At 41.6% G+C, this 60,948-nt stretch overlaps 4 protein-coding genes across 5 annotated transcripts in view; 2 read left to right on the forward strand and 2 right to left on the reverse strand.

Moving 5' to 3' along the window:
- Nucleotides 1–3,034, reverse strand: part of LOC137236577 (gamma-taxilin) — a 3,463-nt gene extending 429 nt beyond the window's left edge. Inside the window, exons 1-6 of the mRNA XM_067759338.1 lie at nt 2,804–3,034; nt 2,492–2,691; nt 2,222–2,431; nt 2,018–2,164; nt 1,715–1,895; nt 1–1,651 (exon numbers count right to left, since the gene is read on the reverse strand). The exon at nt 1–1,651 is cut by the window's left edge and continues 429 nt beyond it. Coding sequence (XP_067615439.1) covers nt 698–1,651; nt 1,715–1,895; nt 2,018–2,164; nt 2,222–2,431; nt 2,492–2,691; nt 2,804–2,878 — 1,767 coding nt within the window. The 5' untranslated portion in view covers nt 2,879–3,034 and the 3' untranslated portion in view covers nt 1–697. The remainder of the gene's footprint in view (nt 1,652–1,714; nt 1,896–2,017; nt 2,165–2,221; nt 2,432–2,491; nt 2,692–2,803) is intronic.
- Nucleotides 3,035–8,557: 5,523 nt separating this feature from the next.
- On the forward strand, nt 8,558–12,216 carry Vha13 (V-type proton ATPase subunit Vha13). The gene is made up of 3 exons (XM_067759340.1): nt 8,558–8,751; nt 8,917–9,017; nt 11,638–12,216. The coding sequence occupies exons 1-3, from the start codon at nt 8,670–8,672 to the stop codon at nt 11,806–11,808; spliced, it is 354 nt and encodes a 117-aa protein (XP_067615441.1). The 5' UTR covers nt 8,558–8,669; the 3' UTR covers nt 11,809–12,216.
- An 11,499-nt stretch (nt 12,217–23,715) lies between these two features.
- LOC137236929 (calaxin-like) lies at nt 23,716–59,688 on the reverse strand. Of its 2 annotated transcripts, XM_067760022.1 has the most exons (3): nt 37,925–38,293; nt 24,588–24,695; nt 23,716–23,977 (listed from the first exon to the last, which is right to left on the reverse strand). In XM_067760022.1, exons 1-3 carry the CDS (start codon nt 38,291–38,293, stop codon nt 23,777–23,779), a joined length of 678 nt encoding a protein of 225 aa, XP_067616123.1. In that variant the 3' UTR covers nt 23,716–23,776. The 2 variants fall into 2 exon arrangements, 1 of the variants encoding a protein (XP_067616123.1); XR_010948715.1 differs by lacking the exons at nt 24,588–24,695; nt 37,925–38,293 and adding an exon at nt 59,245–59,688 and having other exon boundaries at nt 23,842–23,977.
- Nucleotides 58,670–59,799, forward strand: Sys1 (Sys1 golgi trafficking protein). Its single transcript, XM_067760032.1, has 3 exons — nt 58,670–58,982; nt 59,049–59,170; nt 59,248–59,799. The coding sequence occupies exons 1-3, from the start codon at nt 58,818–58,820 to the stop codon at nt 59,441–59,443; spliced, it is 483 nt and encodes a 160-aa protein (XP_067616133.1). The 5' UTR covers nt 58,670–58,817; the 3' UTR covers nt 59,444–59,799.
- The last annotated feature ends 1,149 nt before the right edge of the window (nt 59,800–60,948 follow it).

Raw genomic sequence — 60,948 nt, forward strand, 5'->3', positions numbered from 1 at the left:
GTTTAGGAGGAAACGGCTACCATCCACTTCCATGTTTTTTTGTAAAATCGTCATATTTTTTGGGACTGCTGGCAGATATTTACTTAGTGAAGCAAATGGCCCTGTGTGAAACGAAAAACTTAATTATTTCATTGAATAAAATTGTGATTCATTAAGTTTCTGTGTGAAATTGGTATTACATAAATAATATTTTTTGATCAACTTAAATTTTAAAAAGTTATAAATAAAAGAAATAACATTACACAAAACTTTTAATACAATAGGCCTGTCTAGACATTCAGTATGCGCAGTACAACTTTTATTTCTAAACTTTCAATTTATGGACATGTTCAAGTGAAATGAAAGATAGACATTCCTTTTTCATTGTACTGCATTTCCGAGTAAGCCGCATAAAAGCAATTCCACGCTATAAAAATAAGTCCCAGTTTGGCCTAATGAAATAGCAGCGGGGAGTGCGTTTATGTATGTATATGTTTGGTAACGGTGAATGTTTACGTGTATTTATTGATTTTATAAATATACTTCAAACCACAAGTCGCATAAATATCGTTATGTAAATGTTTAATTGCAGATGTATCTAAGGGTTTTCTTAAATACTATTAATGTATGTCCCAAACGCCGCAATCAATTTTTTAAGTTTTTTTTTTTTTTTGCATGCTATAGTATCAAAAGTTGAATGGTTTTGCAATTCAAATATTTAAACTGGCACTGGTGCATCATGTAACTGTTGCTGCTGTGATTCAGTTGGTGTTACGCCGTCATCGACATCATTAGTCAATTCAGCTACTTTTGTGACAGCAACTTCGGTTACATTAGCATCTGTTAATTCAGCAGCTTTTGCTGCCATTTCTACGGATATTAGGCTTTCGTCTGTTTTCTCGACTACTTCATCAACGTTTGCATTGCATTGTTTTAACGGTGCGTTTATGTGCGATTTTTCATTTGCATCTGTTGTCGTTTCTTCGTTCGACTGGCCATTTCCCACTGCTGTTTCTGCAGCCGAGGGAGTAATTAATTCAGATTTTACTTCTGGACTTTGTGCCTGTCCTATAATAGTCTTTTTATCAACTGTTTGATCAGCAATTGTGCTGTCAGTTAGCATCTCTGTCCCGCCAAGTGCTGATGTTGTGGATTCTTTATCATTTTTATTGCTTTTGGATTTTTGTTTCTTACGTTGGCGTTTCTTACTTGCATCTTCTGTCTGTTGGATCTTGGCTAACGTTTGCCCACCTTTAGTACTTGCCTCTCCATTTATGCCTGTTGCACTATTCAAATACTTCATTTGACTTTGTAAATTAGCAAGTGTTTGTTTTAGTTCAGCGCAATTTCGCGACATAATTTCCATTTTATCTTTATCACCACTATTGGAAGTCGGTGGTGCTGTTTGTATGGGCTCGGGTTCTGGTGGCAGTGCTGGCATAGCGGGGCATTCGACATTATTATCGCGTAACACCTTGTAGAGGTGTGAACGTTCGTTCTGTAGAGCGCGCAATAACTTTTGTAGCTGTTCAACTTGCTTGCTGCATCGTGCAGCATGTTCATCACGCTCCTTTTTCTCTGTTGCCAATTCAATAAGTATAGCATTACTTTTTTCCCATTTAGTTTTCCATTCGAGTGTTTCTTTCTCTAACTTACGCGTATTTTTAGCCATCTATGTAGTAATAGAGAGAACGAAAAATATAAATAACAATATAAGGAGACATTTTTTTCTTACCCTTTCTAATTCTACTTTATATGTAACAAATATATCATTGGACTTTTGTAATGAACTCTGAAAATCGTCATATTTTACCGTATACAACGTCAGCTGCTCTTTAAGCGTAATCTCACGTTCGCTCAGTTCTCTTAGCAATTTTTGTGAATGCATAAATTTTTCCAAAGCAATTTGCTTCTCCCTAGAGACAGATTATTCTTTAAAGCACAGAACTATTGATATACAAACAGGTGTAACATGGTCTTTACTTTTTTTGTCAGCACCTTGTATACCACTTTCTAAATCTATTAAAAGCATACTCACTTGAGTAAAATTTCTTTTTCCATAGCAGCTTCCACTTGCACCTTGTTCAATTTAGCTTGATGTAGTTGTGACTCCAACTGCACCTGCTCGTTCAACTTCTCCAATTGTTGTTCGCGCATATGATATTGTTCTGCTAGCATTTTTAACCTGTATAAAGCAAACAATTCAAAAGCTAGCGGAAAATTTATTGTGTTCACAAATTACTTTTTAGTCATATCCAAATTGTGATCCCGCAACTTCAAGTTCTCTTCATTATTTTTGGTCAACGATTGCGTTATTTCATTCAAAGAGGATTGGAACTTTGATTGGCTTTCCTTGCGTCGTTCTTCTTCCTCTCGTATTTTTTGTATACTCTCATTTTTTACTGACTTAATAAGTTTCTGCTGTTCACGGCAGACTTCTTGTAATTTATCACTAAATATAAATAAAAGTTGCAAACGTACAGCCATTTGATTAGTCATTGGTGTTACTTACCGCATTAATACACTTTTGTTATACTCCCGTTGTAAATTTTCCTTCTCCCGCAGCACTGTTTCTAACTGCTTCTCCTGTACTTTCATATCCTGACGTAATCGTCTAACACCACGTTCACTTTCTACATGTTTACGCAGGAGTAAAGCAAATTTTTCTTCAGGTGTTGCTCCAGCTGCCTCCTCCTCCAATGCTTTCATTATCTGCACAAGAAAATTGAAAATTTAGAATAGATATCACTTTGGCCCCGTTAGCCGGTAACATGAATGTATAAATTTATATAGTGCAATTTTCTTTAATTTTGTGTATTCCCACCTGCTCCTCAGTTTTTTGATCCTTTTGTTTTTCATCTTTAGCTTCTTTTCGACTTTTCGCTGCCGTCTTTTCCATTATGAAAATGAGTAAATTTTATTAATTTTCACACAGGGCAAGTTTTGTTTAGTCGAATAAATCCAATTGTTTTGGTAATATCCTTATTTGGTTGAAAATATTCTGTCAATTATTTGTCAAAGGATGCCCGCAATTTTGATTAGGGAAAGCAAGTGCCGCCAAGTTCGTGCATAAGTAATGTAAAGGCATATATACATAGAACGCTTTGGCATGAGCAACCTGGGATCTTTTGCTTCAGAAACAGTAATGGCGGAGACACAATAAACTTTTTCATATAGAAGCGTACAACGCAATCTTATGCATGTCAGTAACAACGCATCTGCCTTACAGATGCCGTTCGGAGTCGGCATAAAACCAGTAGGTACCGTCCCGCCAATTTGTAGGAAAAATTAAAAGGAGCACGACAAATTGGGGTGAAAGTCTAGTTGAGGGGTCGACTTCTAATAAAAAAATAAATGTAAGGAGCGATAACCTCCGAAGGGATCTAAGGGCGAGCTTCTCTTCCAATTTGCGTCGTGCTCCTCTTGATTTTCCCTACAAATTGGCCGGACGGGATCTACATGTTTTATGCCGACTCCGAACGGTATCTGCAAGGCAGATAAGTTTTCACTGAGAGCTTTTCATGGCAGAAATACACTCGGAGCGCTTGCCAAACACTACCGAGGGGCGACCCCGCTTAGAAAAATGTTCTTCTAATTTTAAAACCTTATTTCTAAAATTTTGATGTTGCTTTGCTCTGGGTGCGAACCCAGGCCATACGGTGTGGTAGGCGGAGCACGCTACCATCACACCACGGTGGCCGCCGACTGCTAATACGCTACTAAAAATATCGAGAGGGGTGTCAAACGACGCATCTTGACATCAGTCTTAATAATCCAAAGGCGGAAGATACAAATTTCAACTCATTCAAAAGATATTAACGAAAGAGTATTTTTGCGCAGAACACATTTCTGCATTGGCGGCCTTCGGCCGCGCTTATAAAAAATTACCCTGGGTAGGTCCAACTTCGGTTTGGGAACCATAACTATATCCCCGCAAAACACTTATGTTCACAATTTTTTTTGTGAGTTCAACAACATTACAACAACCACATGAAAATCGCCAAATTCAACTGCAAATATCTCCTCTCTTTTCTTTTCCGCCTTCGGATTATTGTTGTCGAGGTCAGTACGCGTCTTTTGACACCACTCTAGATATTTTTGGTAGCGTATTAGCAGTCGACCCCTTAACTACACTTTTACCCAAATTTGAAGGGAAGCTCGACCTAAAATAAAAAGCTTAACCCTTTTGTGTTTTTGGCTTGAATATAAATTTAGTCGTCACTTCACAACGAAATTTCCTAGCGTTTTCCTATTTTTATTTCGTTGGTAAAACTGGAAAACCTAAAAACCTCACGGAAATATGGCGAGATTATCCTCCAAATTGCGTCGAGCTCCCTTTTAACTTTTCTTAAAATTTACGGGACGGGACCTACATAATTTATACTGACTCCGAACGAGAGCTTCAAGACAGTTGTATTTCACTGAGAAGCTTTTCATGGCAGAAATACACTCGGAGAATTTCCTCAACCACTTCCGAGGGGCGATCCCACTTTTAAGAAATTGTTCTAATAGATAACACTTTTTTCTAAATTTTTGATGTGGCTGTGGTTATTACTGTAGTCAAATCTGTTTAATTTTAATAAAACTTTAATTAACGCAACTTTTATGTTACACAGAAAAACTATGGAACTTATATATATTAAATATTACAAAGGAAAATGTATTAAGGTAGAATGATATTTCACGTCTTCACCGGTATGTTGATCGTTTCGCTCTTCGAGTATATCTAACTTTTTAGTAAGCCGTTAAGTGCACTTGCATTTCCATTATTGGTGATTGCTTTTAGTTTGTTCTTTCGTATGTGGGGTTGCCACCCCAGTTATGTCTGAGCCGGTTGCCACAGTGGCTTTACCCGGGGCTTGAGCTCAGGACCTTTGATGTGGTAGGCGGAGAACGCTACAACCATACCGCCGCGGCAACTTTATATAAATGGTATTCAGAAAGCGTACGCTACCTTAAGTTGACTCGAGTTTAGCTATGACCGCTTAAACTAAGATGAGCCGCAAAACTGTATGTTATTGGCAAAGGGGCAAGATAAAATCGAGTTAGCTTCAACTGAGGTTTAATATAGGCTTCCGATAATGACTTGCATTGTAGCCGCAATTAGCTCAGAGCCATAACAATATCCTCAACTCCCTCGCTGAGGTCACTTAGCAATGAGACAAAAAAATATCTCGTAGCTACTCATAAAGCATGAAAAGATGTGGCACACATGACTTCAGCCAAAACCAAAATAGTATAAATTGACCTTCAAAATTGTATGCCGATAAATGCCCGACAAACCCCGTTCTCAATGCAAAATACACGGACCTCCCTATTGGGGAAAGTAGAATTTCCAAGGCGACGTCCGCGACTCTTGGAAAACTTCGATCTGGATAAGCCTTTAGCACTTTGACTTCCGTTAGAGGACAGCGATGACAATTTGTAAGTAATGGCACCTATTTGATTGGGCGAAGCTCTGCTACAACAAAAAGAAGGAGCAGGTTGAGCCCTCGAATCACGACGAAGTGCCTGTCACTGCGGGAGCAATAGCCAACAATACCTATAATCGGGTGAGCTTTCTAGATCCGTATCATGCTCAATTATTACGGGAGCGCTTTGGATCACTGAGAGACATAAGAACAAGCAGGAATATCTAAATTTTATGGTGCTTTTTAAAAGGCCAATTAATGGTGACTTATAACCATAAAACCATAACCAGATAAAAGAGCTGATCGAACCAACCTTATGGAAATCAATGTAATCAATTAATGGTGCCATACCATAACGCTAACGCCATAACCATACCATACCCAACCAATTGGTTTTTGGTTTCTCGCGATATCCATAGCCTAAAAATTTTTGAGTTTGTGAATTTATTAACTTTTTGTATATTTTATTTATTGTTTTGGATACGTTTTGATTAAGAGACTTATTTTTGGTGGAATATGTTTGCGTTTTCTTTCATTTTCACGATTTTTAGGTTAGATAGATAGATAGATAGATGTTGTGAGGTTAAGCACTGCGACCTATTGGTCTATTGTGCCCTCATTCTCTTTACAACACTTCATCCAAGCCGAGTTCTCTGATAAAATCCAGAATGGTTCTTGGCTTCAGAGAATGTATGTGACTATTTTCTAATTTGGATGATCCTAGGATCCTAAGCCTTCGTCTCGCGACTGCATCACATTCCTTCAGGATGTGCTCTGCAGACTCATCTTCGGCATCACAGAATCGACAGAGGCTACTAGCCGATATACCCAATTTATGCATATGGCTCTTTAGCCTACAGTGACCTGTGAGTATACCTGTTAAAATCCTAAGGCTAATTTTTGGGAGATTAATCATAGCCTTATATCGCTTTGAATTGTACCCTCCTATTAGTGCCTTTGCCTGCCGAAGTCCTGGACTTTCACGCCAGTGTTGTTCTCTGAGGCACGCCTCCTTTTGTCTAAATTCCTCCCTTATTGTATGTGACCCTATTGGGACCATAGGCTCGGGACCTATTGGCTTTCCGGCCGCTGCCAACCTGGCAAGCTCGTCCGCTCGCTCGTTACCATCCACTCCCCTGTGTCCAGGTACCCATGCTAGACGGATGGTGTTATTAACTCCTAGACTGTTTAACCTCTCTACGCACTCAAGGACTGTTGATGATTTAATCTCAACTGATGATAATGCCTTGAGTGCAGCTTGACTGTCGCTGAGTATAGCGATTTTCTCGTTGGTATATCCCCGCTGTATCTCTGCACACCGGCTTATGGCAACAACTTCGGCTTGGAAGATGCTCGGATATTTTCCGAGTGGTAGGGATATTTTGGTTCGGGGGCCGACGATCCCCGCTCCTATGCCCTCCGGTGTCTTCGAGCCATCGGTGTACCATATTATGGTGTGTTCCTGGTGAAGCGCTTCAATCCTGGAAGTGTCCCACGTACATTTGTTCCCCAGCTCTATTTTGAAGCGCTTCTCAAACTTAATTATCTTCCTCGTATCATCTCTGGGAAGTTGGATAAGTGGAATCTGCTCCTGCAGCTTCGCCATGCTCCGTGACTGTATCACTTTACCTCTTCCATATCCCTCTTTAGCTATGTTTACTAAAGTTCTCCTGGCTGCCTGCTCAATTATTATATGTAGAGGCGTTAACTCAATCAGCACCTCTATTGCTGCCGTCGGGCATGTTCGCATAGCTCCCGTAATGCAGACACACGCTAAGCGTTGAAGCTTCGTGAGTGATTTTTGTACGGTCACCATGGTTGTCCTTGATGCCCACGCAACTGCTCCGTACACTATGATAGGTCTCACTATCATAGTGTACATCCATCTTAGGATCTTTGGGCTGCATCCCCAGGATCTTCCTCCAATACGTCTGCACACCATTATTGCTCTTGTAGCCTTTAATATGGTATTGTCGACGTGTTTCCTCCATAAGAGCTTAGAGTCAAACGTGACTCCCAAGTATTTCACCTCAGTCGTGTACTCCATCTGTACTCCATCCATTGTGATTTGCCTAATCCCTTCCAGTTTTCTTTTCCTGGTAAAGGGGATTTTTAGGTTAAGGCACCATTAATCGATCACATTGGAGATGGATATGGATATGGGTATGGTTAAGACTATGGCGTTAGGGTTATAGGGCCAGTTAAACTTACTTAACCCTAACGCCATAGTCGTAGCTATATTTTTACTTATCCATATCAAATTGGCATCATCTATGGATGCCCTAACCTAAAATTCGTGAAAATTTCATAAAAAACGCAAAAAATTACAAATATGTACTACAAATAATAAGTCTCTTAGTTAAAACGTATCCAAAACAATAAATAAAATCTACAAAAATTAATAAATTCTCCAACTCAAATATTTTTAGGTTATGGATATGACGAAAAACCAAAAACCAATTGGTTGGCTATGGTATGGTAATGGCGTTAGCGTTATGGTATGGCACAATTAATCGATTACATTGATTTCCATAAGGTTGGTTCGATAAGCTGTTTTATCTGATTATGGATAAGTCATCGTTAATTGGCCCTTAAAGAAGTTTAATTTGGCCTTAAATCCCGCCAACATTGCCAAGTGAAGCAGCGCAACAAGACGTTCGCCTTTTGGTGGTGAAGCACAAATCACCTTCCCAGATTGCGCATTCACAAGTTCAAAATTGCTTCGTTCTGCTCATTTACGCCACAGTTGACTCCTTGAGCGAATGAAAGGAGAGAAAAAACAAGAACTAAAGGAAAATGACGTAAGAATTGCCCATAAAAAAGAGCTGATCTAATGTTTACATGATAAATGCGCAATCTTCTGGTGTGATTTGTGGTGGTCATGGCGGAACGATACAAGGTGGCAGCATGGTGACATACCTACATACATAAATAAGAATTCCATGTACTTTGTTTTTGTAAATTCGATGGACAAATGTCAAAATCTTACTGCGCCGGAACTTGATGTATCAAATCAAATAAAATAAGTTAATAATCAGCTGTCCCATGCTGCCACCTTGTATCGTTCCGCCATGGGGGTGGTGAAGTCTGTGGAGAATCCATGAAACGAGTCTCGTTAACTTAAATTCCACATAATCGATAGGTTGTTTTTCATGTGACTGCGCTTGTCACATATCGAACGTCACTTGGATTTTTCTCCTTGTCTTGTGTGGAACGAAGTACAAAACTAACATTTTCAGTGTAGTTAAAATAAAGTTGCTTTAAAAACCTAAAATTAAAATGACTAGCCAAACGCAAGGTATACAACAGCTATTAGCCGCTGAAAAGAAAGCTGCCGAGAAAGTGGCAGAAGCAAGGAAACGTAAGTTATTGGATTTATTAAAGTGAATTCACATAACCCCATTGTAACTAGTCAAGGGGTCATGTGATAGGGTGAAAAATATCGTAGTATGGTTATATATATATACGTGTACTTACGATTATGAATATTTTAATAATTCTGGATGCATATTTCTAATGTTTTTAGGCAAGGCAAGAAGATTGAAGCAAGCCAAGGATGAGGCTACAGAGGAAATTGAGAAATATCGCCAAGAACGCGAACGTCTGTTCAAAGAGTTTGAAGCCAAGGTAAGAGAATCAAATGGTTTTAATTTTTTATTTAATTGAATAAAAGGTCATAGAGCGTATACAGGTTTTGGCTACCCATTTTAAAATTGGGAAATAACTTTCATAACAAGTACCTATCTAATAAAATGCCCTTTTTCGAGGAAGCTGTTTGCACATGACCTAAATGGGTTTGTTGTTATTTTAATAGTGCAACATGTACCTATACGGTCAAATCTATTAAAAAAAAAAAAAAGACAGCGGGCCAACTGAATTGCCCTGTCCTACAACACTAATTGACAGATCCAAATTGTTTCCGTGCAGAGTACTTTTCTACTTGAGCGGACTTGTTGTTGTTGTTGTATTAACGATCAAGACACTCGGCGAAGGTTTTGGGGAGTGATCGATTTTGATGGTCCTTTACCGGATGTAGATCCGGTACGTTCCGGTAACAATCATCCTTCAGGTACTAGCCCGACCATCTCGGGAACGATTGATATTACTACATTAGGGGTCGTGTTGTTGTTGTTGTTGTTGTTGTTGTTGTTGTTGGTGTTGTTGTTGTTGTTGTTGTTGTTGTTGTTGTAACGACAAGGACACTCCCCGAAGGCCTTTGGCGGATGCAGATCCGGTACGTTCTGGTACCAAGCCCGACTATCTCGGGAACGATGTGTTATGACCACATGCGACCTTCTTGGCCTTCAAGGAGTTGTGTAGCGCAACCCTTTCAGCTTGCCAACGCAATATATAGCTTCTCCAAACACAATGGTCAACCTCACCTATCCGTGGCGAATCCTGTTTCATTAACAGCCGAGGCTCTGGCGACCACAAGCGCCTCATGGAACTTGAGGTGGGCAGGGAGGGATAGCCTGATGGTTTAATGTGGCCATTTAAATCGTTCCCGAGATGGTCGGGCTAGTACCTTAATGGTGTTGTTACCGGAGCGTACGGGATCTGTATCCGGCAAAGGACCATCACATCGATAACACTCCCCAAAGCCTTCGGGGAGTAACCTTATCGCTACAACAACAAAAACAACATTTTTCGCCATACCGCCCTCCGACCCCTAGATCCTTGAGGAGTTCGGGTCGCCAGAGCCTCGGCTGTTAATGAAACTGGATTCGCCACGGATAGGTGAGGTTGACAATTGGGTTTGGAGAAGCTATATATTGCGATGGCACCCTGAAAATGTTGTGCTGCACAACCCCTTGAATACGGTATTTTAGTCGCCTCTTAAGACAGACATACATACCGCGGGTATATTCTGACCCCCTAATCCGCTGAGGTACTTCGGGGAGTGTCTTTATCGTTAATACAACAACAAGCCTTTATTGAGTGCTTAAAAAACATCCCGACTGATGCCTATCAAAGGGATCGTGGTTTCCGCAAGGTCATTGAATCGCGTCGGCTCGTTTCATTCCCGCTGGAAAATCCCGGATATCCGGAAACTTTCCAGCGGAGGCCCCAACTTTAGCGAGAGAAAGTGACCTTATAAGATAGCACGACCCTGACTATGCTCCCCCAGCGGGTTAGGGGGTCAGAATATACCTGCGGTAGGTATGCCTGTCGGAAGAGGCGACTAAAATACCAGATTCAAGGGGCTGTGTAGCGCAACCCTGCAGGTTGCCAGCGCAATATATAGCTTCTCCAAACCCAATTGTCAACCTCACCTATCCGCGGCGAATCCTGTTTCACTAACAGACGAGGCTCTGGCGACCCTAAGCTCCTTATGGAACTTGGGGTTGGGGAGGGAGGGGATGGCCTAAAGGTTTAATGTGGCCACATAAATCGTTCCCGAGATGGTCGGGCCAGCACCTTAATGGTGCTGTGGTACCGGAGCGTACCGGATCTGTATCCGGCAAAGGACCATCACATCGATAACACTTCCCAAAGCCTTCGGGGAGCAACCATATCGCTACAACAACAACAACAACAACCCCGACTGTGCCAGAAATTGCCCGGCGAACCCCGTTCTTAACTCGCAGAAAAGGAAAGCATTATCCCTAGGGAGACGCACTTCACTCTATCTCAACTGTGATCTGGATGCTGTAATAGGCTAAACTCTTACCAATCCAGAATCAACCCCAACATAAATAATGTATGTCCTGCTTACAGTGTGTGCCTACATGACACCAAACATCTCTTTAATTGCAATGTGGACAAAAGCCTCGTAACAGCCCTCTCACTCTGGTCCACCCCTGTTCAAACTGCAAGTTTCTTGTACCCTCGTTAGAGGATATTGATGACAATTTGTGAGTGGTGGCACATATTGGATGGGGCGAAGCACTGCTACAACACCAACAACAAGTAATTGAAAACAAAGTTCTCTAAAGAACTTACCGACTAACGATTGGCCTATTTTGGTATCACAGTGCTAAATTATCTACTAGACTTAATTTGTAAGCAGTATCAGCAATCTATTTGAAATGATTTATGGAAATAATATGAAAGCATATAAAGTTTTCTAAAGGTCTCACGAACTTTCGATTAGCTTATTTTGGTATCACAGTGAATAGTTCAGGAAGAACTGATTATAAACATTTAGTAAAATAGTAATCCCTTCGGATCGGTTTTGTGACTAAATCAACAACAGTATACAAATTATTACATGCCTTTCGTTTTTCTTGTCAAATTTACCCAACAGCATATGGGCTCACGTGAAGGTGTGGCTGCCAAAATCGATGCTGATACCCGTAATAAGATAGCCGAAATGGAGCGTGCAATTGCTTCACGCAAGGAACCAGTTATCTCGGAAGTTCTACAGTTCGTCTACAATATCTCACCTGAATTGCACAAAAACTATGTTCTGCAATAAACGACTGGCTTGCTGAAAAGGTGATGGGAAAAAATGCCAGCTCGCATGCATTTCTTTATGAATGCGTCGTATACTTCTAATGAAGAACAATAAACTAGCAATTTAAGCTGCATATGTAATTCCAAATTTCTTCTACGTTCCATTTAATTGCATATATTTTCAATGCAATTTCGCGTTTACTTAAAAAATATAAAGAATTCCAAACATTCAGAGCCAGCCAAAGCACTGAATTGTCGTTACTTAATATACATACATACATACATATAAATATACAAATATGGGCGCAAATGCACTTAAATAATTTTAAGTTTAAAACAATTCTAAAGTATTATTATTGCCGAAAAGTATAAATATATAAAAAAAATGTATGCTATTATTGTTGTAATAAATTGTAACTAATTATGTGTAGGATATTGTGTTCTTGTTGTTATGCAATAGTTTATGAGAAAAATGTGAATATTTAAGTAATAAAAGTTCATGTTTTTTTTTCGTTTTAAATGGCCTCAAACTACAAAAAGCTAATTTTAATTTTGCAACGAAACCTCGTTCACAACAAATAGGTGTGTTTAGCAGCAAAATGTTTGTACAAACTTGTATGATTGTCAACGAAAGAACCATTGTTGCCTACCAAGGTTTACAATGTTTTATTTAATTACTTAAATCAACTCAGTTCCAATTCGTCCACAAGTATAACAAAACAACTCAAGGAAACGTCAGGAAAACGACACTGCAATCTAGTCCAGAATACACCCATGACCTTGACCGAGTGTGATCGTCCTAAATAAATTCTGATCCGGCAAATGCAACAAAACCACTTCTGTGGATGGGGTTAGGCACAACGCTTTCCCGCAGCAAAAGAGTATGGCAATCTGCTTCGCAAGCCAGCCGGTTCTATGTACCGGAGCGACTCTGGATTTTTCCCCACCAAGGGCTGTCATTTCAGTGCAATCCCATTTAATTTGTTGCTTCCCTCCCATAAATTGCCATCATCCCAGCAGCTCCTTGCAGCGGGACTGCGCCATACTCTCCTGTTCCGGGAAAGTATCGAACCCAATCCGGGTGCTTTCCTGACGCCGGTCCTTAGAAATGGTCTTGCTGCGTTTGCCGGAAAAGACTCTTTTTAGGACGGTCATACTCTTGTCAGTGTGTCACGTGCAAGGGATGGTTGCATCCGACAGGTTGCTCTGGGCTAGATTCCAAAACCGGACGTCCTCGTAACTTTTATAAACCTTTTGTGGCTCCTTGCTGTTCACGTCCAAGGGCGTCCCGTAGTCTACGCCTCAGCGCCCCCACAACCTTCCAGCAGCTTAACAAGCCACAACCCTAGGCGCCACCAGCTAATACGACCGCTCCCACTCATAACTACAATCTCCGTAGTAGAGTCGGTAGCAATGCCGAGCATCTGCCCCCGCCTCTTTAATTGTAATGTGGAACCAACGCCTCTAACACCCCTCTCATTATGGTCCACCCCTGTTGAAACAACAAATTTCCTTGGACTCCCGTTAGAGGATATTGATGACATTTGTGATCGGTCGCACCTATTAGGTGGGGCCAAGCACTGCTACAACAACAACAACATCAGCCCCCGCACCGCCTTCTTCCCTCTTCCAGCAGCAATCGTGTAGGTCAGGGACACATACTCTTAGTCCCTACCACCTTTCGCGCCGTTTGCAAGCACAGAATATATATGTATGTTTACGTCATCCGCCCAATGCAGCTCCTGTCGTGGACGGTGCCACCTTCCTAGGAGTTCTGGTCTCCGCGACTGCAACCCACCGACGGGCTTCATTGCGCCATGTTGCCAGGCCGCTAACCTAACTACACCGGGTACCCCAATGCTTACACAGGGACGTCCAGTCCCAGGGCCACAACAGCAATTGCGCCCTGGCCTCCCACAACTCAGGCGTAGTCAGCCGTCACCCCTAGAGTGGCGACGTCTCCCCCACTGCACTTCAGAATTCTGCAGTTAAACTGTAATGGATTAACTGGGAAGATCACGGAGATAGTCGATTTCATGAAGCGGCGTAACATCCGCATCGCTGCGATTCAAGAGACTAACTCACAGGAAGATCTGCTCTGCAGACCTGTTCTGGGTATAAGGTCCACAGAAAAGATCGAGAGAGCGGAAATGGAGGCGGTCTCGCGTTTATCATACACCACTCAATGCAATATAATATTGTAACGAATTTACTTGCAAATCCTCTTATTTGCCCTTTTGCTAGGTTCGTATCGCTAAACTGTTGAATAAATAACTCCAATATTAAATACTGGAAAAATGGCCTTTATTAAAATTTTTCACAATAACACTCAAACTGTGCAACGAATAGCTTAATAACCAAACTGATAGCTTAAATGAAACTGACTTTCAAAATAATACTGCTATTGCTCGCTAGATATCGTCTTAGTCGTAACTGCTTGAAAACACAAATCAAACTGAATTACAGCGCCTCTACATCTGTCGCCTTTTATACTCTTTGGTTTCCTCGTTCGCATTTTTCTAGAATCTACTAGCATTGTCCATGAGCTCTCAAACTTCTCAGCTATAACTAAAATTGCACAATTTTATACATCTTTTAGGCGCTTCTAGAATTTACTAGTCCAGTAGCTCTCAAATTTCTCAGATATATGCATGTGTTAGTGCATTGACTCTCCGCTGCTCGTATACGTACATGGTACATATATGTAGACGAAGTTATTGTTTCGTTAGATACATAATGATTGAATTATTGATGTGAATGTTTGTAGTTTACAGTCTCTCGCGCACACATAGGCGTATAAGTAAATGCATCTGTGTGTGACATCTCTCGGCTGCGGTGTATACATGATTTGATTATTGACGTAAATATCGCTTAGCATGGCCTTAGTGATGGTATAGCTTAGTGATGCTAATATCCGTGACACTGCCCTCCACCTAAGTCTGATCGTCCCGATCAGACAAATCTCTCGATCTAAACGCTGATAATCTCTCCAAATGAACCACTTTCGTTTTGGTTCGTGGTTTGGTAGTTGTTTGTATACGGTACACTACATCGTTGATCCGTTTTACAACTTTGTGTGGACATTCCCAGTTACACTGCAATTTCGGGACAAACCTTTTTTTCGTTGTGGGTTGTATAGCAGCACCAAATCTCCTTCCTGAAACCCTTCCGAATTAATTGCTTTATCGTACCTCGCTTTCATCTTGTCACTCATAATCTTTGCTCGTTGCCTTACCAGATTGTGTATCTCTCTCAGCTCTTCTTCCAAGACATCAGTGGATTTCTTGACATTCCTCTCCGCATCGGCATCTATCCCATACTTCAAATCAGCTGGCAGTCGAAGGTCATTGCCAAAAATTACCTTTGCGGGAGTTTGGCCCGTTGTGTCATGTACTGCCGATCGGTAGGCCATCAAGAATAATGATATGTGTGTATCCCAGTCCTTATGGTACCTGTCTACTACTTTCCTTAAATGCTCCTCCAATGTTCTATTGAAGCGTTCCACCATACCATCGGACTGAGGATGCAATGCAGTTGTCCGTGTTTTTCGAATGCCCAACTTCTTGCACATTTCTTGGAACACAGCTGATTCAAAATTCCTGCCTTGGTCAGAATGTAACTCTATTGGTACACCATACCTTGCAACCCATTCGTTTTTAACCACTTCTGCTACTGTTTCTGCTTCTTGGTTTGGGATTGGGTGTACCTCTGGCCATTTACTGAAATAATCCATAACCACCAGTACGTATTTGTTTCCGCGGTTGCTAGTAGGAAATGGACCTGCGACATCCATGGCGCGCCTTTCAAATGGTGCACCTGAAATATACTGCTTCATCTGGCCATGACTTCGGGTTTTGGGCCCTTTCGCTCTGTTGCATACCTCGCAGTTGGCAATCCACTCGGTGACTGACGGCAACCAACCCAATAGAATCTCTGCTTAATTTTCTCGAGTGTCTTCGTGATTCCAAGATGACCTCCACTTGGACCATTGTGCAGCTCGCTGAGCACGTCAGGAATCCTCTTCCTGGGAACAACTATCAGTTTCTTCTTGCGTTGACCATCCTCACTCTCCCATACTCGATGCAAACCACCGGATATCAATTCTAAACTGTTCCACTGTGCCCAATATGACTTCGCAATGGGACTCTCTGCTGAAATCTCCTCTCTGCTTGGTCTTTCGTTTCGTTCGAGCCCTTGTATAACATGTGACAGATCTGTATCTTCTAGCTGACACTTTCTTAGTTGTTCCTTGTCCCATTCATCCGTACACGTTATAGTCATTAGCCGGACGTCTATAATGTCTTCTTTAGCCTCGGCCTTTGAGCAGTGCTTGCATTCCAGACTACATGGTCTTCGTGACATTGCATCAGTATTTCCATGGGTACTACCTTTTTGATGCTCAATGTAAAAGTCATAGCTTTGTAGTCGCTCGATCCACCGTGCCAATTGTCCTTCCGGATTACGGAACTGCAGAAGCCATTTCAACGCTGCGTGATCTGTCCTGACACGGAATCGCTGGCCGTAGAGGTATTTGTGAAAATGTTTAATGCACTCTACCAATGCCAACAGCTCTCTCCGTGTAACGCAATAGTTCCTCTCTGGTTTTCCAATTGAACGGCTGTAATATGCAACTACCTTCTCTTGTCCATCGAGCAGTTGTGATAAAACGCCTCCTATAGCATATCCGCTAGCATATGTATCTAGAATAAACGTTGCTCCTGGAATCGGGTATGCCAACATTGGGGCAGTGCACAACCGCTCTTTCAATGTTTGGAAAGCTACTTCTTGCTCCTTCTTCCATTCAAAAGCTTTATTTTTTCTTGTTAGTTCGTGGAGACTATGGGCTACGCTGGCAAAATTTGGTACAAATCGGCGGTAATATGTGCACAGCCCAAGGAAACTTCTCAATTCATGCAGATTCTGTGGTCTTGGCCAGTCCTTTACTGCCTCTATCTTTTCATTCGCTGTACAGACACCTTCTGTCGTTACCTTGTGGCCCAAATAATTTACTTCCTTTTTAAACAGCGTACACTTTTTGGGACTTAACTTCAGACCAGCGCCAGCTATTCTCTGGAAAACTTCCTCCAAGTTCTTAAGATGTTCATCAAAGTTCTTGCCCAATACGATGATGTCGTCCAGGTACACCAAGCATGTTTTCCAATGTAGTCCTTTCAGTACCTGGTCCATGAGTCTCTCAAAAGTAGCTGGTGCATTACAAAGTCCAAAAGGCATCACTGTAAATTGCCAAAGACCATCACCGACACTGAAGGCTGTTTTCTCTTTATCTTCCTCCTTCACCTCAACTTGCCAGTAGCCGCTTTTCAAGTCCAGTGTGGAAAACCATTTCGTACCAGATAGCGAGTCCAGAGTGTCGTCAATTCTTGGCAACGGGTAGCTATCCTTTTTCGTAACGTCATTCAACTTCCGGTAGTCCACGCAAAACCTCATTTTTCCATCCTTCTTCTTTACAAGTACTACCGGTGAGCTCCATGGACTAGCTGATGGTTCGATGACGCCGCTGTCACTCATTTCTTGTATGATTTGACTCACAACTTCCCGCTTCGCCAGTGGAACACTACGTGGAGCTTGACGGATCGGCCTCGCATCTCCAGTGTCAATTTGATGTTTCACAACATTGGTGCGGCCTGCTTTGGAACCATCCTGATCAAATGTGTTCGCGTATTTTATAAGCAGTTGTTTTGCCTTACTCTGATAGGCTTCCTCTACCCCATGCGTCCATGCCGTGATATCATTTGAAAGATCAGTATTACTAGATGAAACGTGTTCCTGGAGCTGTTCACAGTTAATAACTACTTCGGCCTCTTGGCATCTTCCCAAAATAGCTCCTTTGGTCAAATTGAATGGTGACTTGAACTCATTGAGTACTCTTACCGGAATACGTCCATCTTGTTTTGACATAGCCAGGGTTTTTCCTACAAGTATGTTCAGTGCTGATTTATTTGCTGCTTCGACAACCCACAATTTGTTTGTCCCACAATCTCCATCAACCTTTGCCCAGATGACTGCTTCTGATTTTGGTGGTATTTGCTGACTCTCTTCCACCAGCACTCGTTTACTGCTGTAGCCTTTCTCGTAGCCGAAATTAAGTGGCACATCCATGTTCTTATATCGCATCGTCTTGCTTTGCATATCGATTTTGATGCCTTGGTTGATTAAGAAGTCCACTCCAATTATGATTTCATCAACAATACCTGCCACTATAAAATTGTGTAGTACCGTGACGTTCCCAATTGCTACTTCACATTCTACTTCTCCAATTACCTGGGTGTCTTCTCCAGTGGCTGTACGCAATATTGCTCCATGCAATGGTCTTATCTTCTTGTTGACTAAATCCGCTCGAATGATGGAATGAGATGCACCCGTATCTACAGTCAGTAAACGTTCCTTTCCATCCACATGTCCTCCGACAGTAAGATTGCTCGGCCTTCTTCCAATTTGTGAGATAGAGATTATGGGGCATTCAATTGAGGGAGTCAGCTGTCGCCCCTTGCTGCTGACTCGCTTTAGTTTAACGATTGATTTGTCTTGGAGATTTGCTCATCTCCTTCTTCTCTGCGTTTACGACCACCCACATTGTTGGAACTGTTAGGGTTGGTGTTGCAATAACGCGCAATATGCCCTGGCTTTCCACACTTAAAGCATTTGACTGCATCATTATTCTTCTGCTGCGTACCCTTCAATGCTTCCAAAATTGCGTCTACCCAGTCTGGCTTTTCCACTTCCACGCGATGAGCTTTGTACGCTGGCTTACTCAAAAGTGAGGCTGTTTCCTGAGTCAGTGCATGCGATACCGTTTCAGCAAACGTTAGCTTTGGATTCGCATATGTAGCCCGCTTCGTTTCCACATCTCGTATGCCATTTATGAAGCTCTGGATTTTTACCCTTTCAGTGTATTCCACGGGTGCGTCCGCATTTGCAAGATGAACCAATCATTCAATATCTGAAGCAAACTCCTGCAATGTCTCATTTGCTTTTTGGTAGCGGTTTTGCAACTCAATTTGGAATATCTGTTTCCTATGCTCGCTTCCGTAACGTCTCTCTAAAGCGCTCATCAATGTTTCGTAGTGGTTCCGCTCGTACTCTGGGATGGTCTGTAAGATTTCCGCGGCAGGCCCTTTCAGTGCCACGAACAGAGCTGCAACTTTTATCTTCAGCATTCCATTGGTTCACTGCTGCGGTCTTCTCAAACTGTAGCTTAAAGACCTGGAAAGGAACAGAACCGTCAAAGGATGGTGTTTTTACCTTTGGATTACTAGTTGAAACTGCTGGGCGATTTAGTTGCAACTGCTCGATACGTCCGCTCAAAGCATCCAGCTCGGCCTCGATTTTTTTCTTCAAACTGTAACATTTTTGTATCTTGCGCCTCCAACTTCGAGGAAATACGTCCTTCTTGCTCTTCCAGTTGAGCAGAGATCTGCGATGATATCTGCTGAAATTTGAGCCGACATTTCGGATATCCGTGCCTCTTGTGCTTCCATCTTCGATGTAATCTGTGTCGACATTTCTGACATACGCGTCTCTTGTGCATATGATGACATATACGTTTTCTGTTCTTCTAGTTGTGATGACATGTTGGTGGATATTTGTGATGACATTTCTGTTATACGTGCCTCTTGCGCTTCCAGTTGGGATGCCAATTGCGACGACATTGATGCTACTGTCGATGTTTGTGCAGATATTGCAGCCAATATCATGTTCAAGTGTGTGCTCGTAACTGTCTGCGATGTTTCGTTTTTCTCTTCAATTTTTGTTGTCTCGTCGACATCAAGATGAAAGACATACTCTTCCACGTTAATTCCTTCTGCTTCCATTGGGCCTGAAGTTCGAGTTTAATGCCGGTGGTATTCAAACCACGGCTCTCCAACTCCTTCTTCAGTTGCTGGATCTTCAATTCACTGAACTTTGCCATGTCCTTGTTGTCCTCTGGAATTTATTCAACAATCCCACTTCTGACACCAATTGTAACAACTTTACTTGCAAATCCTCTTATTTGCCCTTTTGCTAGGTTCGTATCGCTAAACTCTTGAATAAATAACTCCAATATTGAATACTGGAAAAATGGCCTTTATTAAAATACTTCACAATAACACTCAAACTGTGCAACGAATAGCTTAATAACCGAACTGATAGCTTAAATGAAACTGACTTTCAAAATAATACTGCTATTGCTCGCTAGATATCGTCTTAGTCGTAACTGCTTGAAAACTCAAATCAAACTGAATTACAGCGCCTCTACATCTGTCGCCTTTTATACTCTTTGGTTTCCTCGTTCGCATTTTTCTAGAATCTACTAGCATTGTCCATGAGCTCTCAAACTTCTCAGCTATAACTAAAATTGCACAATTTTATACATATTTTAGGCGCTTCCAGAATTTACTAGTCCAGTAGCTCTCGAACTTCTCAGATATATGCATGTGTTAGTGCATTGACTCTCCGCTGCTCGTATACGTACATGGTACATATATGTAGACGCAGTTATTGTTTCGTTTATGTAGATACATAATGATTGAATTATTGATGTGAATGTTTGTAGTTTACAGTCTCTCGCGCACACATAGGCGTATAAGTAAATGCATCTGTGTGTGACATCTCTCGGCTGCCTTATATATGTGTATACATGATTTGATTATTGACGTAAATATCGCTTAGCATGGCCTTAGTGATGGTATAGCTTAGTGATGCTAATATCCGTGACAATATATTTCATACCGACATCGGCCGCAGGGACAGAGTCTTAGAACGTCACGGCTTATATGTAAACCTAGAAATCACCAACATCTAAATCCCTCCTTCCACCTGTTGCGCCAGTGGATACCACCCTAATACCAGAGCACTACTCACTGGCGATAATCGCATTATCTTAGGCGATTTCATTGGCCATCACGATCTTTGGCATTTGAAACCTGCAGGCGGACAGCAGGGGTGAGATTTTGGCGGATCAAATAGAAGAAACGACGTTCTGCACAATAAACGGAGACGCCCCCACTCGTATGGTAGGAAGCTGGCACTGTTCGCCAGATATATCAATAGTGAGCGCAAGACTCGTAAACTACGTCAACTTGCAGCCGATGGTAACATTGGCATCTGACCACCTGTCTATACCGGAAAACGCACTTTCATAAACTTTAAAAAAGGAAAGTGGGATGAGTACAAATCCTTTACAGACAGTCGCTTTGCTGCCCTCCCTATACCGACTGATGCTCGCCAAGGGGAACGTGCTTTCCGCAAGGTAATTGAATCCGCCTCGGCTCGTTTTATTCCCGCCGGAAGAATCCCGGAAATCCGGCGGAGGTCGCAAATTTAGCGAGAGAACGTGACCTTATAAGACAGCTCGATCCCGGCGACCCCAAATAAGGGATATAAACCAACGCATCACATTGCTTGTGAATGAACACACGCGGGCGAAATGGGAGGAGCATTTAAGTGGTTGTATCCTCTGCCGGTGTGGGTAAGCTTTGGTCCACCATAAAGTCCCTATCGAATCCGTCTAAGCACAATGACAAAATTTCCATCGCCTTTGGCAATAAAGTGCTGTCGGATGCGAAAAAATGCCCGAGCGCTTTTTGCGGACAATATATAATGCATTCTACGGTTGACAAAGTCAGACGGCGGGCCAACAGACGCCCACAGACATAAACATAAATTCAGCGCGTCCCCAATTACCATCACCACCAAAGAGGTCGATGATGCCGTTGGTCATGCTAAACCATCTAAAGCAGTGTGCTCAGACGGCATATCCATGCCGATGCTTAAAAGCTTAAGTAAAGAGGGTTTCAAATATTTAGCACATGTCTTTAACCTACCCTTTCCACCTTTTTCATCCTGGAAAAATGGAAAATGGCCAAGGTGGTCCCGCTACTAAAGCCTGGGAAACCAGCTAACAGGAGATTTTTATCGCCCGATATCTCTCCTATTACCAGTAGCCAAGACACTTGAAGGCATTCAGCTCCCCTACTTTAAAGCAAATTTGCAACTAGCCTATCATCAGCATGGCGTTAGAAAACTAAATAGCACAACCACCGCGCTAAATGCCATTAGCACCCAGATAAATTGCCGTTTAAATCAAAAGCCCCACCATAGAACAGTACTCGTTGTGTTAGACATATCAAAAGCTTTTGATACGGTCAACAATGGCACGTTACTGCAAGACCTGGAAGGGTCTACCCTTCCCCCAAGTCTTAAAAGGTGGACCGCAAATTGTCGGGGTGCTAATGGCATTTAGCGGTGCAATTTAGAAACGAAACATCAAAACCAACAATAATTAAACAAGGGTGCCACATGGTGGTGTCCTATCCCCACTTTTGTTTAACTTCCAAATATCAAAGCTACCTTCGACACCAGAAGGAGTCACTATCGTTTCCTACGCTGATGACTGCACAATAATGGTCACAGGCCCATGCCCACAGATCCATGAGCTTTGTAACAAAATAAACGCTGATCTCTCCAGTTTTTTCGCCTCGCGAAACCTGACATTATCACCGACTAAATCATCGGTGACCTTATTTGCAACATGGACGTCCCAAATTTCGACCATTTTGAACATCCACGTCAATGGCACTACGCTACCGACTGTCTTACACCCCAAAATCTTGGGTGTGACGTTTATCAGGATCTACATTTTGGTGAGCATGCAGCCGCAATTGTACCGAAAATCCAGAGTCGCAATAAAATTCTCAAATATCTTGCTGGCAGTACTTGGGGTAAATATAAAGAGACGCTCATTACCACTTACAAAGCAATTGGCCAGCCGATTGCATGCTACGCGTCCCTGATATGGCACCAGATGGCGCAACACTGAATAAATATAGTTGGTAAAAAGGAATAGAAGTAGCAAATTTGTCAGTCAAACAAACCACCGCTGTATAGCTAAATAGTTAGCGCAGCATGCCTAAAGCGTACTGATGATGAAGGCTTAGCACCCTTCGAAATGGATCTATCTGCGCAGCTATGGCAGGTTGTCTGAAAAATTTTCTACTTACTATTCCAAAAACAAAATACAATTTTTCAAATTTAGAAAAATTAAAAATAACAATAATTATCATTAGAAAAAAATTATTGTTCTGGCCTTGAGCTCTAATCGAACCTTGAATCATTTATCAATAGGCCGATAAAAACAAAAACAATTGAAAACATTATACTATAAAACAAAATTTAAAAATTGCTTAGATAGTAAGGCGAGATGGAGTGAAATACGTAATGTTGGAATTATTGGAAAAGCAGTAAAAAGTTCAGATGATTTAGATGTTAATAATTTGAACAGGAAATTTACGAATTTACCAACGTCTACGGCTGATATTGCTTATTACAAGAACCATGTCAGTATAATTGATCAAAATTCATTTTGTTTTAGATTTTTTACTGAAACTGAAATATTTCAAAGTTTTCTAAACATCAAGTCCAATGCTATTGGCTGTGATGGAGTCCATCCAAAATTTATAAAAATTTTATTTCCTCTTATTTTACCATATATCACCCACCTGTTTAATTCTATAATAACAAAATCAATATATCCCACTCAATGGAAGCATGCTAAAATCGAACCTATACCAAAAACAGAAAATGAGTTTCGGCCTATTGCTATACTTCCCTTTCTGTCTAAGATACTTGAACTGGTCGCACCTATTTGATGGGGCGAAGCACTGCTACAACAACAACAACATGGCAATCCGGATGCTAACAGCTAGTATGATTATGATGATTTGTGGGAGGGGCGCAACAAATGATATGTGATTACACAGAAATTACTACCCATCAGAAATATCGTGAGTGGCTCCGGTACCTAGAATCGGCTGCCTTGGAAAGCGTCTTTTGTTACTTAATTACCATGGTATCGGCACACCAGCCAATTGCAAATATCTTGATTAAATATCCTGCTGCCCTTGCAATTATGGAGACGTATTTCAAAAGATTCCAATATTTGAATCAAATTTATTAACTAACAAATATACATAGAAAGACACATTTATCAACTACAGTGATATTTCGCTATCAATTTTGGACATGATATTTGTGCACAGCGCAATAACGGTAGTGTCTATTTTTGTGGGTAAACATCGACCTAAAAATTGCATCAATAATGGTTGTTTAGTAACCACGGTCTTATAGTCCTCAAATGAAATCAGTTCATCTCTGTCAACATCAAATTTTTTCAATAACAAATCGGCCATGTCCTGCAAGAGTAGAAAATTGTATATATATATATATATAGAGTACATACAGATATCTGTTATATATTGTGACGAATATTAGCATCACTAAGCTGTTAGTAAATAATCACGCAACAACAAAAACATGAAGCAGTCACTCTTATGTACGTGTACACATTAAAGCGAGCCACACTGGTATACATGAACACATAAATCATCATTTATACACATACATAGAAGGCGACGAAGAGATATCCCACACACACACACATGTAGTCACCAGCCGAAGTAGTTACTGGTAACCAAGCAGGAGATTCTAGAAGTTGAAACGTCTAGACCTTTGGAGAAATATGTTGACGAGGCAACAGAGAGTATAAAAGCAGCGTAAGCTGAGGAATGACTAATCAGATTGATTTAAACACGCTATCAATTGCGAAGTTAAGCATAATTGTGAAGTATAATTGTACTACTCCCAAAGTAGTTTAATAAAGACCATTTTGCAATACAGAATATTGAAGTGATTTATTCAACAGTTTAGCGATTCGAACGTTAGCAGAAGATTTCAAATAAGCGGAATTGCCCTAAATTCGTTACAATATAGTACGTAGCTATGTAAAACCGTAAATAAACTCACTGTTCGCATTTCAACTAGCTCATCTTCATCTAAGTCGTCAAAAAATTTGGATACCGCCATTGCAATATTATCGCGATTTATATAGCCATCATTTGAGGTATTGTAGATCTATTAATAAAATTTTCAAGATTTTTAGTAAGATTTTAATGTTTATCCTTGTGTTCAAAATTAATTGTTTGCTTTTATTAGTAGAGGAATGAAACATAGACCCCGAGAGCTTATATGACGACCTAACCTCCATTTTGTGCTTGGCACTATATCAGTTATTATGGGGTGTCATTATTCCAATAGGTCCTCTGTAATATTTTGCCATACGCGGTTGAAAGTTTGAGCCATACCATTTTTTTTTGTTTTGTTTAATTTCGATTATTCTAGTTTTTGTGAAAAGGAGTGCGCTTAATTTAGTTTCAATTCTAAACTAGATAAGTCTATATGTATTAAAAAAATAAAAATTGTGCGGTCCGCCAGCACCCTGCAAAAATCGCGAGTACTCCATGCATGCATGTATGGAGTACTTGCTATGGACCAACCGAGTACTCCAAAATTAGCCACAATTCATACAAAAATATGGTCCAATTAAAATTACGATGTCCTAGGACTGGACCATATACTCCAGCTTCGCATTACATGAGAGTAATCCATGGAGTACCAACAGTCCAATAAACATCGTGTAGTGATTACAATCGTTAAAAGCGAGCAATGATCGGCTTACAATGTGTTCGTGTAGAAACATGAGTTGGTCCATTGCTGCATTACAGTGGAGTATATTGGTAAGTACTCCAGTGGACCACATGATCCAACGATTTTTGCAGGGCAGATTTCGAGTCGAAGTGTTTTGGATCAGAATCGTGCGCTGATCTATCATATTTGTATAAAAGGACATATCGTAACACTTCTTATTTATAACAAAACGTTTTCTATACTTAAATTTTTAGCAGTAAGCTGAAACTTATTGGTTTTTTTATACTCAGCTCAGCAGAGCTCACAGAGTATATTAATTTTGTTCGCATAACGGTACCCCGTAACGGCATAAACTAATCGGGATAGATAAAAACTTCTATATATCAAAAAATGATCTGGGCGAAAAAAGAAATTCATTTAGCCATGTCCGCCCGTCCGTCTGTCCGTTAACACGATAACTTGAGTAAATTATGAGGTATCTTAATGAAATTTGGTATGTAAATTCCTGGGCACTCATCTCAGATCGTTATTCAAAATGAACGAAATCAAGTTATAACCACGCCGACTTTTTCGATATCGAAAATTTCGAAAAACCGAATAAGTGCGATAATTTATTACCAAACACGACTAAAGTGATGAAACTTGGTAGGTGGGTTGACCTTATGACGCAGAATAGAAAATTAGTAAAATTTTGGACAATGGGCGTAGCACCGCCCACTTTTAAAAGAAGGTAATTTAAAAGTTTTGCAAGCTGTTATTTGGTAGTCGTTGAAGATATCATGATAAAATTCGGCAATAACGTTACTCCTATTATTATATGTGTGCTAAATAATAATAATTTTTTTTTACGATATGAGTATCAAATGAAAGGTGTTAATGAGTATTTTAAAAGGGAGGGGGCCTTAGTTCAATAGGTGGACGCTTTTCCATATATCGCCATAAAGGTGGGCCAGGGGTGGCTCTAGAATGTGTTTGTACGATATGGGTATCAAATTAAAGGAATAAAGGGTTTTAAAAGGGAGTGAAGGTAGTTCTATATGTGAAGGCGTTTTCGAGATATCGACTAAAATGTGGACCAGGGTGACCCAGGACATCATCTGTCGGGTACCGCTAATTTATTTATATATGTAATACCACGAATAGTATTCTTGCCAAGATTCCAAGGGCTTTTGATTTCGCCCTGCAGAAATTTTTCATTTTCTTCTACTTAATATGGTAGGTGTCACACCCATTTTACAAAGTTTTTTTCTAAAGTTATATTTTACGTCAATAAACCAATCCAATTACCATGTTTCATTTGGTATAGAATTATGGCATTTTTTCATTTTTCGTAATTTTCGATATCGAAAAAGTTGGCGTGGTCATAGTCGGATTTCCGCCATTTTTTATACCAATACAAAGTGAGTTCAGATAAGTACGTGAACTGAGTTTAGTAAAGATATATAGATTTTTGCTCAAGTTATCGTGTTAACGGCCGAGCGGAAGGACAGACGGTCGACTGTGTATAAAAACTGGGCGTGGCTTCAACCCATTTCGCCTTTTTTCACAGAAAACAGTTATCATCCTAGAATCTAAGCCCCTGCCAAATTTCACATGGATTGGTAAATTTTTGTTCTACTTATGGCATTAAAAGTATCCTAGACAAATGAAATGAAAAAGGGCGGAGCCACGCCCATTTTGAAATTTTCTTTTATTTTTGTATTTTGTTGCACCATATCATTACTGGAGTTGAATGTTGACATAATTTACTTATATACTGTAAAGATATTATATTGTAACGAATTTACTTGCAAATCCTCTTATTTGCCCTTCTACTAAGTTCGAACCACTAAACTGTTGAATAAATAACTCCAATATGTAATAATGCAAAATGGCCTTTATTCAAGTATTTCACAATAACACTCAAACTGTGCAACGAATAGCTTGCTCAATAACCAAACTGATTGACTTTCAAAATAATACTTCTATTGCTCGCTAGATATCGTCTTAATCAAAACTGCTTGACAGCTCAAATCAAACTGAATTACTTCTTACTCGCCTGCCCCGCTTTTATAGTTTACGCTGCATACTTCTAGGCTCTTCGATTTCCAGAACTTACTAGTTATTTTTGCTACAAAATCGCCAGCCACAACTACGTGCACAAATTATTGCTCTCTCTTGTGACAACTCAGATAAGATATATGCATGTGTCTGTGCATTGCCGCTCCGCTGCTCGTATACGTACAGATGTGTAGACGCAATTATTTATTAGTTTATGTAGATTCATAATGATTGAATTATTGATGTGAATGTTTGTACGCATACATAGGCGCATAAGTCAATGCATCTGTGTGTGACATCTCTTTCGGCTGCCTTATATATGTGTATACATGATTTGATTATTGACGTAAATACTGCTTGGCATGGCCTTAGCATCGCCTTAGTGATGGTATAGGTTAGTGATGCTAATATCCGTGACACTGCCCTCCACCTAAGTCTGATCGTCCCGATCAGACAAATCTCTCGATCTAAACGCTGCTAATCTCTCCAAATGAACCACTTTCATTTTGGTTCGTGGTTTGTATGCGGTACACTACATCGTTGATCCGTTTTACAACTTTGTATGGGCCTTCCCAGTTACACTGCAATTTCGGGGACAAACCTTTTTTTCGTTGTGGGTTGTATAGCAGCACCAAATCTCCTTCCTGAAACCCTTCCGAATTAATTGCTTTATCGTACCTCGCTTTCATCTTATCACTCATAATCTTTGCTCGTTGCCTTACCAGATCGTGTATCTCTCTCAGCTCTTCTTCTAAGACATCAGTGGATTTCTTGACATTCCTCTCCGCATCGGCATCTATCCCATACTTCAAATCAGCTGGCAGTCGAAGGTCATTGCCAAAAATTACCTTTGCGGGAGTTTGGCCCGTTGTGTCATGTACTGCCGATCGGTAGGCCATCAAGAATAATGATATGTGTGTATCCCAGTCCTTATGGTACTTGTCGACTACTTTCCTTAAATGCTCCTCCAATGTTCTATTGAAACGTTCCACCATACCATCGGACTGAGGATGCAATGCAGTTTTCCGTGTTTTTCGAATGCCCAACTTCTTGCACAGTTCTTGGAACACAGCTGATTCAAAATTCCTGCCTTGGTCAGAATGTAACTCCATTGGTACACCATACCTTGCAACCCATTCGTTTTTAACCACTTCTGCTACTGTTTCTGCTTCTTGGTTTGGGATTGGGTATACCTCTGGCCATTTACTGAAATAATCCATAACCACCAGTACGTATTTGTTTCCGCGGTTGCTAGTAGGAAATGGACCTGCGACATCCATGGCGATCCTTTCAAATGGTGCACCTGAAATATACTGCTTCATCTGGCCACGACTTCGGGTTTTGGGCCCTTTCGCTCTGTTGCATACCTCGCAATTGGCAATCCACTCGGTGACCGACTGACGGCAACCAACCCAATAGAATCTCTGCTTAATTTTCTCGAGTGTCTTCGTGATTCCAAGATGGCCTCCACTTGGACCATTGTGCAACTCGCTGAGCACGTCAGGAATCCTCTTTCTGGGAACAACTATAAGTTTCTTCTTGCATTGACCATCCTCACTCTCCCATACTCGATGCAAGCAACCGGATATCAATTCCAAACTGTTCCACTGTGCCCAATATGATTTCGCAATGGGACTCTCTGCTGACATATCCTCTCTGCTTGGTCTTTCGTTTCGTTCGAGCCCTTGCATAACATGTGACAGATCTGTATCTTCTAGCTGACACTTTCTTAGTTGTTCCTTGTCCCATTCATCCGTACACGTTATAGTCATTAGCCGGACATCTATAAAGTCTTCTTTAGCCTCGGCCTTCGAACAGTGCTTGCATTCCAAACTACATGGCCTTCGTGACATTGCATCGGCATTTCCATGGGTACTACCTTTTCGATGCTCAATGGAAAAGTCATAGCTTTGAAGTCGCTCGATCCACCGTGCCAATTGTCCTTCCGGATTACGGAACTGCAGAAGCCATTTCAATGCTGCGTGATCTGTCCTGACATGGAATCGCTGGCCGTAGAGGTATTTGTGAAAATGTTTAATGCACTCTACCAATGCCAACAGCTCTCTCCGCGTAACACAGTAGTTCCTCTCTGGTTTTCCAATCGAACGGCTGTAATATGCAACTACCTTCTCCTGTCCATCGACCAGTTGTGATAAAAGCCTCCTATAGCATATCCAATTTCATCTGTATCTAGAATAAATGTTGCTCCTGGAATCGGATATGCTAACATTGGGGCAGTGCACAAACGCTCCTTCAATGTTTGAAAAGCCACTGCTTGCTCCTTCTTCCATTCAAAAGCTTTATTTTTTCTTGTAAGCTCATGGAGGCTATGGGCTACGTTGGAAAAATTTGGTACAAATCGGCGGTAATATGTGCACAGCCCAAGAAAACTTCTCAATTCATGTAGGTTCTGTGGTCTTGGCCAATCCTGTACAGCCTCTATTTTTTCGTTCGCAGTGCAGATGCCCTCTGTCGTTACCTAGTGACCAAATAATTGACTTCCTTTTTAAACAGCGCACACTTTTTGGGACTTAACTTCAGACCAGCGCCAGCTATTCTCTGGAAAACTTCCTCCAAGTTCTTAAGATGTTCATCAAAGTTCTTGCCCAATACGATGATGTCGTCCAGGTACACCAAAAATCTTTTCCAATGTAGTCCTTTCAGTACCTGGTCCATGAGTCTCTCAAAAGTAGCTGGTGCATTACAAAGTCCAAAAGGCATCACTGTAAATTGCCAAAGACCATCACCGACACTGAAGGCTGTTTTCTCTTTATCTTCCTCCTTCACCTCCACTTGCCAGTAGCCGCTTTTCAAGTCCAGCGTGGAAAACCATTTCGTACCAGATAGCGAGTCCAGAGTGTCGTCAATTCTTGGCAATGGGTAGCTATCCTTTTTCGTTACGTCATTCAACTTCCGGTAGTCCACGCAAAACCTCATTTTTCCATCCTTCTTTTTTATAAAGTACTGCCGGTGAGCTCCATGGACTAGCTGATGGTTCGATGACGCCGCTGTCGTTCATTTCTTGAATGATTTGACTCACAACTTCCCGCTTCGCCAGTGGAACACTACGTGGAGCTTGACGGATCGGCCTCGCATCTCCAGTGTTAATTTGATGTTTCACAACGTTGGTGCGGCCTGGTTTAGAATCATCCTGGTCAAATATGTTCGCGTACTTTAGGAGCAGTTGTTTTGCCTTACTCTGATATGCTTCCTCTAGCCCCTGCATCCATGCCGTGATGTCATTTGAAAGATCAGTATTACTAGCTGAAACGTGTTCCTGGAGCTGTTCACAGTTAATAACCACTTCAGCCTCTTGGCATCTTCCCAAAATAGCTCCTTTAGTCAGTTTGAGTGGTGACTTGAACTCATTGAGTACTCTTACCGGAATACGTCCATCTTGTTTTGTCATAGCCAGGGTTTTTCCTACAAGTATGTTTAGTGCTGATTTGTTTGCTGCTTCGACAACCCACAATTTGTTTGTCCCACAATCTCCATCAACCTTTGCCCAGATGACTGCTTCGGATTTTGGTGGTATTTGCTGACTCTCTTCCACCAGCACTCGTTTACTGCTGTAGCCTCTCTCGTAGCCGAAATTAAGTGGTACATCCATGTTTTTATATCGCATCGTCTTGCTTTGCATGTCGATCTTGATGCCCTGGTCGATTAAGAAGTCCACTCCAATTATGATTTCATCAACAATTTCTGCCACTATAAAATTTTGTACTACCATGACGTTCCCAATTGCGACTTCACATTCTACTTCTCCAATTACCTGGGTGTCCTCTCCCGTGGCTGTACGTAATCTTGCTCCAAGCAATGGTCTTATCTTTTTGTTGACTAAATCCGCTCGAATGATGGAATGAGATGCACCCGTATCTACAGTCAATAACCGTTCCTTTCCGTCCACATGTCCTCCAACAGTAAGGTTGCTCGATCTTCTTCCAATCTGCGAGATAGAGATTATGGGGCATTCAATTGCAGGAGCCAGCTGTCGCCCCTTGCGGCTGACTCGATTTAGTTTAACGATTGAGTGGTCTTGGATATTTGCTCATCACCTTCTGCTCTGCGTTTACGACCACCCACATTGTTGGAGCTATTGGGACCGCTGCTGCAATGTCGTGCAATATGACCTGGGTTGCCGCACTTGAAACATTTAATAACTCCGGCATTTTTCTGTTGTGATCCCTTCAGTGCTTCCAAAATAGTGTCTACCCAATCTGGTATTTCCACTTCTACACGATGAGCTTTGTATGCTGGTTTACTCAATAGTGAGGCCGTTTCCTGAGTCAATGCATGTGATACCGTTTCAGAAAATGTCAGCTTTGGGTTTGCGTATGTAGCTCGCTTCGTTTCCACGTCCCGTATGCCATTTATGAAACTCTGGATTTTTACCCTTTCAGTGTATTCCACGGGTGCGTCCGCATTTGCAAGATGAGCCAATCTTTCAATATCTGAAGCAAACTCCTGCAATGTCTCATTTGCTTTTTGGTAGCAGTTTTGCAACTCAATTTGGAATATCTGTTTCCTATGCTCTCTTCCATAACGTCGTTCTACAGCAGCCATCAATGCTTCATAATTGTTCCGCTCTCCTTCGGGAATCGTCTGTAGAATTTCCGCTGCTGGCCCCTTCAATGCCACGAATAGTGCAGCAACTTTATCTTCCGCATTCCAGTTGTTCACTGCTGCGGTCTTCTCAAACTGTAGCTTAAAGACCTGGAAAGGAACAGAACCGTCAAAGGATGGTGTTTTTACCTTTGTATTGCTTGCTGAAACAGCTGGGCGGTTTAATTGCAACTCTTGTATACGACCTCTCAAAGCATCCACCTCGGCTTCGATTTTTTCCTCAAACTGCGTTATTTTCTCGTCCATACGTGCTTTGAGTTTTGATGATATACGCGCCTCTTGTGCTTCGAGTTGTACTGTTATGCGTGCCTCTTGTGCTTTCAGTTGTGTCTCCATCTTTGATGTAATCTGTGTCGACATTTCTGCCATACGCGTTTCTTGTGCTTCAATCTTCGATGTAATCTGTGTCGACATTTCTGACATACGCGTTTCTTGTGCTTCAATCTTCGATGTAATCTGTGTCGACATTTCTGCCATACGCGTTTCTTGTGCTTCAATCTTCGATGTAATCTGTGTCGACATTTCTGACATACGCGTTTCTTGTGCTTCAATCTTCGATGTAATCTGTGTCGACATTTCTGACATACGCGTTTCTTGTGCTACAATCTTGGATGTTATGCGTGTCTCCTGCGATTCCAGCTGAGATGACATGTTGGTGGATATTTGTGATGACATTTCTGTTATACGTGCCTCTTGCGCTTCCATCTTGAATGTTACTGTCGATGTTTGAGCAGTTATTGCAGCCAATATCATGTTCAAGTCTGTGCTGGTAACCGTCTGCGATGTTTCGTTTTTCTCTTCAATTTTTGTTGTTGTTTCGTCCCCATCAGGATAAAAGACAAACTCGTCCACATCAATTCCTTGCGACTCCATTACCTCTCGTAGCCGTGCTTGAAGTTCGATCTTATTGCCGGTTGTATTTAATCCACGGTTCTCCAACTCCTTTTTCAGTTGCTGGATCTTCAATTCACTGAACTTTGCCATGCCCAAGTTGTATTCCCAATCTTCGGAATTTATTCAACAATTCCTCTTCTGACACCAATTGTAACGAATTTACTTGCAAATCCTCTTATTTGCCCTTCTACTAAGTTCGAACCACTAAACTGTTGAATAAATAACTCCAATATGTAATAATGCAAAATGGCCTTTATTCAAGTATTTCACAATAACACTCAAACTGTGCAACGAATAGCTTGCTCAATAACCAAACTGATTGACTTTCAAAATAATACTTCTATTGCTCGCTAGATATCGTCTTAATCAAAACTGCTTGACAGCTCAAATCAAACTGAATTACTTCTTACTCGCCTGCCCCGCTTTTATAGTTTACGCTGCATACTTCTAGGCTCTTCGATTTCCAGAACTTACTAGTTATTTTCGCTACAAAATCGCCAGCCACAACTACGTGCACAAATTATTGCTCTCTCTTGTGACAACTCAGATAAGATATATGCATGTGTCTGTGCATTGCCGCTCCGCTGCTCGTATACGTACAGATGTGTAGACGCAATTATTTATTCGTTTATGTAGATTCATAATGATTGAATTATTGATGTGAATGTTTGTACGCATACATAGGCGCATAAGTAAATGCATCTGTGTGTGACATCTCTTTCGGCTGCCTTATATATGTGTATACATGATTTGATTATTGACGTAAATACTGCTTGGCATGGCCTTAGCATCGCCTTAGTGATGGTATAGGTTAGTGATGCTAATATCCGTGACAATATTTTTTGTAAAAATTTTACTTAAAAATTTTTTTTTTCAAAAGTGGGCGTGGTCGTTCTCCAATTTTGCTAATTTTTATTAAGCATACATATAGTAATAGTAGTAACGTTCCTGCCAAATTTCATTACGATATCTTCAACGACTGCCAAATTACAGCTTGCAAAACTTTTAAATTACCTTCTTTTAAAAGTGGGCGGTGCCACGCCCATTGTCCAAAATTTTAATAATTTTCTATTCTGCATCATAAGTTCAAACCACCTTCCAAGTTTCATCGCTTTATCTGTATTTGATAATGAATTATCGCACTTTTTCGGTTTTTCGAAATTTTCGATATCGAAAAAGTGGGCGTGGTTATAGTCAGATATTGTTCATTTTAAATAGCGATCTGAGATGAGTGCCCTGGAATCTACATACAAAATTTCATCAAGATACTTCAAAATTTACTCAAGTTATCGCGTTAACGGTTGGACGGACGGACGGAGGGGCGGACATGGCTCAATCAAATTTTTTTTCGATACTGGTGATTTTGATATATGGAAGTCTATATCTATCTCGATTCCTTTATACCTGTACAACCAACCGTTATCCAATCAAAGTTAATATACTCTGTGAGCTCTGCTCAACTGAGTATAAAAATGGTTTAAAATTTAGGCTAAATTTTTTACATCGTAATACGTACGCATTTGAAGTGAAAATCATCTTACTGTGTGTGTATTTGTGAGCCAACGCCAATGGAATGCCGTTTACACTAGCACATCGCTTTTAGTTTTTTAACGACAATGTTTGAAAAAACATGCTGATTTTAGAACATTGCGTTCTTATCCTCACTCCAGATCACTAAGTTACAGCGGAAAATGTTAGAAACTATGAGAAACTTCGTGTTATGGAACTTGCATCGTCTTTTCATTATGATACAAGCGTCTTTATATGAAAAGCAGGATTATTTTTTAAATACTTGAGCGATGGGCATGGGGCCCGCACATGATAAATCTACTTCCAATGAAAAGTTAAACAAATCACAATTGAGACCACGACTACGGGAAACGTACCTAGATTGAAGATTAAAACCTGCACCTCAAACTACCAAGGGAGACACGAGACACCCTGGCCCAACTTCGTTCTGGATACTGTAACAGGTTAAACTCTTACTTGTCCAAGCATCTTTTCAATTGTAATGTGGAACCTACGTCTCTAACACCAATCTCCCTATGGTTCGCCCCTTTTGAATGAGCCAGTTTCCTTGGACTCCCATTAGAGGAATTTGATGACAATTTGTGAGTGGTCGTGTCCATTCAATGGGGCGAAGCACTGTTAAAACAACAACAACAACCTCAAACGTCCGGATCACTCCCTCTCTAACCGGTGCCAGTCTTTATGGGACGAGGCAATAATCTATAGATCGTGTATAGGAGAGATATCTACAGCAATCAAATAAAGGTTATCAGACGTAGCGAAACTAATGTTATGAATAAGCGTAGCCCTAGTTTTGACATCAAAGTTTTCCAACAACAAGGAGCATTTATCAATGGGAATGGAGTGATCGAGGTATTCACTACAAGCTCCCACACGTTTAAAAATTTGAAACAGTAAACCATTCATGGGCTTAGGCAACTTTTAAAACATTTGTGTACTAAATTGTAAACCTCTCAATTTACTACTTCGGTTTTTAATATGGTTCGGTTTACATTTTGAAAGTAACTGACCAATAAGCCCAAATTATCAAAATTGTTTTAAAAGAAAACCAAAAGTTAAGTAAATCCAAAAATAAGAACTTGCAGACGCTTCTGATATTATAACAAAATCAAAACGGTTAAAAAACCTAGAAATTTGCTGTTGCGGTTGTTGGTGTTGTCGAGTGTTTTCGATGTTGATGGTCCTTTGCGGGATATAGATTCAGGACGTTCCGGTAACAAAGCACCATTAATGTACTAGCCCGACAATCTCGGGAACGATTAATATGACCACATTAAACCTTCTAGGCACCCCAGCGGGTTGGGGGTTGTGTAGCGCAAACCTTTCAGGTTGCCAGCGCAATATATAGCTTCTCCAAACCCAATTTTCAATGTTTCATTAACAGCCGAGGCCCTGGCGACCCCGAACTCCTCATGAATCTAGGGGGTGGGAGGGCGGTATGATATAGAAGGTCGCATGTGGTCATAACAAATCTTTCCCGATATGGTCGGGCTTGGTACCGGAAAGTACCAAATCTGCATCCGGCAAAGGACCATCAACATCGATAACACTCCCCTCTTAATAAACAAGAACATATCAGTCTTCTCTGCATTGGCTGTCAACCTGACATTAGATGCCCAGGTATGCATATCCGTATTCCTGCAATGTAAAACACAGCCGATCCATCTGGTTATGGCTGGATGTAATTCAATGTAGTTAAGACATTGTTGAAAGCTCCGCCAATGTCTAAGAAGACTCATAAGGCATACTCCTTATGTTCCTGTACGTTTATTACCACCTTAGCAGTACAGTGTGTACCGACTTGTCTTTGGTGTACGCATTTTGTGTTGTGGAGAGTGAAGAGTAGTTTTTTATCCACGTTGGATTTTATGTACACATTTATCAGCCAATACACATCTATCATCCTGTGCCTGGACTATGTTTCCCCTTACTAAGAATTTCCTATATATCCGCACAGAAGCTTTTCCGTGAGACTCTCTTCGCCCTGGAAATTTTAAGCTTGTAGATCCTCAAAAGATCCCTATAATCGTCCCGGCACGCTTCGTTTTCCTTTGTCAGTTTGAACCTTTCTTTTACCTGTCTCCTAAGAACACTCAGCTCATTACTCCACCTGGTGGATTTGCTTTTCCTCTGAATCTTCTTAGAGGGCAAGCTCTGTTATAAGCAGCCATAAATGTCTTTGTTGGGAAATCGTCGGACTGCTCCAGTTCCTCCACATTGGCATCCTCTTTGGGTTGTCCCAGTTTTGTTTATAAATGATTCTGGACTTTTGTCCAGTTCGTTGACCTAGGGTTTCATAAGGTTCCCCTTCTCTTCCCTCTTAAGGGGGATGCTGAAGCTGATATACGCATGGTCGGAGAAAGATTGTTTAGCAAGAACCATCCAACCATACCTTGATATATCACGTTCAGGGCTCAATGTAATACCAAGCACATTGCTGGATGTTGGACCAACATATGTAGGGACACTTTCCCTGTTGACTTTCTGCAAATTGGTAAATAAAATAGAGATCCGCCCCTCTCTTTGGTATCTCCTTCTCCCCACGCATTGTGGTGCACATTTGCATCCGCGCCTATGACCAACCGCCCTTTGCGCTCTTCCTCCTGTACTAGCTTCTTGCACTCCATCGGTGGTCCCTCCGCAGTATGGGCCATAAAGCAGGATGCCAGGATAAATGCCTGCTTATTCTTCTGCTCGACGGTCACCACTGCGAGGTCCTCGGTAGTCTAATTAGGTAGCATATTTGAATGCAGCAGTTTCCTTACCATGACTACAGCTCCCAGTTTTCCTTCCGTTGGCGCGCATAAACGCCAAATCCGGGCGAGCTGAGCCTAGAAACCTTTCCTTCCGATAAGAGCCATATATCCTCGATCAGCTCCACGTTAAACGAACCCTAATTAAAATTAGAAAATTTCATTCAAGCAAAGTGCAATGGCCTAAACAGATACAATATGTCACTTACTTGGCGGACAAGGAAGAAACTGACAAGAGAGCTGGCTGGTTTTACTAAAATGGTTAACTCCAGATAGGCAACGTATCAGTCGTTGCATCAGTCATACCTTGCCAATTTTTAATGACATACGTCGTGACAGATCGTATCTACTGAGCTCATAAATCATGGACCCTTTTTCAGAAACATTTTAATATATATGAAGTAATATAATTTCGTTCTACAAATGTGATAGCTCAATAGGTAGAGCGCTCGTGTCTGATCCAGATTTGAAGATTTAGGCCCAAACTGTTAACTGTGTAGCATAGAAAAATCCACTTACCATTTTTTTTACGATTTTAAAGCTGAAACATCAGCTGCAGGAATGAAATGAATAGGGAAGATGGCTTGATAAATTTACCGAAATTCAAAGTATACCTAAGTTATGTTGGAATCACTTCTCCTGCATCTGCGTCACTCTACATTTTTAAAACTGTTAATGACTGTATCCACTTAGGAAGCAGCCACTTCGTGTCAGTTATAGTAATTTTTTGGCTGAATTGCAGGATAATATCACAGATATAAGTTTCGCTTAGGTCAAAATTTTCCTCCACGCCGCCGACGCAAGGTTATAACTTACCTGAAATACAAAAGCCATTTTCTTTTGTAGATCATTAGTCATTATCACAGAGAATAATTTAATCCAAGCCACTGGATCTACATGAACTTTACTATCATGCGTTATGAATTGGACAATGCGTTCGACAATGGAAATATCCTTGATTTTGAAAAACACCATAAATAAATGAAACATCTGACCTGTACATAGTTTTCGGGCTTTAGGACCATTCGACAATACGAGCTTGTGATAGACCATCAAAATAGTGCTTATTTCCGTTTCGGTGAATTGTGTCTTCATACTCATTTTCTTTATAAGATTATGATATTGGTTGTAGAAGCGTGTACTAAGAACATCATCGAGCGTAGCGTCCAAATTATTTCCAGTCATTTGTTTGGTAATGGGTGCTCAGCGAAGAATTTAAATGTTTAAATATTAAGCAGCGGTCCTTTTCCTTTATCCTTTTTTAATATAAAATATTTATTTGATTCAATTAGAAAAGATATCCTGTGCGAGGAGAAAATTTGCGGATATCTTTTAATCAAATGTATGACTAAGTTTAATGGATCTTCTTCTTCTTGTAACAGCGCTTTGCCCCATCCAAAAGGTGCGAGCATTCACAAATTGTCACCAGGAGTATGGGTAGATAGTAGAATGCCAATGTTAACATCGGCTACCAGTTGACAAGTCCTACGCTAGCTATGGAGATATCTGGCGAGCTATAACAATTTCCTCCCATACGTGTGGGGCATCCACGTTTATCGTGCAGAAGGCCGTGTCACCTATTTTATTCGCCAACCTCTCAATCCTACTATCAGCTTGCAGGTCAGAGTTAAACAGATCATGGTGGGCATTAAAATCACCTAGCATGCGGTATTTTTCACCAGTGAGAAGAGCACTGATATCAAGGCGATATCCATTAGGACAGAAAGTAACAGGGTAAATGTAGATGTTGATGATTTCTAAGTTCGCATCGCCTGACAGGACAGTAAGCCCTGATGCTACAGGGCATTGTCCCTACGCCCAATGTCATGGGTTATAAATGTGAGTCCACCTCCATTTCCTGTCGCGCAATATTCTCTATGGCCGTTGTAGCGGGAACAAGTCTTCAATGCAGGGTTGGCGGTAAACTTATTCTCTTGGATCGCAGCCAATCGGATGTTTTGTCGCTTCTTGAAATCGACTATCTCATCAGGCTCAAGCGGCTGAGTTCTTATGCGTTGTTGTTGTTGTTGTTGTAGCAGTGCTTCGCCCCATCCAATAGTTGTGACCGATCACAAATTGTCATCAATATCCTCTAATGGGAGTCCAAGGAAACTTGTTGTTTCAACAGGGGTGGACCATAATGAGAGGGGTGTTAGAGGCGTTGGCTCGCAGCCAATCGGTCGTTTGTCGCTTCTTGAAGTCGACTATCTCATCAGGCTCAAGCGGGTGAGTTCTTATGCGTTGTTGTTGTTGTTGTAGCAGTGCTTCGCCCCATCCAATAGGTGTGACCGATCACAAATTGTCATCAATATCCTCTAACGGGAGTCCAAGGAAACTTGCTGTTTCAACAGGGGAGGACCATAATGAGAGGGGTGTTAGAGGCGTTGGTTCCACATTACAATGGAAGAGATGGTTGGTGTCATGCATCGTATTTCTTCGTAGCGCTTGCGGAGATGAGACCTTAAGCCCCTGGGAAGCGGGGCCTCTGTGTATTTAACAGAACTTTCCTTCTCTCCTTTATGGGAAATATTCCCGCATCACTGTGCAGATGATGTTCCGGCGACATAAAAAGAAATACCTTGGCAGTTCTGAGTGCGGTGTTTTCCAATGCCTGCAGTTATCTCCAGTGTGTTTAAGCTTTGCATGGTGCAAGGAGAGGCGTAGCCAATTGATTGATAGTGTATTTGTCTTTGCCCCGAATGCTACCAGCGTGTGACTTGAGGATTCGGGTACGGTTCTGAAATTTAGGTACAATTGCGACTGGTAATAGTAATTCACTTAACTAGTATTAACTTCACTTTATTAAACAATTAAATATTAACTTTTACAAAGGTTATATGCGGGTTGAAAATTGTATTAATATTCCGAATAGCTTTAGCGAAAATTTACTGCGCGGCGGTGTACAACTGTACTAGTCGAGATCAAAAATCTAATACAATAGGCAAAGCATTTCTTGTTAGTCACGGACATGTCAAGGTTACGGACATATCATAAATGGAAATGGCAATTACAGTGTTGTAGACTTGTGCGTTAACCCTTTATGTTGCGATACTTACATTAACTTTAAAATGTTGTAACGAATTTAGGGAATATTCCGCTTATTTGAACCTTTCTGCTAACGTTCGAATCGCTGAGCTGGCGAATGAATAACTCAAATATTCTGTGTTGCAAAATGGTGTTTATTAGACTACTTTGGGAGTAGTACAATTATACTGGACTTCGCAACTAATGCGTGTTTAAATCAAACTGATTAGTCATCCCTCAGCGTGCGCAGCTTTTATACTCTCTGTTGCCTCATCCGCATATTTCTCCGAAGGTCTAGACGTTTCACCTTCTAGAATTGTTGTATCTTCTGCTTGGTAATTTTAGTTGTATGCATGTGTATGTGTGAGTAAGAACTTCGGCTGATGACTACATGTGTGTGTGCATGAGTTATCTCTTCATTTCGAGCTGCTGGTTATGTGTGTGCATGTACTTCTCCTCGCCTGCCATGTATGTGTGTAAATGATTAAATTGATGTGTTCATGTGGCAGCTCGCTTAATGTTTTTGTTGTTATGCTAAAATTCGCCACACTGCCCTCTACCTAAGTCGGATCGTCCCTATCATTTTCAGATCTAAACGCTGCCAGCCTTTCCAAATGAACCACTTTCATTTTGTTTCGTGGTTTGCCAATGGTTTGTATGCGGTAAACTACATCGTTGATCCGTTTTCCAACTTTCTCTGGGCCTTCCCAATTACACATCAATTTCGGGGACAAACCTTTTCTGGTTGTGGGTTGTATAGCAGCACCAAATCTCCTTACCGAAAACCTTCCGAATTAAGTGCTTTATCGTATCTGGCTTTCATCTTGTCACTCATAATCTTGGTTCGTTGTCTTACAAGATCGTGTATTTCCCTCATCTCTTCCTCCAAGACCCCAGTGGATTTCTTGGCATTTCCTTCCGCATCGGCATTTCTTCCAAACTTCAAATCAGCTGGCAGTCGAAGGTCATTGCCAAAAATTACCTTTGCGGGGGGTTTGCCCGTTGTTTCATGCACTGCCTATCGGTAAGCCATCAAGAATAATGATATGTGTGTATCCCACTCTTTATGGAACTTGTGCACTACTTTCCATAAGTGCTCCTCCAAGGTTCTATTGAAACGTTCCTCCATACCATCGGACTGAGGATGCAATGCAGTTGTCCAACTTTTTCGAATGCCCAATTTCTTACACATTTCTTGGAACACAGCTGATTCAAAATTTCTCCCTTGGTCAGAATGTAACTCCATTGGTACACCATACCTTGCAACCCAATTGTTTATAAACACTTCTGCTACTATTTCCGCTTCTTGATCTCGGATTGGGTATACCTCTGGCCATTTGCTGAAATAATCCATAACCACCAGTACATATTTGTTTCCGCGGTTGCTAGCAGGAAATGGACCTGCGACATCCATAGCGATCCTTTGAAATGGTGCACCTGTGTTATATTGTTTCATCTGACCATGACTCAGTGACCGACTGACGGCAACCGACCCAATAGAATCTCTGCTTAATTTTCTCGAGCGTCTTCGTGATTTCCAGATGACCTCCACTTGGACCATTATGTATCACGTTGAGAATGTCAGGAATAATTTTGCTGGGAACAACTATCAGTTTCCTCTTACATTGACTATCTTCACTCTCCCATACTCGATACAAGCAACTGGATATCAACTCTAAACTGTTACACTGTGCCCAATATGACTTCGTAATAGCACTCTCTGCTGACATCTCCTCTCTATTTGGTCTTTCGTTTCGTTCGAACCCTTGTGACAGATATGTATCTTCTAGCTGACACTTCCTTAGCTGGTGCTTGTCCCATTCATCCGTATACGTTATAGTCATTAGCCGGACATCTATAATGTCTGCTTTAGCCCCAGCCTTTGAACAGTGTTTGCATTCCAAACTACATGGTCTTCGTGACATTGCATCAGCATTTCCATGGGTACTACCTTTTCGATGCTCAATGGAAAAGTCATAGCTTTGTAGTCACTCGATCCACGGTGCCAATTGACCTTCTGGATTACGGAGCTACAGGAGCCATTTCAAAGCTGCGTGATCTGTCACGACGCGGAATCATTGCCCGTAGAGGTACTTGTGAAAATGTTTAATGCACTCTACCAATGCCAACAGCTCCCTCCGTGTAACGCAATAGTTCTTCTCTGGTTTTCCAATTGATCGGCTGTAATACGCAACTACCTTCTCCTGTTCAACGACCGTTTGTAATAAAACATAGCATATCCGCTTGCATCTGTATCTAGAATAAACGTTGCTCCTGGAATCGGATATGCTAACATTGGTGCAGTGCACAAACGCTCTTTCGATGTTTGGAAAGCCTTCTTGCTCCTTCCATTCAAAAGCTTTATTTTTTCTTGTAAGCTCGTGGAGGCTATGGGCTACGCTGGCAAAGTTTGGTACAAACCGGCGGTAATATGTACACAGACCAAGGAAACTTTTTAATTCATGCAAGTTCTGTGGCCTTGGCCAATCCTTTACAGCTTCTATCTTTTCATTCGTAGTGCAGATGCCCTCTGTCGTTACCTTGTGACCCAAATAATTTACTTCCTTTTTAAACAGCGAATACTTTTTGGGACTTAGTCTCAGACTAGCGCCAGCTATTCTCTGGAAAACTTGCTCTGAGTTCTTAAGATGATCATCAAAGTTCTTGCCCAATACGATGATGTCGTCCAGGTACATCAAGCATGTTTTCCAATGTACTCCTTTCAATACCTGATCCATGAGTCTCTCAAAAGTAGTTTGTGCATTACAAAGTCCAAAAGGCATCACTGTAAATTGCCAAAGACCATCACCGACACTGAAGGCTGTTTTCTCTTTGGTTCCTCCTTCATCTCCACTTGCCAGTAGCCGCTTTTCAAGTCCAGTGTGGAAAACCATTTCGTACCAGATATCGAGTCCAGAGTATCGTCAATTCTTGGCAATGGGTAGCTATCCTTTTTCGTAACGTCGTTCAACTTGCGGTAGTCCACGCAAAACCTCATTTTTCCATCCTGGTTCAATGACGCCACTGTCGCTCATTTCTTGTACGATTTGACTCACAACTTCCCGCTTCGCCAGTGGAACACTACGAGGAGCTTGACGGATCGGCCTCGCATCTCCAGTGTCAATTTGATGTTTCACAACGTTGGTGCGGCCTGGTTTGGAACCTTCTTGGTCAAATATGTTTGCGTATTTTAGGAGCAATTGTTTTGCTTTCTTTTGATAGTCTCCCTCCGTCCATGCCGTGATGTAATTTGAAAGATTAATCTTGCTAGTTGAAACGTGTTCCTGGAGCTGTTCACAGTTAATTACTACTTCAGCGTCTTGGCATCTTCCCAATATAGCTCCTTTCGTTAGTTTGAGTGGTGACTTGAACTCATTGAGTTTTTTTGTTTTTTTTTTTTTTGTTTTTTTAGAACTCCCACTTCCATGAAGGCCTACCCACTAAAACCTAACCTCCCACGGCCCGCGCAAATCCCCGTACCTGGGACCGCGTTTAGCATTACTTCCGGTACGGGTGCGCGCTACGTGAGCTCTATGGCTACTCTCACGCTAATGGGCTAGGCATCCGTCTTCTCGTTTACTGATAAGTATATGCCTCACATATGTGCTGACCGTATCACATCTGTCTCTTCCACAGGTCATGTTATTGATGACACTGCCCGGGGATAGGTCGCCAAGTACCTTTTCTACCCTCCTTCGCTGATCGGAGAAGTGCCTGCATTCGAAGAAGGTGTGGCGTACATCGTCTATTTTCCCACAGTACAGGCAGCTCGGGTTATCAACCTTACCCATTATGTGTAGGTATTTGCGGAAGTAGCCGTGTCCCGTTAGAAACTGGGTCAGGTAAAAGTCTACCTCTCCGTATGGTCGCTTCAACCATGGATTCAGTTCAGGGATTAGTTCCCTAGTCCACTTTCCTACGATGCTGTTGCTCCACTGATCTTGCCAGCGTCGGATCGATTCTTCTCGCTCCTGCATGGCAACAGCAGCTCTACGTGCTTGCGATCCGTAGTCGTATACTGCTTTTCTTTCCTCAACGAGAAAATATTTATTTATTTCTTTATTTATTTATTTATTTGAGTCTTTAAATTTACAAATTTTTACAGACTAGCATAATATTAAGAGTAGAAAGATCTTAAATTACTAATTAGGGTTACATACGAAGAAGTGCAGTCAACACCTGAAGAACTGAAAAACAAATTGAGATCCCCACAAGCCCTCGCAAAAGGCGCGTTTACCGCATAGTTGGTCCTTGCAAAACTAATTTTAAAGGTCTCAAAGTGCCGCAAGTTTCTGCAGCGAACATTGAACTGAATTTTATCCAGGAGCGATGGACAATCAACAGCTCCAGAAATTAAGCCAATGATAAACGAGCACGATAAGATGGTTCGTCTATTTACAAGCGTACTCAGTTCAATTAAAAGACATCTCGATTCATATGACGGCAAAGGATCAGAAAAATTCAAAGAACGGAGAGCAAAACGTAAAAAAACTTTTTGAACTCTCTCGATACGATTAGAGGGACTAGTATGGTATGGTCTCCAAATTATAGCAGCATACTCCAGTCTCGATCTGACAAAAGAGCAATAAAGAGACTTGAGGGTGTGAGGGTTAGTGAAAGCTGAACAATTTCTACGAATGAACGCTAGCATGGCATAAGACCGAGTAATAACGTAGTTAACTTTGGTTAGCGAAACCAAATTTCGCGTCAAAAAATACACCCAAGTCTTTAATTTCCTCAACGGATTCCAGGGCACAGCTCGCAATACTATATGAAGTCCGTAGAACATTAGCCGATTTAGAAAAAGTCACGGGAAAACACTTTTTGATGTTAAGAGTAAGACGATTTAAACAACACCAGTTTTCAACATTGAGGAGGTCCGATTGCAGCCTTTCAGAGTCACAAGAACTCTTTATGGTGGCGAAAATTTTCAAATCGTCTGCACACAACAAGTATTCCGGTGGGACGTGGCGTTGTCTATTTCAACAACGCATTGTCTATGTGAAAGATACGACGCAATCCACTTCAAAAATGTGGAATGAAAACCCAAAGCCATAAGCTTAGCCAAGAGTATCTGGTGCGAAACCTTGTCGAAAGCCTTTGAAAAGTCAGTGTATATTGTATCAACTTGCAATCTATTATGAAAAGCGGACAAGCAGTATTCAGAAAAAATAGATAAGTTAGTAACAGTGGACCGTTTTGAAACAAATCCGTGCTGATTATTCGAAATTAGGCCCTTTACTGCAAAGTATATTTTATCATTTACTATAATCTCAAAAAGTTTGGAAACACATGAGAGCTTCGAAATAGGTCTGTAATTACGAACATCATTTTTGTTACCACTCTTGAATATCGGAGAAATTGAAGTTAGCTTCCAGTCATCCACAAATGTCCCAGTGGCCAGAGAGTTGTTGAAGATAATTGAAAGAGGATCAGCCAAACACAAGCAGTTTTTCAACAATATGACAGAAAGACCATCTGAGTCCGTCTTAGTAGACAGCTTAAGCTTCCCAATACCATTAACCACATCCGTAACGGAAACACGCAAAGATCCAAAATTGAGCGCAACTCCGCATGGAAGGCAAACTCGAGTGGACGCGAGTGTCTGGTTCAAAATTAGAACAAAAAAAATTGGCAAATAGATTCGCAGCATCAACTGCATTGATTGCAGATTTGTCGTTGAAAAACACATTACTAGGGACAGATGAGCAGGCCTTTTTTGACTTTATGAAACGCCAAAACGACTTTGAGTTCGACATTATATTACTCTCAAAGCTCAGAACATAATTTCTGTACAAAAACCTATTCAAGCACTTGAATGCCTTTAAATCGTTTTGAAATTTTGAGTAGTGCGCCGAATCTCCAGTTCTTTTATACTGTTTTAAAGATTTGCACTTAACATTCCTCAGATGTTTTAGCCTCTTAGTATGCCAGGGCGTCTTATATGTTTTTTTCCTATATATTGGGATATGCTTCAAGCACAACTCATGAACCTTATTTTTGAAAATATGACAGCTTCAGATGATACCGTGCGGTAAGCCGAAGATATTCGCAGCGCCCCTCTGCGTTGGACCGAGGTGAGGGCGACTCGGTTCTTCCGGTATTTTATTGCGTTCGCCTAGATGTCTGCACCATATAAGAGTATAGAATCCGAGGCTAATGCAGGCAACTTCTTGTGCATGGCTTTGGGCCACCTGTGTTTGCCATTAACCTACTCAACTGCGCTATTGTGCGCGCAGCTCTTTCGCAGGCCCCTCTTCTGTGATCCGAGAAGTTGAGTTTGCTGTCTAACATCACTCCCAGATATTTCCTTGAAGCGAGTGTTTCTATTGGCTGGTCCCCAACCATCATGTTCCTGGTAGTGGGAATACGTCTCTTTGTGCAGATGACGATCTCCGTTTTTGCTGTTGCTAACTGGAGACCGTGCTCAGCCATCCACCTATTTACATTACGGATGACCTGGTTTAATTTTAGCTGTGCCAGCTCGTATCTTCGTGCTGTTATCACAGCTGCCACGTCGTCTGCAAAGGCAACGAGGAAGGTGCTTTCTGACATGTCTAATCGAAGAAGATTGTCGTAAGTTATATTCCAGAGATCGGGACCTAGTACCGAACCCTGGGCTGCTCCACCTGTTATTTTTACCTTTTTTTGACCGTGAGTGGTTTCATATATTAAATACCTCTCTCTTAAGTAGTCCCTTAAAATTTCTAACAAATATTGCGGTACTTTGAAAGTGCTTTCTAGTGCCTCAAGCATGTCCTCCCACCTAGCTGAGTTAAAAGCGTTTTTGACATCCAGCGTGACCAGCAACACTATAGGTTTTGCTCTGGCTTTCTTGACTGGCTTTCTTGACTGCGTCTATAACTTCTGCTATGGCATCGATTGTGGAGTGCCCCCACCGAAAACCATGCTGTCTGGGAGACAGTCCTCAGCCGTCCTGTAACGCTCTGGTGAGGCGCTGCTTCAGGAGACTATCCATCAATTTCCCTGCTGTGTCCAACATGCATAGGGGATGGTAGTATGATGGAGAGTTGGGATCTCCTTTCCCTTTTGGAATGAGAACCAGCCGTGATGTCTTCCATATGGTGGGGAACGTTCTTTCTTAGAGACATTTGTTGTACATGTGCAACATAAGTTCTGGGCAGTTATTTGCAGCTAATTGCCTCCGCGGGTATTCCGTCGGGCCCAGGTGCTTTCCTAGGTTTCATATTTCGCACGGCAGTTTTAAGCTCTTCTTCTTGGAATGGTTCCACGTTGCGGTCTTCATGGGTAACGTACCCGTTCTCCCTAGGCAGTTGGGTGGGAAACAGGCCGTCCACAATGTTCCTTATTTGGTTCTCGTCCATCAGCTGGTTTGGCGAACGGAACTTCTTCAATACTATCTTATATCCCTGCCCCAGGGGTCTCGATCCACTTCCTCGCAAAGCGCTTTCCAGCACGTAAGCTTGCTTTGCTTAATGGCAGCACTAAGAGCTTTCTTCCCTCCTTTGTACGCTTCCGACTTTTCTAGATCCTCAGGCCTGCCGCGCGCGCGAGTTGCTAGCCTTCGCATCCTGTAGCATATTTTCCGCAGCTCCGCGACTTCGCTGTTCCACCAGTATACCTGCTTTTTACCCCTCCACACTCCCCTCCGTGGCATAGAGAGATTGCAAGCGTGGCGAAGACAGCTCATTGTCTTTTCAGCCGTATCTTCCGTCGCACTGGAGTTGTTGATTATCCGTCGGTCATCCCCCAGTACTGATGCGGAGAACGTGGCAGAGTCGACTTTGGATGTGTCCCATGCTATTGTTCTACGTGGCCCCCACTCCGTTGGAAGGACCAGGTGGAAAACGATTTGAACTCCCTTAGTGTGACCAATTGGCGCCGGTTGGCGGAGCGAAGCAGCGACTGGCGCGCCTTGTTGGACGGCCATAACCGTTTAGACGGTTAAGCGCCAATTAAGTAAGTAAGTAAGCAGGTGTTGACTGACTGGGATTGTCGCGCAGCTGTGTTTTCGCCGCCTGTGTCCTTTCCGCCGATTCGATGCTTTGTGTTGGCATTACCGACAAGGTCGCTTTAGCGGGGGTTGTTAAAACCGGCGATCCCAGCACTTTAGTGCTCTTCTTGAACACCGCTTCATCGCCCCTTTCTTTCTAGCTTTCTCTACTTTTACCTGCGTTTGTTGTTTTTATTTTGTTGTTCATTTGCTTTATTGGGTCTCCGTTTCAAGCCGCTATCTCCGCACGATGTGCAGTCGCCGTCTTCAATTCCCGTGGTTATCTTTGCAAAAGCAGGGAGGCCACGCGTGGGTTGACACAGGTCCTTATGGGAGTCTGTGTACAGAGCCAGAATACAGCGTTAGTCAGGAGTCGTCTCAACTGAGCCTGCACCACCAACTTAATGACGACGTGCTTCGAACGTACTTGAAGACCTGCGAAGGTTTTAACGAGAGGGAGACGGTGCCGATATTAACCTACCAGCCGTTTCGGCAAGGTGTCACCCTTGCTTATTAAGGTAGTAGCCTATCGTCATTGCCAGCCCGTAGCAATCATTTCATAATCATATTTCCAGTTCTGGTCAACAGGATCTTACTGGTCTCGATCCTGTGGATGCTTGATGGGGTATTTTAGGGCGGCATCCTATCGCCCTTCCACCGGAACTTTGGGATGTGTTGCCCTTAGAGCAACACAATCCCATTTTTCCACTGGATCGCTCGTTTTGGTTCGCCCTGAGTACTTAATTCACTCAGTACCTCCCGTCTTGTGGGAAGCGTTCCTCTATCCACCACCTGAGGAGGCGCCCGGTAGGGGACCGATGCCCCCCGCGGGACATTCGGTGTTGATTTGTTTGCTGCTTCGACAACCCACAATCTCCATCAACCTTTGCCCAGACGGCTGCTTCTGATTTTGGTGGTATTTGCTGACTCTCTTCCCCCAGCACTCGTTTACTGCTGAAGCCTCTCGTAGCCGAAATTTAGTGGCACATCCATGTTCTTATATCGCATCGTCTTGCTTTGCATATCGATCATGATGCCTTGGTCGATTAAGAAGTCCACTCCAATTATGATTTCATCAACAATCTCTGCCACTATAAAATTGTGTAGTACCGTGACGTTCCCAATTGCTACTTCACATGCTACTTCTCCAATTACCTGGGTGTCCTCTCCCGTGGCTGTACGTAATCTTGCTCCAAGCAATGGTCTTATCTTCTTGTTGACTATGTCTGATCGAATGAGATGCACCCGTATCTACAGTCAGTAAACGTTCCTTTCCATCCACATGTCCTCCGACAGTAATATTGCTTGATCTTCTTCCAATTTGTGAGATAGAGATAATGGGGCATTCAATTTCGGGAGGCAGCTGTCGCCTCTTGCGGCTGACTCGCTTTAGTTTAACGATTGAGTAGATTTGGAGATTTGCTCATCTCCTTCAGCTCTGCGTTTACGGCCACCCACATTGTTGGAACTATTAGGGTTGGTACTGCAATAACATGCAATGTGCCCTGGCTTTCCACACTTAAAGCATTTGACGGCACCATGGTTTTTCTGCTGCGTTCCTTTTAATGCTTCCAAAATTGTGTCTACCCAGTCTGGCCTTTCCACTGCCACGCGATGAGCTTTGCATGCGTGCTTACTCAAAAGTGACGCTGTTTCCTGAGTCAGTGCATGGGATACCATTTCAGCAAATGTTAGCTTTGGGTTGCGTATGTAGCTCGCTGCGTTTCCACGTCCCCTATGCCATTTATAAAACTCTGGATTTTTACCCTTCCGGTGTATTCCACGGGGCGTCCGCACTTGCCAAATGAAAAAATTCCCAAAGTTCGTTAAAATATGCATAAGTGAACTCAACACAGGTCATTGTCGAACGTCATTCAGAGTATTTTTGGTGTACTACAGTCGGTAACGTAACGCTATCCACGTGGATGCCGACATTTGCTTAGCCAACGTTCTAAGTAAGGTCGCTCACGACTTGGTTGCTGAGGACTTGAAATCCCGAAGTCTTGACTTATTCCAATGAGGTTGGATCGTGATCCAGATCTGGGTGGCTTATCACAAGTAGAGGTTTACGCCGATCACTTTATCGGCGGCCGCGGCGTAGGCTCTTATATATACCGGCGGTGGCGGCGAGCCGGCGTACGCCGTCGTTTTTTCTTTAAAGAACTTGATTTTTCTATTTAAAATAATAACATTTAGGAAAGGTCTTTTTTATATGTATTTAATAAAATCGGCGTTTTGCCTATTTCGGAGAGATCCAGGGTTTTTGCCTCAAAATTTCGCGGATCCCTCAAATAATTTCAGTAGCTCCCTGTGGAGGGATTGTCCTTCGGTCACTTACTCCAGGGAGGATTCAAACCTTATCCCGGTCTTAGGGACTGGTACTGCTGCGTCTGCCGAATAAATACTTAAATTGGTCATACTTTTGTCTGTATGTCTCGAGCAAAGCGTAGTTTCACCCAAGGGGATGTTCTGGGCTAACTCCTAATACTCGTCGACACGATTACTTTAAATCATTTGCGGCTCCTTGCTGGACACGCACAAAGGGGACTTACGGTTGCTTTTAATGGTCTATTAATAGTCAAGACTCTCGTGGCACAGTTTTAACGATTAGCATCAATGCTGGCCTATTGCTGATCGCGCCAAAGGTCATCTCCAGTTTTTTCGGCTAGTTTTAAGACCACCAGTCCCTACCATGCCTCCTGGCCCTCAACTCAAAGTGTCGCTCAGAAGACTCATATTTTTGTCGCGCTATGCGACCAAGCTACACCGGAAAATCACCTTGAAACGTTAGGGAGTAACTATTCGGTCAAGGACACCGTCCTCGAAATCATAATCATGTTTAAGATGACATCATTGCGTAACTCATGGGTGAAAACCGTATAATTCTCGGCGCATCTACATCACTTAAACTGAATAAAATGTTTAAAATGTATTCCAAAATTTGCAGACGTTTGTGTTCGAAACATTAATTAAATAGTCTTCGTTACGATCCAAGTAAAACACATTTTCGCGTAGGCACCTTCGGCCACGCTTATAAAAAAACCCCTTAGCCGATCCAACACCGGCTTCGCGAACCACGGTATTTCTGAGTAGAACAATTTTCGCGTAAGCAGCCTTTTGTCGCGCTTGTAAAAAACAAGCCTTAGCCGATCCAACACCCGCTTCTCGAACCACAGTATTTCTTAGTAGAACACCTTTCGTCTAAAGCGTCTAAAATCAGACGAATTTTCGCAGTGAAGACGAACTAAGTGCACCATAAAATAATAATAGGTGCAGGACCCCTAAAACCTTATTATTGCTGCTGTTAATTTGTGAAAATGTGGCAGCACAGGTTTGCAATATCATAAATAAAATATATAAATTTGCATGTTAGTGCAAAAGCGCGATTTATTTAATAATACTTATATTAAAAAACAATGGAAAAATTAAATGTTAAATATACAAAAATGCAGTTTAAGCAAAGAGGATAAATATTGTAACGAATTTGCTGCAAATCCTCTTATTTGCCCTTTTGCTAGGTTCAGATCGCTAAACTGTTGAATAAATAACTCCAATATTGAATAATGGAAAAATGGCCTTTATTAAAGTACTTCACAATAACACTCAAACTGTGCAACGAATAGCTTGCTTAATAACCAAACTGATTGATAGCTCAAATGAAACTCTACATTCAAAATAATACTGCTCTTGCTCGCTAGATAGCGTCTTAGTCGAAACTGTTTGACAACTCAAATCAAACTGAATTCCAGCGCCTCTACATCTGCGGCCTTTTATACTCTCTGGTTTCCTCGTTCGCATCTTCTAGAATCTACTAGCATTGTCCATGAGCTCTCAAACTTCTCAGCTATAACTAAAATTGCACGATTTTATAGCTTCTCTCATAACCCATGCTTGTATGTGTGAGCGACACTTCCACAATTATAATTGCCTACATTTAGGAGCATCTCACATAAGATGTCTGCATATGGTTGTGCCTTGCTTCTCAGCTGCGTGTACCTACATATGTGTAGACATAATGATTGATTCGTTTATGTAGATACAAGTGACTGTCTGCTTTATTGTTGTTGTGACTTTATTTACTTAGTATCAGACTAGGGATGTGAGTATCACTTAGTGTCACTCATAGTCGTCACACTGCCCTCCACCTAAGTCTGATCGGCCCGATCAGACAAATCTCCCGATCTAAACGCTGCCAGCATCTCCAATTGAACCAGTCTTCTACATCGAGGTTTCCCAATGGTGTGTATGCGGTAGATGGTGTCACTGATCTTCTTCACAACTTTGTACGGGCCTTCCCAACTGCACCGAAATTTGGATGGAACACCTTTCTGTCGGTGGTGGTTGTATAGCAGTACCAAATCTCCCCCTCGGAAACCTTCTGAATTATTTTCCTTGTCGTACCTGTGTTTTATCTTACTACTCATTATCCCGGATCGTTCCCTCGCACTCTGCTGCTGAGCCAATGAACTACTTCGTAGAGCTTGCGCTTGACGGATTGGTTTCGCATACTCAGCATCGTTCCCACGTTTCACAACAGTAGTGCGCTCCGGCTTGAAACTACCCTCGCATTCTTTCTCGGAAATTCTTTGCTTCGTTTTCCTGCGTCTTTTAGGTTTTGTCAATGCCGGTCTTTTTCTCGCAGGTACTATTAATTTGGCTTTATTTGGCCCATTCGATCCACCAACCTTTTCTTTTGACTTTCGTGGCCTTTGTCGAGTCTTCTCCACCATTACTCGATTACTACTGAACCCTTTCTCCAACTTGAAGTTAAGTGGTATATCCTGGTTCTCGTAACGCATCATCCTTCTCTGCATACATGTTACCTTCGCTTAACTCAGTAGGTATCCCATATATTCATACAGATGAGGTACTAAGGCATCTGGAAAGTCTGAAAATTTCCTACTCCAGTGGACCTGATGAAATACCAACTGTTGTGCTCAGAATTTGCGCTCAATTTCTTTGTCAACCCCTTACCTGCTTATTTAATGCCTCTTTGAGGCAAGGGATATTCCCTAAGAAGTGGAAGGAGTCGTTTATAATACCACTTTATAAAAGTGGGAGTAGATCTTGTGTCACAAACTATAGAGGAATAGCCAAACTTTGTGCTATTCCAAAACTATTTGAATCAGTTGTCACAAATCAACTGGCTTTTGCAGTATCTTCGGCAGTGGACCTGTCTCAACATGGCTTTTGCAGGGGTAAGTCCACTGTGTCTAACTTGCTGGAGTTCACAACCCTCGTATCCAATAACTTAAGGACGAACTGCGAAGTTGATGTCATTTACACTGATTTCAGTAAGGCGTTTGACAAAGTTTCCCATTCCTTACTCCTACTAAAACTCGATCGATTGGGTTTTCCATCACGGCTTCTCTCTTGGGTCTCTTCGTACTTGGTAGGTAGAAAGCAAACCGTTGTGTTTAACAATTGTTTGTCTGAATTCATCAATGTATCTTCTGGAGTTCCACAGGGCAGTCACCTTGGTCCAGTGTTGTTTCTGCTCTTCATTAATGACCTCCCAAATGTTTTGAAGCGCTGCATACCGCTGATGTACGCTGACGACGTCAAACTGGTTATGCCCATTCGCTCACCTGAAGATAGGGCACTTCTTCAATTGGATCTGAATAATCTGGTTGAGTGGTGTGACGTGAACGTCATGTCACTAAATTTACCGAAGTGCAAGTTTATGTGTTTTACGAGGAAATCTTTTAAAACCTATCAGTACATGATAGGCGATTATATCATTAAGCAAGTCACAAACTTTACTGATCTTGGCGTTATAATGGACCCTAAACTGGACTTCAAATTACATATCGAATCGTGTGTGAATAGGGCTAGAGGCACTTTGGCTTTCGTAAAAAGGTGGTCAAAGGAATTCAATGACCCCTATGTCACTAAAACTCTTTTTTATCGTTAGTAAGACCTATATTGGAATATGCTTCCATTATCTGGAACCCGCGTTATCAGGTTCATAGCGACAAATTGGAATCGGTCCAGAAGCAGTTTTTGCTCTTTGCTTTAAATCATTTGCCCTGGGATCCATCAAGGAACATACCGCCCTATTGCAGCCGGTTAAAACTTTTACAGCTGCCTTCACTACAGAGCCGTAGGGAGATGCTTGGCGTTTTATTTATGGTAAAACTATTAAGGGGGATGATAAACAGTCCATTTTAGGCCCTCTCGGTATTTCCAACCGCTATATTTAAATACATGTAGATCGAATTTTCAAATGCATGAACCTCTTCGTTGTCTGTGTCAAGATTTCAATAATCACTGCAATAGTATTGATACTTGCGACACACTTTACAGTATAAAAAAATATATACTCACTGCCTTGAACTCATAACTGTTTCAAAATCACATGTTAAACTAAATCGGTTACCTGCTCCAGTTACTTTGGGCGGGTGGCTTGGAATCACGTCCTTTCCAACTTCCCACACATCGCAGCCCTACTCATTGTGTGTTAAATATACATCAGCTGCTCGAAATCACGTCCATTCCGACAGCACTAATAATCAATAGTTACTTTGGGCGGGTGGCTTGGAATCACGTCTTTTCCAACCTCCCACACATCACTGCCCTACTCATTGTGTGTTAATATACATCAGCTGCTGGAAATCACGTCCATTCCGACAGCACTAATAATCAATAGTTACTTTGGGCGGGTGGCTTGGAATCACGTCCTTTCCAACCTCCCACACATCGCAGCCCTTCTATTGTGTGTTAAACATACATCAGCTGCTCGAAATCACGTCCATTCCGACAGCACTGATAATCAATTCCGTTGCTCGGCATCACAGTCCATCCCGACAACTGATTCAATAATATATGTATATACATATTTTATAATATAATTTTGCTCACTATGTATACTTGTTAATTTTACACTGTAATCCGCATTTATGTTCATTCATTAATTCATATTTAGTCTGATTGATTGTAAAATTTGTAGACTAACAAATAAATAAATAAATAAATAAATAAATAAATAAATAAATATCGATCTTGATGTCATGGTCAACCAAGAAGTCCACTCCCAATATGACTTCTTCAACGATCTTCGCCACAACGAATTTGTGTAGAACCGTGACCTTTCCAATCAAGACTTCACATATCATTTCTCCCTGAACTTGGTTATACTCGCCAGTGTCCGTACGCAACCTTGCTCCAGGTAACGGTTTTACTCTCCTTTTGACCAAGTCAGATCGGATCAAGGAATGAGATGCGTCCGTATCTACAGTCAATACACGTTCTTTGCCATCCACATTCCCTCTGACGGTAAGACTGCTCGATTTTCTACCAATTTGCGACACAGATATCACAGGGCATTCAATAGCCGGGGCAAGTTTTCGTTCTTTACATTCGACACGCTCTTGCTCATTTCCGCCAGCTTTGCGTTTACGGCCACCCACATTGTTGGAACTATTAGGACCAAGATCGTAATGGCGTGCAATGTGACCTGGGTTGCCGCACTTTAAACATTTAATAACTCCGGCATTCTTCTGTTGAGGTCCCTTCAGTGCTTCCAAAATTGTGTCTACCCACTCTGGCCTTTCTACTTCCACACGGCGTGCTTTGAAAACTGGCTTACACAGAAGCGACGCTGTTTCTTGAGTCAGTGCATAGGATACCGTTTCAGCAAATGTTAGTTTTGGATTTGCATATGTAGCCCGCTTCGTTTCCACATCCCGTATGCCATTTATAAAGCTCTGAATCTTTACCCTTTCAGTGTACTCCACGGGTGCGTCCGCATTCGCTAAATGTGCTAGCCTTTCAATATCCGACGCAAACTCTTGCAATGTTTCACCAGGCCTCTGGAAGCGGTTCAGCAACTCCATTTGGTTTATCTGTTTTCTATGCTCGCTTCCATAACGTCTCTCGACAGCGGCCATCAGTGCTTCATAGCTGTTCTGTTCGTACTCTGGATTAGTCTGTAAGATTTCGGCAGCTGGTCCTTTCAATGCTACGAAGGGTGCAGCAACTTTATCTTCCGCATTCCAGTTGTTCACTGCCGCGGTCTTCTCAAACTGTAGCTTAAAGACCTGGAAAGGAACAGAACTGTCAAAGGATTTTGTTTTTACCTTTGGATTGCTTGCTGAAACAGTTGGGCGATTTAGTTGTAATTGCTCCATACGACCTTTTAAATCATCTACTTCTGCATGAAATTGGGCCATTTTTGCATCCTGCGCTTCCAGTTTTGATGATACCTGTTCCAAAATTTCTGCCGACATTTCAGATATACGTGCCTCTTGTGCTTCCAATTGAGATGCCATATATGTCTTTGGGTCTTCCAGTTGAGATGACACTTGCGACGTCATTTCTGAAATACGTGCCTCCTGTGATTCCAGTTGGGATGCCATATATGTCTTCTGCTCTTCCAGTTGGGAAGCCATATGTCTTCTGTTCTTCCAGCTGTGATGAAATTTGTGTTTCCTGTGCTTCAATCTTCGATGTTATTTCTGACGACATTTCTTTTACTGTCGATGTTTGTGCAGATATTGCAGCCAAAATCATGTTCGAGTCTGTGCTCGTAACTGTCTGCGATGTTTCTTCTTCATCAAGGGCATCAGTAGGTGTATTGTTTTAACCAAGTGGTTTGAGTAAAACAATACGTAGGGGACATCAGCCAAAATATAATTGATTCCAGGAGAAAGTACATAAAAATGGCGCCTATAGCGCTACTTGGGCCCGGCTCCATAGCCGGGCAGCACAGCAACCAACCCCACGAAAAGGTATAAAGACATTTATGCACATCTCACCCAAACAAAAAAAAAACTGCGATTACCCTAACCAAAAACATTATGCAAAGTAACGAGTGACGTCTATTATTATACCCTGCAAAAATCGTTGGATCATGTGGTCCACTGGAGTACTTACCATTGTACTCCACTGTAATGCAGCAATGGACCAACTCATATTTCTACACGAACATATTGTAAGCCGATCATTGTTCGTTTTTAACGATTGTAATCACTACACGATGTTTATTGGACTGTGGGTACTCCATGGATTACTCTGATGTAATGCGGAGCTGGAGTATATGGTCCCGTCCAAGGACATCGCAATGTTAATTGGACCATATTTTTTGTATGAATTGTGGTTAATTTTGGAGTACTCGGTTGGTCCATAGCGACTACTCCATACATGCATGTATGGAGTACTCGCGATTTTTGCAGGGTATTTATCCTCTTTGGTTTAAGTGGATCGTTGGCAAATTATATGGACATGTAAAGTGAAGTGGTGTAGAAAGTGAAAGTGGTATAGAAGTTTTGCAAAATTTGCAAGTTTTAACAACAAATAAGTTTGAGCACTTTAAAGTATATATATTTGTGATCGGAAGAGCTCCCTCTTTCTCTTGATATCAATTTCCACCCCGTACTCGGGGGTGTTAAATTTATCAATTTTAACTAGAGTTTAAACTCGCACTGAAAAAGAAGGTATAATGCGGCAGTTACTCACGAACGTACGTACCAAAAACGTGTCAGCTGACACGACCTATCTTATGAGTGTGCAATGTAAACGAAAACTCACCGACGTGCAACGCCCGTACGTACGTAGCCCGGATCGTAGAAATCAAAACAATTTTAATTTTTTCCGTAAGAACGTGTCAGCTGATCGCTCTCTCACTAGACAGAGTTGCCTAGTAAACTTTTGTGCGCTAATTTTTGACCGTTTGTAGTTTTATGCAAAAACACCTAATTAAAGTTTGAAAAATTGTGAAAATAATTCGAAATAATTATGTAAAAGTGCATATTATAAATATGTACTCTATTTATATTTATTTAATATTAATTCCAGCCTTTTACAACATCAAAAATTAAATTGGAAAAAGTCGATATTTCCATAGGCATGCATGCTAATTGGTCAATGGCAACAGTGCTTATCTGTAACAATGCACACACAAATATGTTATGTACATGTACACAGACGCACACATGAATTCCTACGGGCTTGAGGGTTCGGTCAAACGTGTTTCGTACGACAAACGTCCGTACGTACGGAACACGTCGGTGGGTAATTGCCGCTTAAGTGTTCGATGGAAGCGTTTATTTTCCATTGTATTTATAAAATATATTATATTTTAATTGCAAGACCAGCTCAACTCATTGCAGCACTGCACAATATTCATTTTTCAACTAGCGCAACAAATGAAACATGCGTTCTAATTGTATAAAAAAATTATTATTTATTATTGAATTTGTGTGAATTCCTGTTACAAGCTAGAGATGGTCCTTGCGCCTTCGATATTAACATTTTTAAGCAATAATTACTGATGCTATATTATCAGGAACCCCAGGTAAACTGTGTAAGATTTACCACACACGAAGAAAAAAGCATGTGCAATATTTGCAGACATGCGTAAATATCAAAATCCTTTTGATTTTAGCGCAGTTCTTTGCGCAAATAGCGCAACCAGTGCACACACCGGGCAAATCCTTGTGCAAATTGGTAATTGGCACAAGGATACTTGAGCCGTGTAATTGGCGTATAAGCTAAATTATCGGGAGTGTTCGCGTAGGGTATATAATTTTGGCATCATTTGAACAGCTGATAAATATTTGACGCACCAAAACAATTCCGCTGTCATTTACATTCGTTAATTTTTTGTTTCTGGTTGAAAATTATTTTTCCTAAACAAAGTCACCAGAAAACTGCAACGACAAAGAATTTACAAAACAGAAGCTTACGAATATCAACAAAAAAATCCACGATATGAAGACGGGTACGTTCCGTAATACCCAATGGGATCCCCTGTTACTCATCACACAAATAATCTCTATGCAATCATGCCTATACTTCACACTTGGTCTGCTAGTCTTCTTTGCTAACATATTAGCTGGCGACAACTATACATTGGATAATGTTTTTGAATATCATGTGAGTATAGCAAATATTTAACGGTATTTTATGTTGCCAATATGAATAAATTGCTTGCGTCAAAAGGAAATACACATTTCAAATGCAGGTGGTCGGCTTATAATTCTAGCATTTGTGCTAAACTCGTTCGTTGCTTCCTTGGCCCTTTGGTGTATTGTACGGCGTGCCAAATTGTGCTTAGATTTTAGGTGAGTGCAGTGAATTATGAATATTTTTGCACATTGAATATGAATTATAAATAAATATGTATACCCATACTTACCAGCTGCACATACCACATCCTACATTTGCTAATTTGTTGGTGGTATAATTCAAAGTTTCCCTCGAATATTAGTTGGTGGTTATTAAATGCAATAACAACGACTATAATGTGCATTGGAGGGGAGTTTTTATGTCTCAAATCGGAACTAAAAGAGATTCCAGTTGGATATGCGGCACTAAATCAAAAATCAAATGTTTAATGTACGATTCGTGCCGATTTGGATATTGTATATAACTATAACAATAGATAATATATTATCATTAAGTGCTGTATGTATATATAGGTTTTATAAGCCATTATTCTCGTAGATACAAATGAAAAACCAACTATCAATTTGAAAATCAGTCCTTTGACGGACACTAAGATGTTACCGAACGGGTTAAACTTATTTTAACCTGATTTCTATGTTCTACGATTGGTCCGATGGGTGATTTTGCAAAAATATCGGCGAAGTGCAGTGATCGTTTACGATTTACAAGCACGCAATATACCTATGCATGTGTGAAATAATCTTATATATTTATTTTAGACTAATAAAATCAAATGTTGACTTTATTTTATTCTTATCTTAATTCACCAACTACTACAACAGGACTATCTAAGCATTGTCATTCAACCGGGTCTAGGTTGTTTGTGTTGTGGTTGTTATTGTAGCTATTAGGACACTAGACGGTTTTGGGGAATTTTTATTATTTATTTAAAGTAGACACAAAACGGTGTAGTTGTTGTTTTAGCAATGTTTCGCCCCACCTAATAGCTGCGACTGATCACAAATTGTCATCAATATCCTCTAACGGGAGGCCAAGGACACTTGCTGTTTCGACAGGGGTGGACCATAATGAAAGGGGTGTTAGAGGCGTTGGTTCCACATTACAATTAAAGATATGGTTGGTGTAATGTGGGAACGCGTTGCAAGCGGGGCATACATTTTGTATGTCGGGGTTGATTCTGGATATGTAAGAGTTTAACCTGTTACAGTATCCAGAACGAAGTTAAGCCAGAGTGACTCGCGTTTCCCTGGGGAGTATGCGTTCCTCTTCCGCAAGTTTTGGGTACTGTTCCCTGAGTACTGGATTCACCGGGCAATTCCCGGCATAAAGGTCTGACGCCTGTTTGTGGAGTTCACCAAGGACCCGCTTGTGTTTTTTTTTGCTTCATACGGCTGAGTTCTCAGGTGCCGTATTTCCTCAAAATGCTTACGGAGATAACTCCTTAAGTCCCTAGGCGGTGCGGGCTCATCAATCAGATGTCTGTTGGGATGCCCAGGTTTCATTTCTCTCCCTGATGGGGAGTATTCTCGCCTCATTATGTAGATGGTGTATTGGGGACTTAAGAAGACGGCCCGTGGCGGTTCTGAGAGCAGTATTTTGGCAGGCCTGTAGCTTCTTCCAGTGGGTAGTTTTTAGGCTTGGCGACCATTTAGGGGACGCGTAGCACGCAAACGGCTGGCCAATTGCTTTGTATGTGGTAATGAGCGTTTCTTTGTCTTTTCCCCAAGTACTGCCAGCAAGGGATTTGAGGATTTTATTACGGCTCTGGATTTTCGGAACAATTGCGGCTGCGTGCTCACCAAAATGTAGATCCTGATGAAACGTCACACCCAAGATTTTGGGGTGTAAGACAGTCGGTAGCGTAGTGCCATCGACGTGGATGTTCAAAATGATCGACATTTGGGCGCTTCCCAAGGCCGTCGGTTCTATGTAC

The sequence above is a fragment of the Eurosta solidaginis genome, chromosome 1, assembly GCF_040869045.1.
Source record: "Eurosta solidaginis isolate ZX-2024a chromosome 1, ASM4086904v1, whole genome shotgun sequence".
NCBI classification, from domain to species: domain Eukaryota; kingdom Metazoa; phylum Arthropoda; class Insecta; order Diptera; family Tephritidae; genus Eurosta; species Eurosta solidaginis.

Excerpts from the sequence above, each read along its gene's own strand:
- Vha13 (XM_067759340.1), top strand. The coding sequence starts at position 8,670 with ATGACTAGCCAAACGCAAGGTATACAACAGCTATTAGCCGCTGAAAAG. Across the intron at positions 8,752-8,916 it reads AGTGGCAGAAGCAAGGAAAC|GCAAGGCAAGAAGATTGAAG; the intron begins GTAAGTTATTGG and ends TAATGTTTTTAG. Across the intron at positions 9,018-11,637 it reads TCAAAGAGTTTGAAGCCAAG|CATATGGGCTCACGTGAAGG; the intron begins GTAAGAGAATCA and ends TTTACCCAACAG.
- LOC137236929 (XM_067760022.1), bottom strand. The coding sequence starts at position 38,293 with ATGACTGGAAATAATTTGGACGCTACGCTCGATGATGTTCTTAGTACA. Across the intron at positions 24,696-37,924 it reads AAATGGCTTTTGTATTTCAG|ATCTACAATACCTCAAATGA; the intron begins GTAAGTTATAAC and ends TTTTATTAATAG. Across the intron at positions 23,978-24,587 it reads AGCTAGTTGAAATGCGAACA|GACATGGCCGATTTGTTATT; the intron begins GTGAGTTTATTT and ends CTACTCTTGCAG.
- Sys1 (XM_067760032.1), top strand. The coding sequence starts at position 58,818 with ATGAAGACGGGTACGTTCCGTAATACCCAATGGGATCCCCTGTTACTC. Across the intron at positions 58,983-59,048 it reads ATAATGTTTTTGAATATCAT|GAAATACACATTTCAAATGC; the intron begins GTGAGTATAGCA and ends TTGCGTCAAAAG. Across the intron at positions 59,171-59,247 it reads AAATTGTGCTTAGATTTTAG|CTGCACATACCACATCCTAC; the intron begins GTGAGTGCAGTG and ends CATACTTACCAG.